General features: G+C 40.1%; 6 protein-coding genes and 1 long non-coding RNA gene across 12 annotated transcripts; 2 read left to right on the forward strand and 5 right to left on the reverse strand.

Annotated features, from left to right (window-relative positions):
* Positions 1–12,072: 12,072 nt before the first annotated feature.
* Positions 12,073–24,053, reverse strand: LOC103518477 (protein yippee-like 5). Of its 3 annotated transcripts, none has more exons than XM_026830261.1 (4): positions 23,841–24,053; positions 22,471–22,631; positions 12,718–12,949; positions 12,073–12,297 (listed from the first exon to the last, which is right to left on the reverse strand). In XM_026830261.1, exons 2-3 carry the CDS (start codon positions 22,629–22,631, stop codon positions 12,751–12,753), a joined length of 360 nt encoding a protein of 119 aa, XP_026686062.1. In that variant the 5' UTR covers positions 23,841–24,053; the 3' UTR covers positions 12,073–12,297; positions 12,718–12,750. The 3 variants fall into 3 exon arrangements, with proteins under 3 accessions (XP_026686062.1, XP_026686063.1, XP_008481765.1); XM_026830262.1 differs by having other exon boundaries at positions 12,073–12,292; positions 12,713–12,949; XM_008483543.3 differs by lacking the exons at positions 12,073–12,297; positions 12,718–12,949 and adding an exon at positions 21,647–22,124 and having other exon boundaries at positions 23,841–24,045.
* On the reverse strand, positions 12,208–12,532 carry LOC103518481 (protein yippee-like 5). The gene has a single exon (XM_026830263.1). The coding sequence runs from the start codon at positions 12,508–12,510 to the stop codon at positions 12,331–12,333; it is 180 nt and encodes a 59-aa protein (XP_026686064.1). The 5' UTR covers positions 12,511–12,532; the 3' UTR covers positions 12,208–12,330.
* LOC103518482 (vacuolar protein sorting-associated protein 62) lies at positions 12,577–37,042 on the forward strand. Its single transcript, XM_008483549.3, has 7 exons — positions 12,577–12,674; positions 31,811–32,031; positions 33,726–33,908; positions 34,620–34,802; positions 35,382–35,659; positions 36,000–36,219; positions 36,675–37,042. The coding sequence occupies exons 1-7, from the start codon at positions 12,664–12,666 to the stop codon at positions 36,926–36,928; spliced, it is 1,350 nt and encodes a 449-aa protein (XP_008481771.1). The 5' UTR covers positions 12,577–12,663; the 3' UTR covers positions 36,929–37,042.
* LOC103518476 (beta-sarcoglycan) lies at positions 16,175–42,012 on the reverse strand. Of its 4 annotated transcripts, XR_003394024.1 has the most exons (6): positions 41,458–41,960; positions 40,073–40,324; positions 39,389–39,582; positions 38,568–39,032; positions 38,103–38,478; positions 16,175–16,392 (listed from the first exon to the last, which is right to left on the reverse strand). XR_003394024.1 is itself a non-coding variant. In XM_026830260.1 (5 exons), exons 1-5 carry the CDS (start codon positions 41,571–41,573, stop codon positions 38,507–38,509), a joined length of 999 nt encoding a protein of 332 aa, XP_026686061.1. In that variant the 5' UTR covers positions 41,574–42,012; the 3' UTR covers positions 37,998–38,506. The 4 variants fall into 4 exon arrangements, 2 of the variants coding, with proteins under 2 accessions (XP_026686061.1, XP_026686060.1); XR_003394022.1 differs by lacking the exons at positions 16,175–16,392; positions 38,103–38,478 and adding an exon at positions 16,898–17,072 and having other exon boundaries at positions 38,521–39,032; positions 41,458–41,956; XM_026830260.1 differs by lacking the exon at positions 16,175–16,392 and having other exon boundaries at positions 37,998–38,510; positions 38,600–39,032; positions 41,458–42,012.
* A 7,399-nt stretch (positions 42,013–49,411) lies between these two features.
* Positions 49,412–49,809, forward strand: LOC113471258. Its single transcript, XR_003394025.1, has 2 exons — positions 49,412–49,639; positions 49,763–49,809. It is a non-coding gene; the product is annotated as an uncharacterized LOC113471258 (long non-coding RNA).
* Positions 49,810–50,200: 391 nt separating this feature from the next.
* On the reverse strand, positions 50,201–57,430 carry LOC113471257 (prion-like-(Q/N-rich) domain-bearing protein 25). The gene is made up of 4 exons (XM_026830264.1): positions 57,322–57,430; positions 56,468–56,629; positions 55,274–55,399; positions 50,201–50,346 (listed from the first exon to the last, which is right to left on the reverse strand). The coding sequence occupies exons 1-4, from the start codon at positions 57,356–57,358 to the stop codon at positions 50,216–50,218; spliced, it is 456 nt and encodes a 151-aa protein (XP_026686065.1). The 5' UTR covers positions 57,359–57,430; the 3' UTR covers positions 50,201–50,215.
* A 1,531-nt stretch (positions 57,431–58,961) lies between these two features.
* LOC113471259 lies at positions 58,962–60,271 on the reverse strand. The gene is made up of 3 exons (XM_026830265.1): positions 60,081–60,271; positions 59,256–59,449; positions 58,962–59,095 (listed from the first exon to the last, which is right to left on the reverse strand). The coding sequence occupies exons 1-3, from the start codon at positions 60,269–60,271 to the stop codon at positions 58,962–58,964; spliced, it is 519 nt and encodes a 172-aa protein (XP_026686066.1).
* Positions 60,272–62,538: the final 2,267 nt, after the last annotated feature.

Below are 62,538 nucleotides of genomic sequence, written 5' to 3' on the forward strand. Positions count from 1 at the left end.
TCTGATGCATTTAGGTATGTCCTAAATCCTGAGTTTACAGAGTTTAGTAATATTTCTTCCCCTATATCTTTGCAAAGATCCCGAATGTAACCAACCAAAACATAATATCTAAACGAGCTGATTGACTTCTATGCTATTTGCACAATTCTTGCAATACGCAATGTACCTACTTACAGTACTTACCAAAAGTAATAACAGTAGGTATAATAATTGCATTATCCCTATTAATTAAACATTAAATACCTACGAAATATTGAAGGTATATACCTAATTAGTTAGGAAACGTCGAAATCACAAATTATTATACTTATTCAAGTAAGAAATCACACATTGAGTGAGCATGTCGCAATTAAGCAAAACTGATTGGCTGAAACTTAAGTTTACATTAAATATATCTACGAAATATGGAAGGTATACCTAATTAGTTAGGAAACGTCGAAAACACAATTATTACTCATTTAAGTAAGAAATCACACATTGACTGAGCATGTCGCAATGAAGCAAAACTGATTGGCTGAAACTTTAGTTTTTTTTATTATTATTATTATTTTTTTTTTTTTTTATCAACCAATCCGTATAAGTTTTGCTTAATACAAAAGTTAAACGGAGTTTTAAACTCACTTTGTGGACCAGGCCATAAAGCGATCACACCAAAAGCTCAGTCTGACTGATGGACCTAAAACAGGGAGCAGACCAGTGTCTTGCTGTCGGACTATATAGCTACCTAAATAGGGATCAGCAACAAAACCCTAACCAGCCTGGCTAGCTGGAGGTTAGAAAGGGTTTATCATGCTTCAAAGGAAAAGCGCAGGTTCGCATGATGGTTGACCGCTCTTCGGGACGGACCAAATAATCTTGGATAGAGACCATCAATCCCCCTCGGTGCAGCTACACCGCTACAACAACAACAACAACAACAACAACAACAAAGCGCAGTCTGATGGAAATTCGCTCCAAAATCGGAAACCGCGACCCAGAGATTTTTCCTCTGATTTTATTTTGATTGTCAAATCAGAGGGTGATGTTTCAACATCTCGCCAAGACAGGTGTCAAATCGAGTGTGACAAATGTTAAATTCAACACAATACAATCAGTCAATCAGTAAAAAATTAGTATGCACCAGGTTCACGCTGTTTCCTCAGGACTGACAGTGGGGAGGTCGATGGTTCGAAGGAGAGAAACAATTGAACATTTGATTCAAGAATATAAGTACAACGTATGACCGGTACATATTTCTAGACATGGTCTTCACTTGACTGGAGTGGTTTCCACTTCACTTGACTGGAGTGGTTTCCACTCCAGTCAAGTGAAGACCATGTCTAGAAATATGTATGATATTGTACTTGACCATTATCTCAAACTAAACAATTGTATGACCGGTAGATAAACACAGCATATCAATCCAAAGGAAATCTTCATTCTCATGATGGTTCATCTTGACAGAGAGTTGCAATTTTCCAGATTTGAAAAGTGGAAATTTTTTAGCCTACATTTAACATGACTGCATTTAGAGGGCCTGAAAATGTGCCTATGGGAGTCATGTATGAAGTTAAAGACTTCTTCCTTTTTGGTTTGGAAAATGAGGAAATAAGTTGGTACCTACATTCAGCGGAGTCTCGAGTGAACAATGTGCAATGCCTGGGAGTCATATATGAAGTGAAAGACTTCTTCCTTTTTTTGTTTGGAAAAAAAGGAAGAAGTCTACATTCAGCGGAGTCTCGAGTGAACAATGTGCAATGCCTATCCCCAATCTGATGAACACCTCAACAATCAAAACGATAATAATCTAATATTCCACCAGAGTTGACAAGTTGGTACTTTCAGTTTCGAAGACCAAATTACATTGTTATACGCAAGTATACCACGATTCCTCAATCACATGAAGAATCGGTTATCGGTTGTCAAATCACGTGTTCAATTGGAATCCTGGCTAAGGAAAGACCAAAAAGTCCTTAAACCCTACCCAAAACAGACGTAATAAAACGATTACAAAATGAAAAGTTGTGAAGCCAGCCTAGTTAGCTTGGTTGGTAGCGGGTCTACCTAGTAAGCGCCAGGCCGCGGGTCCGACTCGCGCCCGGGGCGTATTTTATCCTAAGATAAGGTTCCTTCTCGGAACGACTGGCGTTCTCTTATCCTGTCTTCCTCTTCTTCTCGTTTTCGGGACGATAAGACCTCAGCATCAGTTGCAGTTCCCTCTATCAAACCTCTTCATGAAGAAAGCTCATGATTTGACATATTCAGATTTTTTATCTTGACGAATTGGCTCTTCACTCTTAATTGAGAATCTTGAACGGTCCCAAATTTGGTGACTGTCTGAGAACCGCTGTCACTGCGTGTCTACTTTGTAAGCGCCAGGTCGCGGGTTCCGATTTCCGCGTGGGCCGTATTTTATCCTAAGATAAGGATCGTTCTCGGAACGACTGGCATTCTCCTATCCTGTCTTCCTCTTCTTCTCGTTTTCGGGACGATAAGACCTCAGCAGTTGCAGTTCCCTCTATCAAACCTCTTCATGAAGAAAGCTCATGATTTGACAGATTCAGATTTTTTATCTTGACGAATTGGCTCTTCACTCTTAATTGAGAATCTTGAACGGTCCCGAATTTCGTGACTGTCTGAGAACCGCTGTCACATAGGTATTACCATTATGTGTAATGGGTCCTACCTATCAAATCAGCATGGCTATGTTTACCTTACCTATATTTCTGTCGGTCATTTCATGATGTCCACATACTGTCCATGTACTTACTTACTTACTTACTATTATCTGAGTATCTGACCCTAAAATTTGATTACCCGTGTACCATATAGGTGAATTGGTTGTTGGTTGAAGAGTTTGATAGGTTCTGTAAATCTGTATCTACCAGATACTAAAACAAAAGATGGGAAGTTTTTAGCTGACAGTACTGTATTTTTTTTCAATCCCTGAAATTAGGCGTTCGCTTCGCACGTATATTAGAGGTAAAACTTCGCGGACCGCGACTAATACGTAAACCTCTCTAGATCTTGTGCTAAGTCTTAACTTGGACTAGCATACTAGCTTGTGTCTGGGATCTGACTTGAGTCTTGTGGCGAACGCTACACCACCCTCTCCCTGATATTAGGATCTGGGTCACCAGAAGTGTTCAACATTGGACTGGACGTTGATAACTCTACTTTTTCCAACAAGTGTACTCGAGTTTCTAGTGGAGTAAAGTTTGCATTCTATCATGGGTTCTATAAAGTTTGTTTAGGATTTTTTTTTTCTTTGAGGTTTTCCTCCCGAAAGAGAAGAGAGAAGGAACACAGGATAGGAGAAAGCCAGTCGTTCCGAGAACGAACCTTAGTCCTGGGAGTCATGGGACAATGTTTACAAGAGGACAAGTTCTACCTACATCCATCGAGCTCATAAACCTACTAAACCGGAGTGGTATTAATGTTAATAAATGCAAGTAGTTGATAGGATCCCAAACTCATCGACCTATGACATAACGATGAAGCCACGATGTAAACTCATCCGTTATTGTTTGAGTATTTCTTGCCTATTAAATTGAATGCACCAAACGTTGTGTTGTAGCTGTTAACAATTTTGTCAAAATGACGTTCTGCAAAAAATATTTCGACCTATAAGGATATTCACCTACTAGTACACCAGTAAAATTATTGGTGGACTATAAGTAGATTACCTACTGATCCACACTGGAAATCTGTGCCACCAGACAGGGTGTTGAAGAAGTTTCTCTCCCTCGCTGTAGGTATTGGGAAAATTAGGTTGGGACTTTTGACACGTCCAGTGAAATTTGTGATTTGGACCGAGTCCAGCTACAGCTGCTAAAGTCTTATCGTCCCGAAAGCGAAGAGAGAAGGAAGACAAGGAGAAGGCCAGCCGAGAATGAATCTTATCTGTTTCCAGTGAAATTTGTGATTCGGACCGAGTCTATCTACAGCTGCTAAAGTCTTATCGTCCCGAAAGCGAAGAGAGAAGGAAGACAAGGAGAAGGCCAGCCGAGAATGAATCCTATCTGTTTAGGATAAAATCTGCCCCTGGCGGGAATTGAACCCGCGACCGAGCGTTTACAAGGTAGACCGCGCTACTACTGAGGTTTGATCAATAAATTGATAAGTCAACCACATCCACATTGGTGAGTTGTGGTCAACCTCACAGCTTAGATCCAATTTACATCAGATCCGGAGCTAATTGGTGGTAACCTTTGAGATTGGTAGCTGGTTGCGTCAGAAGTAATGCGGTTACTACATTCGATTTTCATGCAGAAGGCCGCGGGTTTGATTTCCACACAAGACGAAATGTCGACCTTTTTCACAATCATTTAAGGTAGCCACTCAGGCTGAGACAGTTTGACAGACCGCGATCTCAAAGGCCTAGGACTGTCAGACGATCTTAACGTGTCTGTCAGACGATCTTAACGTGTCTGTCAGACGATCTTAACGTGTCTGTCAGACGATCTTAACGTATCTGTCAGACGATCTTAACGTGTCTGTCAGACGATCTTAACGTATCTGTCAGACGATCTTAACGTGTCTGTCAGACTTAGGTCTCTCAGACCGTGGACTGTCAGACGGTCTGAACGTGAATGGCGAGCATTTACGTAATTAAATGATAAGACCCCAAAAAAAGTTCTTAAGTATACAAGTATGTAGGTAGTTTACTCACAGTGATTCTGTAGATTGGCTGCATAGGTATCCGTTACAATCAACACCAGGATGAACACAAAATATCGTAAGCACAGAAAGCACTCCATTCCGCCCGGTACGATTCCTGAGGCACAATAATCCCTAGGATACGGTAATTTTCGGGAGAAAAATCCCTAGGATACAGGAATTTTCGGAACAAAAATCCCTAGGATACGGTAATTTTCGGAACAAAAATCCCTAGGATATGGTAATTTAAAAATCCCTGATGCACGATAAATTTATTTCGGGACAAAAACCCCTGAGGTACCTACAATAATTTTTCGATACAATAATGCCCGAAATTTTTTCGCTATATCTCTGAAAGCACGGCAGGTATTTTTTTTTTCTTTTTACTAGAACGATAATTTTTGATCTCCTGTCGGACAAATTTTCGCGATAAATTTTCAAGATCAATTTCCAATAACACGATAAATTTTCGCCGGACAATCCCTGAAATTAGGCGTTCACTTCGCACGTATATTAGAGGTAAAACTTCGCGGACTGCGACTAATACGTAAACCTCTCTAGATCTTGTGCTAAGTCTTAACTTGGACTAGTATACTAGCTTGTGTCTGGGATCTGACTTGAGTCTTGTGGCGAACGCTACACCACCCTCTCCCTGATATTAGGATCTGGGTCACCAGAAAACTGGGGAGGTCAAGGACGAACCAAGTCAGGGTGTGAAATCCTCGAGAAAATTTAAGGTTTTTTTCTGGTAAGTAGGTAGTTTTTTTTTTTTTTTCTTCTTTTTTTTTACTTGGGCAAATGAGTAGGTAAAAATCGTTCCAATCCGTCAATCTACGAGAATTTTGTAGTAAATGAATATTTGTCCAAAAGATTTTTTCCTATTATTTCCTGTCGATTTCTCCAGGGTCGGATTTTATCCTAAAAGGATAAGGTTCGTTCTCGGAACGGTTTGCTTTCTTCTATCCCATTTTCCTTCTCTCTTCGCTTTCGGGACGATAAGACCTTAGCAGTAACAGTTCCCTCTATCAAATCTCTTGAAGGAAAAATAAAATGAAATAATTATAATAATAATAATAATAATAATAATAATAATAATAATAATAAATAAATAAATAAATAGAAGGAAATTTAAGAAGGTACAAAGGAAAAGGAACAAAATTATATTGCATGGAGATAAAAGAAAAAAAAATATTTATTTATGAATCCAACACCCAATAATGTATAATGAATAAAATAGGAAAGGACACTATATGAGAACAAAGCTAAATGGAAAGACCTTAAAAACTTGAAATCCGATTCCACACTCCACAGTCACTTCTTGATGATTTCAAAGGGGTTACCTAAATGAACTTTCGTTAAAAAAAAAAAAAAAAAAACTAAGCAACTTTAAATCACAACCAAAAATATTGTCGGTTGAAAGTAGACATGGCCAAAAAGTGAGTGAGTGAGTTATTTTTTTAAAAAAAGTAAGATCCTAAAGCCTATAGGGAGTTGAAGAGTGAGTTACTTGTTTTAGAATCTGACTCATTGACTGAGCCGTCCACTGAAAGGAGTAGATCTCTTATAACTTGCTCACCCTTTACAAACATACTTCTGGTTAAAAGTCATTAGACATGTCATGAAATTTCCGCTTTTATCTTCAGAGGTAAACGCTTTTATCTTCAGAGTTAGAATCTCAAGTTTAAAATGTACCTACATTGTGTTTCTGGGTAAAAGCAGATACACGAAAAAAGGTGAAAAATGAAATCATATGTCAGTGTGAAAAAGTAAAACCAGGGCCCTATTCTACGAAAAAATCTGCAAAACAAACTCGTCATTTTCCACTTCACACACGGAAAAATACAAAGTTTGTAAATAACTTCCCCCTGTGGAGTAAAAAAAAAAAAAAAAAAAAAAAAAAAAAAAAAAAAAAAACTAACAGAAAGCAACTTTAAATCACGACCAAAAATATTGTCGGTTGAAAGTAGACATGGCCAAAAAGTGAGTGAGTGAGTTATTAAAAAAAAGTAAGATCCTATAGCCTATAGGGAGTTGAAGAGTGAGTTACTTGTTTTAGAATCCGACTCATTGACTGAGCCGTCCACTGAAAGGATAACTTGCTCACCCTTTACAAACATACTTCTGGTTGAAAGTCATTAGACATGTCATGAAATTTCCGCTTTTATCTTCAGAGGTAAACGCTTTTATCTTCAGAATTAGAATCTCAAGTTTAAAATGTACCTACATTGTGTTTCTGGGTAAAAGCAGATGCACGAAAAAAGGTGAAAAATGAAATAATGTGTCAGTGTGAAAAAGTAAAACCAGGGCCCTATTCTACGAAAAATTCTGCAAACCAAACTCGTCATTTTCCACTTCACACAAGGGAAAATACAAAGTTTGTAAATAAATTTATTGACTGCCCAAACCTAGAATTTTGACTGAAAAGTGAAATAGGTATGGTGAGTTCTAAAAATAATTTCTAAATAAAATTATTCTAAATAAAAATATAAATCTATCTCTATGCTTAATTATCTATCTTAAAAGTAAACTTACAAACTAATGAAAGAAAATTGAGGTTTTGGTGTACAATATAATGAACAAAATATTCAAATCAGCAAAGGAACCACCATCTTTTTCCTGGATAAAACTTTTATTTAAATACCTACTTCACCTTTTTTAAATTTTATTACAACAGACTGATTGATGGGTTTCTAATATTCGGATTCTCAAGCTCTTTTTTTTTCTTACAACCCCAATATTTTTTTTAAAAAAGTTTTTGGAACTGATCTAGATTTTTAATCCAGCAAAAAATCGACAGTGGTCCCAAGCCAAGATTAAAAAAAAAAAAAAAAAAAAAAAAAAAAAAAAAAAAAACCCAACAAATACCAAAAAAAGAATACCAATCAGGAAACCTAAAACCTTGCAGCTTATTTTCAAGGGTAATCGAGGATTGTTCCTGGATGTTGGAACAAGGGAAATGCCACGGAAGTATTGGAAATTTCTACAAGAAAAATGATAAAAATATAAAATTAAAGATGTAGAAGAAAAGTATGGAAGAAAATTTTAAACTTTTTGTGATTAGAACTTTTTTGTTTACAAAATGAGAATGACGTCATAGAACAGCTGATATAACAGCTGATTGGGAACAGCTGACTTCACAGATGTTACAAAGAGTGGATTTTAAACATTTTCTGATAAAATGAAGTGAAGCAACTTTAGAACGAACTCTTTTGGTAATCCGAAAATCCGCCATTATTGGTACCTAATGGCAAGTTGAATTTCCCCTCTTCTCAACCTAGATCCTAAATTGGCCAGCTCTTGATGTCCCATAAAGTCACCTATCCAGATGCCAACCACGCTCGACGTTACTTATTTTCATACGTTGAGAACGTGCTTTTAACGTCATAGTCGTTATAATTATTATTATTAGCCTGTAAGTAGTACCTATTTATTTATGGGGTATCCATTTGGTATTTAAACACCTTATCTTTTTACAACTTTACATCTACAAACATTGGCACTCGACAGACCCGATGGAGCAACGAAACTAAGCAACATCGTGTGTCGTGTGTGGTTAGACTTAGATAGGTTAGTATCGAAAACGCGCATGCCCGTCTTCCTGTCACACCTGAATGTCAGAAAGGAATTTTAATTGTTTTAAGATGAATGCTTGTCACAAAATGTAGTTCCTCGGCTTCCACTTGAACCTCCAACCTCCAGAATACTCACTCGACAGAGCTTTCAAACTGTCGCTCTTAATTTGTGATAAAGCACAAAGTATCACCTCTTGTACCTTTGGTTATATATACAGTGTGTCCCATCAAACTGTCGCTCTTAATTTGTGATAAAGCGCAAAGTATCACCTCTTGTACCTTTGGTTATATATACAGTGTGTCCCAAAAGCCCTTGTGCAACCCTCTCATGGCGGGGTTCACAAAGTGAGTTTAAACTCCGTTTAAGTTAAACTCTTGGATTAAGCGAGATTATCTGTTAGTTAAGGCCCGTTGGGAACGTGTCGTGAGTTTCAACCGATTTTTTTTTTTTTTTTTTTTCCCTCTTAATTGAAAATCTTGAACGGTCCCAAATTTGGTGACTGTCTGAGAAGCGCTGTCACATAGTATTACCATTATGTGTAATGGGTCCTACCTATCAAATCAGCATGGTTATGTTTACCTTACCTATATTTCCGTCGGTCATTTCATGATGTCCACATACTGTCCAAGTACCTACCTACTTACTTACTATTATCTGAGTATCTGACCCTAAAATTTGATTACCCGTGTACCATATAGGTGAATGGGTTGTTGGTTGAAGAGTCTGATAGGTTCTGTAAATCTGTATCTACCTAGGTTCCAAAATAAACATCCCAGATACTAAAACAAAAGATGGGAAGTTTTTAGCTGAATCCCCTTTATTTTTTCATTTTTTTTATTTTAGACGATCTTTTAACGTGTCTGTCAGACGATCTTTTAACGTGTCTGTCAGACGATCTTAACGTGTCTGTTAGACGATCATAACGTGTCTGTCAGACTTAGGTCTCTGAGACCGTGGACTGTCAGACGATCTTAACGTGTCTGTCAGACTTAGGTCTCTGAGACCATGGACTGTCAGACGATCTTAACGTGTCTGTCAGACGATCTTTTAACGTGTCTGTCAGACGATCTTAACGTATCTGTCAGACTTAGGTCTCTGAGACCGTGGACTGTCAGACGGTCTGAACGTGAGTGGCGGGCATTTACACAATTAAATGATAAGACCCCAAAAAAGTACTTAAATTAACAAGTATCAAGGTAGTTTACTCACAGTTATTCTGTACATTGGCTGCATAGGTATCCGTTACAATCAACACCAGGATGGACACAAAATATCGTAAGCACAGAAAGCACTCCATTCCGCCCGGTACGATAATTCCTGAGGCACAATAATCCTTAGGATGCGGTAATTTTCGGGAGAAAAATCCCTAGTATACAGTAATTTTCGGGACAAAAATCCCTGCTGCACAGTAAATTTCGGGACAAAAACCCCCGATGCAATAATCCTCGAAAATTTTTCGCTGCAATAATCCCCGAAAAATTTTCGCTATAATATCCCTAATAGCACGGCAGGTAATTTTTTAGTAGCGCGATAATTTTTTGATCTCCTATCTGACAATTTTCACGATAAATTTTCAAGATCAATTTCCGCTAAAACGATAAATTTTCGCCGGACAATCCCTGAAATTAGGCGTTCGCTTCGCACGTATATTAGAGGTAAAACTTCGCGGCCCGCGACTAATACGTAAACCTCTCTAGATCTTGTGCTAAGTCTTCACTTGGACTAGTATAATACTAGCTTGTGTCTGGGATCTGACTTGAGTCTTGCGGAGAACGATACACCACCCTCTCCCTGATATTAGGATCTGGGTCACCAGAAAACTGGGGAGGTCAAGGACGAACCAAGTCAGGGTGTGAAATCCTCGAGAAAATTTAAGGTTTTTTTCTGGTAAGTAGGTAGTTTTTTTTTTTTTTTCTTCTTTTTTTTTACTTGGGCAAATGAGTAGGTAAAAATCGTTCCAATCCGTCAATCTACGAGAATTTTGTAGTAAATGAATATTTGTCCAAAAGATTTTTTCCTATTATTTCCTGTCGATTTCTCCAGGGTCGGATTTTATCCTAAAAGGATAAGGTTCGTTCTCGGAACGGTTTGCTTTCTTCTATCCCATTTTCCTTCTCTCTTCGCTTTCGGGACGATAAGACCTTAGCAGTAACAGTTCCCTCTATCAAATCTCTTGAAGGAAAAATAAAATGAAATAATTATAATAATAATAATAATAATAATAATAATAATAATAATAATAAATAAATAAATAAATAGAAGGAAATTTAAGAAGGTACAAAGGAAAAGGAACAAAATTATATTGCATGGAGATAAAAGAAAAAAAAATATTTATTTATGAATCCAACACCCAATAATGTATAATGAATAAAATAGGAAAGGACACTATATGAGAACAAAGCTAAATGGAAAGACCTTAAAAACTTGAAATCCGATTCCACACTCCACAGTCACTTCTTGATGATTTCAAAGGGGTTACCTAAATGAACTTTCGTTAAAAAAAAAAAAAAAAAAACTAAGCAACTTTAAATCACAACCAAAAATATTGTCGGTTGAAAGTAGACATGGCCAAAAAGTGAGTGAGTGAGTTATTTTTTTAAAAAAAGTAAGATCCTAAAGCCTATAGGGAGTTGAAGAGTGAGTTACTTGTTTTAGAATCTGACTCATTGACTGAGCCGTCCACTGAAAGGAGTAGATCTCTTATAACTTGCTCACCCTTTACAAACATACTTCTGGTTAAAAGTCATTAGACATGTCATGAAATTTCCGCTTTTATCTTCAGAGGTAAACGCTTTTATCTTCAGAGTTAGAATCTCAAGTTTAAAATGTACCTACATTGTGTTTCTGGGTAAAAGCAGATACACGAAAAAAGGTGAAAAATGAAATCATATGTCAGTGTGAAAAAGTAAAACCAGGGCCCTATTCTACGAAAAAATCTGCAAAACAAACTCGTCATTTTCCACTTCACACACGGAAAAATACAAAGTTTGTAAATAACTTCCCCCTGTGGAGTAAAAATTGGGGAGTGTACAAGAAAAATGTGAACAGTGCTTGGTAAAGGAGGCACTTCCTTGAAAAATCGTAAGTATTTATGGAACCATAAAACCAAATACCTTTTTACCCAGTATGTGGGAACGATTGTTGGTAATAAATACTTACTGGATCTTTTCTTTCCATATCTAGATCACCGGGATATAACATTGAAAATAATAGTCTGACAACAATAGACCAAGTAAGTGTGACATCATTTTCAACACAAATATTGGCTTATAATTCTATGAAACTCTTAGATAAAAGGTATCAAATAAAAGGTACCTATCTTCTATCTAAGTATGTGCCGTAATATGTGCCATTTTCACCGGGGTTCTACAGGTTCATGTTTGTTTAATCTTATCTACACGTTTTATGAAACGCGTTTCACCAGTGTGCACAGAGGTAGGTAAAAGATACCTTTTATACGGCACATACTCAGACAAAAGGTATTTTTAATCTTAGATAAAAGGTATCTTCTATCTAAGTATTTGCCGTATGTGCCATTTTCACCGGGGTTCTACAGGTTCATGTTTGTTTAATCTTATCTACACGTTTTATGAAACGCGTTTCACCAGTGTGCACCGCGCCTTAGGATACGTCCACATTGGCAGATCAAGCCTCGTACTTCGCTTTGCCTCGACCATGGTCCCTTGTACCCAATTGGTCCACTTACCAATTCCGTTACATCTACCTAGACCTAATATTAAGGTAAACCTATCATAAAGAAGAAAACAAATTACATATGACAGAGGTCTAGGCTGATTGTTTCCAACTCAGTAATAATTAGCCAATCACACAATATTTATGTGTTGTCACATGTGTCACCATTGAAGCAGTCAGCACAGTGGTATGCAAAACAATGGTTAGGTTGAAACTGTGACAATGGATGACCAGGCAATCCAGCCATAGGTACTCTGAAGAAAACACTACCTACCCAAGTTGGTTGTGAAATCCAACATAACACTCCCAGGAGGGTGTGCAACCACTACACAGGCAAAACAAAGAGGAGCAGAACAAATGTTTCACACGTAAAGTAAAATCAATTAATCTCTGGTGTGTTTACATTTCCGCAAACAAGTGCTGCACTCAATCGTCACCCATGTGCTCATCAATACCGTCACTCTCTGTCACCAGAGCACGCTCTAGGATAACCCGACCTTCCTTGTACCGCTGGGTTTCTTCTAGAGCAAACTCATACACCCAGCCCAGCTTGGTGTTGCAATTCTTGCAGGAGACATCACGTACCATGTGTCGTCCTGTGAGCATCACACGGTCCTGAACATCACTGGAAGAGAATAAAAAAGGGCGAACGGTATACTCTCCCAATTGACCATGGAATTTGGCGGGACATGTTCCTGAGTTTCGCCCCACTGAAAAGTCCCCCCGAGTTGGCTCTGAGAAAAATGTGCCTCCAACGCCATGGTGTTGCATTACGTGTGTCTTCACACGTAAAGTAAAATCAATTAATCTCTGGTGTGTTTACATTTCCGCAAACAAGTGCTGCACTCAATCGTCACCCATATGCTCATCAATACCGTCACTCTCTGTCACCAGAGCACGCTCTAGGATAACCCGACCTTCCTTGTACCGCTGGGTTTCTTCTAGGGCAAACTCATACACCCAGCCCAGCTTGGTGTCGCAATTCTTGCAGGAGACATCACGTACCATGTGTCGTCCTGTGAGCATCACACGGTCCTGAACATCACTGGAAGAGAATAAAAAAGGGTTGGCTTAGAATACTGTGTGCAAAACTAGAGTATGTGTGACAACAACCTTTCCCTTGGGCTGGCCTCTGACATGCAACAAATGTGTGCAACCCATTTTTAAAATAAAATAAAAGGAAAAAATGTGTTGCACACTGTCTTGAAACAAATGTGAGGAAAATAAGTAGGTAATACAAATATTTTTTCTCTCCTGAAAATTTCAGTATTTACCTCATTGAACACACAAAGTGAGGTTAAATTTTTCACTCTGAACACATTGAATACTGTGTGCAAAACTAGAGTGTGTGTGACAACAACCTTCCCTTGGGCTGGCCTCTGACATGCAACAAATGTGTGCAACCCATTTTTAAAATAAAATAAAAGGAAAAAATGTGTTGCGACTGTCTTGCGGGAAACTAATACACTCTGTCTTTAGAATATTTTTATTTTAACCTACTGTATGTTTGAGACTTGACCATTATTACAAGTCCTATAGTTCACCTGTAATTAAGGTTGACCACTCTATCCTCCAGAGTCCAGATCCGAAGTCCACCGCGCCAACCATTACACCACTGAGGTTGGTCCCTGATGCAAATTATCACTCAAGCTATAAGAATTAAGAACTGACTATGGTGTGAGCCGTAACTGGTGATCTGCTGACCGTGTTCTGAGATTTTCAGAAGGTTAAAGGTAGCTTGTCACCTAACCTCTGTAAATAACTACCTATCAATCAAAAGGAATCTTAGCAGTTTTGTACGATGATATTAAACCCCTTTTAACCTATGTAGCTGATATTATATTCGAGACAACCTAGATAGCAGCTTGAATCATATTGTCCAGTCATTTTGTGCATCGTCTATTCTCTATACAAAATGTTCACGTAATACATCACCAGAGAGAAGGTCTGTTAGCCAGAACTTCCGATGGAGCAACGAAACTAAGCAACATCGTGTGTGGTTAGACTTAGACAGGTTAGTATCGAAAACGCGCATGCCCGTCTTCCTGTCACACCTGAATGTCAGAAAGCATATACAAAATGTTCACGTAATACATCACCAACATGAGATTACTAGCAGGCCGTAATTAAGAGAGAAGGTCTGTTAGCCAGAACTTCCGATGGAGCAACGAAACTATAAGCAACATCGTGTGTGGTTAGACTTAGACAGGTTAGTATCGAAAACGCGCATGCCCGTCTTCCTGTCACACCTGAATGTCAGAAAGGAATTTTAATTGTTTTAGATGAATGCTTGTCACAAAATGTAGTTCCTTGGCTTCCACTTGAACCTCCAACCTCCAGAATACTCCAGATGCAAAGTCCACCCTGCTAACAACTGGGGTTGGATATCAAAAGGAACGAGGTACAACGGAGTATGAATATTCGAAGATTAGACACAAGGTACAAACTGCCCATTCCCCAATGTCATGTTGAAATGCACTATGGAAGTCTGGATTTGTTTGTGAGTGCTGAGTGAAGATGAATGAAAAAACGCCCAAAAATGTACCATTTAGGTTGGAACGCTTGGGCACTCTAGTGTCCCACAGAACTCCAACATCAGGACAAATTAATGGAAAAGTTCAAAAATGTACCATTTAGGCTGGCCCACGCGGGCGCGGACCCTCAAAAGTGTCCCACAAAACCCCAACATCAGGACCTGAATCTTCATATGAGCAGGTTCCAGGATCACATAACACCGACCGTACTGAGACACCACAATACCTATATCTTCCTATAACAAACCATAATACCTATAGGACATAGAACAGTCTAAACTTTGTTTACTTCCTGCTTAAATAGGGTCGCATGTCTGTATCGCGTATATAGAGACCTACTTAATCCTCACGCGTACCAGAGTAACTTTATGACCAACCAACCCAAACACCGATCAATATTGTGTTTATGTCCGTTACACGAGCGGAGTAAACGTTTAATTAGGTGGACAAGGAACTAGCTTGATCTCGATCTGGCCAGCGGCTTGACACCTTGACAGCGTTGGATAAGTTCTCGATGGTGCATTGAAGTTGAGCGTGGTCACTCACTAACGTTGGTGGCTAGATAGGTACATAACAGAGGTAGTTATAAGATATCTACAAATAACACAACTAAGGATCCGGTTTACCGGCTCAGTCTTCACAGAGCAGTGCACACTGATGAAACGCGTTACATAAAACGCGAGGAACTTTTCGTCCTATTCGGGCAGGGTAATACCTTCTCCTATCATGTTAATGGCCCTTTTTAAGCCGTAAATTGTAAAAATAAAGAAATATCAAATTATTTGTGGTAAAGCAGAGATTTTTCACAATTTTATCACAGCATTACTAAATGCCCCCTTTGCAATCAATTTCCGTAGTTCAATAATCTTTTACACTGGTAATGCCGCCAATGGTAGCTACTCAATTGTCCTCACGAGGCTGAGTGCACCCCGAACTCCAAGTACAGAGCCGAAAAAACTTCGACCCTGCCGGATATCGAACCCGGGACCTCCGACGTGCAAACCTAGGGTGATAACCACTCGGACACGGAGGTTGCCTAAAAATAAATAGATAAACAAGATCTATTCTATTCCTTCTACTTGCAGTGGAGGAGTTGACCAGGCAATGGGCGCCCCTGGTCTGGCTAGCGGTACCTATCAATCAAAAGGAATCTTAGCAGTTTTGTACGATGATATTAAACCCCTTATAACCTATGTAGCTGAAAGTACCTATGTAGCTGATATTATATTCGAGACAACCTAGATAGGAGCTTGAATCATATTGTCCAGTCATTTTGTGCATCGTCTATTCTCTATACAAAATGTTCACGTAATACATCACCAACATGAGATTACATCTACAATCTAAGAACATCTCTTCCTATCCTTGTGAAACTACCAAAGTATCATCTCAGTAGCGTTGAAATCATAGAAACTATAGAAAGTACCAACGTATGAGTGGGTACCTTGATGTATCTTATACTTAGATGCGTGTAGGAGATGTCTCAACAATAAATTAATAACTATATGCACTTAGTACCTACCTATTTAGAAAGTCTCAATCTCATTGGCTGAAATGGTAATATCTTTTTTATTATTATTTTTATTTATTAGAGTGTGGTACTATCTTAATTCTTAAGCAAAACATGATAGAAACTAAAGTGCCTACCTTAGCTTCGTAACGAAGACTGGTTTACTTAATTATTACGTTGTAGGTTTGAGGTACATGTTGTCTACATGTCATGTACCAACGTATGAGTGGGTATCTTGATGTATCTTATACTTAGATGCGTGGAGGTAGGAGATGTCTCAACAATTAATAACTATGTATATGCACTTAGTACCTACCTATTTAGAAAGTTTCAATCTCATTGGCTGAAATGGTAATATCTTTTTTATTATTATTATTTTTATTTATTAGAGTGTGGTACTATCTTAATTCTTAAGCAAAACATGATAGAAACTAAAGTGCCTACCTTAGCTTCGTGTGGACTAAGAGCCTCCTTTGTTAATTTGTCTCAACTCCATGAATTTTTTCAGTATAGTACCTAATGTCGCCACTGGTCGCTACTCGGGTAAAATAGCTACTCAGTTGTCCTTCGACTCTGGCGGGAATCGAATCAGAAACCTCAGGAATCAGAGGCATCCCAGACAGGTGGTGTTGTCGCCACCGTCAGTCGTGAGAGATTTGAGAGACAGCCATTAAAAAATTGCACATTAAAATTGGCACTCTTCTTGCGCCTGTATTACGACATCAAACAAATTTTCGAAGCAAAACAAGAAAAAAAAAAAAAAAAAAAAAAAAAAAAAAAAAACACATGTTGTGCTTGTAACAATACACGTTACACGCATACACAGATCAGGAATCTTGGGCGTCTCCGTTGGGCGGTCCAGGAACTTGGCCACCTGGTCTGGTCTGTCTCACAGGTCCATGTGTGGTGCGGTTTATTGGACAGTTGAAACAGTTTAAGGTACATAATTTGTCTCAATGAAAAGATTAAGGATCCAGCAAGAAATTTAGACCTTTAGAACGTAATTTACCTACTATGAATCATCGCCAGTTCTGGATTGACCCGCTTGTAAAGGGAAGTTATTGATGAATCTCAATCCTGATATAATTCCGGTAAAAGAGTTTATAGTTTTATGAATCAAGGACCACGCACACCCCAACATCAGGACCTGAATCTTCATATGAGCAGGTTCCAGGATCACATAACACCGACCGTACTGAAAAGGAATTTTAATTGTTTTAAGATGAATGCTTGTCACAAAATGTAGTTCCTCGGCTTCCACTTGAACCTCCAACCTCCAGAATACTCCAGATGCAAAGTCCACCCTGCTAACCACTGGGGTTGGATATCAAAAGGAACGAGGTACAACGGAGTATGAATATTCGAAGATTAGACACAAGGTACAAACTGCCCATTCCCCAAGACCACGCACTTATGGAAACGGCTGGACAGTTTTCATAATTTTTAGCTACCTACGCGAGGATCCTGAGGACTCGCGGACTATCTGCAAGGATGATGTTCAGGGGATGTGTTGATGTTATGGCACGCATTGTGGCTCATGATATCGTCTGCCTTCACAAACGCTTGGGCACTCTAGTGTCCCACAGAACTCCAACATCAGGACAAATTAATGAAAAAGTTCAAAAATGTACCATTTAGGCTGGCCCGCGCGGGCGCGGGCCCTCAAAAGTGTCCCACAAACCCACAAAACCCCAACATCAGGACCTGAATCTTCATATGAGCAGGTTCCAGGATCACATAACACCGACCGTACTGAGACACCATAATACCTATATCTTCCTATAACAAACCATAACACCTATAGGACATAGAACAGATTGTCTAAACTTTGTTTACTTCCTGCTTAAATAGGGTCGCATGTCTGTCTCGCGTATATAGAGAGACCTACTTAATCCTCACGCGTACCAGAGTAACTTTATGACCAACCAACCCAAACACCGATCAATATTGTGTTTATGTCCGTTACACGAGCGGAGTAAACGTTTAATTAGGTGTACAAGGAACTAGCTTGATCTCAATCTGGCCAGCGGCTTGACACCTTGACAGCGTTGGATAAGTTCTCGATGGTGCATTGAAGTTGAGCGTGGTCACTCACTAACGTTGGTGGTGGGTTAAGCTTCTACCAATCTACGAACGGTACTCTCCCAGTTGACCATGGATTTTGGCGGGACATCTTCCTGAGTTTCGCCCCACTGAAAAGTCCCCCCGAGTTGGCTCTGAGAAAAATGTGCCTCCACCAGTCACTCACTATCAGGTAGACCTGACACCTGATGAGCACACAAACTATCAGGTAGACCTGACACCTGATGAGCACAGAAACTATCAGGTAGACCTGACACCTGATGAGCACAGAAACTATTAAAGGCCCTTTTTTTAAGCCGTAAATTGTAAAAAAAAATAAGAAATATCAAATTATTTGTGGTAAAGCAGAGATTTTTCACAATTTTATCACAGCATTACTAAATGCCCCCAGCCTCCTTTCAAACTATCAGGCAGACCTAACACGTACGGCTAAAAAGGTCCGTCTGTCAGGTCTACCTGATACTTTATGAGCACCCACACTATCAGGTAGACCTGACGACAGATACATCTGATGAGCGGCTGGCCCAAAATTGGACAGAATTAAACGTTCGAACCGCGACCTTCTGCCTGACAAAAGCTCTTCTTCCTTTTCCAGATGGATTGCTCAACAACTCCTCATCAATCCTGTATGGACAGAACCCCACCCGGGCCCCTGTGCCCATCTAGCAAGTTCGGGGGGACATTTTCAAACAGTGTACGGTAAAACACGCGGAAGTGCGCGAAATTTTGTTTAGGTAGGTACTTACCTATTTTTTTACTTGACAAGTTTTATGGTGGTTTATAGAAAATACGTGAGTTTATAACTAGAAGATTTTTTTTCCTTTTTTTACGTGTTTTTTGTCACAACACTTTTAGGTAGGTGGATAGAGAGGTAACTAATTTTACCAAAATATTACAGGTACCTACTATATATTATGGTATAGATTCCCTAATCAAATAAAATTACCAAAATATTTGGTCGATTTCTGCTCACATTTAGTTAACATTATTCGAAAGTGCCTACCTACCTACTTGAAAAAAAAAAAACTAAAGAGATCTGTTTCGTATTTAACTTTTTTGTGAAAGTTTTATAGGTGAATTTCTAATACGTATTCCGCACTGCAACGCGTGTTAGAGTGTTGGTTAACAAGGTAACCACTTTGAATTTTATTCTACAATATTCACGAGATCAGAACCCAGTACCTCTTAGAGGGGACGTCAACAAGTGAACCGCCAAGCAGTTATCTTCACGTAACTATTTGCCCTGACCACGCTCCCGTATACAAAAAGCTACTATAGGTTCACCGTACTGATCATTACCGATGGATGTTTTTGACTTTTGACCCCCCCTCGACGATGAATTCGTACAAAATTTTATTGCATAATAAAAGTAGGTAGGTACAGTTATTTATGTGTTTGTGACTTGTAAAAAAAAGCTTGCCTATTGTACCTATCTAAACCAGGAATCATAGATACAATTCGTAGTTATCTATGTATGTAGGTATATTGATACTTATTACACATTGGTATAAAATATCTTACAGGACTTTATGTTAACGCATAGCATACATTGTGTGACTGTCCAAATGAAGAAAGTGTTACCTATTGCCAAGCAGTGATGTGGTCTACAGTCTACATTTCTACAGTTAGTAGGTATGGGTCTACACTACAGTATGAACTTTATAATTCTTTTTTGATTTGTCTACCTAGATAAGCGCTAAGTCGCGTTAGTAACGTAAAATTCCAAAAGAAACTTTACAACACCCAATGGGTATTACCCATGTAAGAATACGAACTAGCTTGGAGGGTAGCGCGTCTACCTTGTAAGCTTTAGGTCGCGGGTTCGATTCGCGCCCGGACCAGATCCTAAACAGATGAGGTTCGGTCTCGGAACGGCTGGCTTTCTCCTATCCCGTCTTCCCTCTTCGCTTTGGGATGATAGGGCCTTAGCAGTTACAATTCCCTTTATCAAACCTCTTACACAAAAAGTCCATTTTCAAGTCCCATATTGGTTTTAATTGCATTAGGAGGCTCTTTTCTTCTGGTTTAACGTTCTTGTTCAGCTAATTTAACATACTAATTTAACATATGTACATAGGTGTCAAATTTTTCAAGTCCCGATTTTGAAAATTTGGACCGATTGCAATACTTTCCGAATAGTACTTACCTGTAGGTTTTTTTTTTAGTTTGACAGAGGGAACTGTATGAGTGAGTGAGTTATTTTTTTAAAAAAAGTAAGATCCTAAAGCCTATAGGGAGTTGAAGAGTGAGTTACTTGTTTTAGAATCTGACTCATTGACTGAGCCGTCCACTGAAAGGAGTAGATCTCTTATAACTTGCTCACCCTTTACAAACATACTTCTGGTTAAAAGTCATTAGACATGTCATGAAATTTCCGCTTTTATCTTCAGAGGTAAACGCTTTTATCTTCAGAGTTAGAATCTCAAGTTTAAAATGTACCTACATTGTGTTTCTGGGTAAAAGCAGATACACGAAAAAAGGTGAAAAATGAAATCATATGTCAGTGTGAAAAAGTAAAACCAGGGCCCTATTCTACGAAAAAATCTGCAAAACAAACTCGTCATTTTCCACTTCACACACGGAAAAATACAAAGTTTGTAAATAACTTCCCCCTGTGGAGTAAAAATTGGGGAGTGTAGAGTAATTCGTTGAACAGGTCACTAGGAGAGAGACAATCAATAAAATTTATTGACTGCCCAAATCTAGAATTTTGACTGAAAAGTGAAATAGGTATGGTATGAGTTCTAAAAATAAATTCTAAATAAAATTATTCTAAGTAAAAATAAAAATATAAATCTATCTCTATACCTAATTATCTATCTTAAAACTAAACTTACAAACTAATGAAAGAAAATTGAGGTTTTGGTGTACAATATAATGAACAAAATATTCAAATCAGCAAAGGAACCACCATCTTTGCATGGAGATAAAAAAAAAAATATTTATTTATGAATCCAACACCCAATAATGTATAATGAATAAAATAGGAAAGGACACTATATGAGAACAAAGCTAAATGGAAAGACCTTAAAAACTTGAAATCTGATTCCACAGTCACTTCTTGATGATTTCAAAAGGGTTACCTAAATGAAATTTTTAGGCTCTCTTAAAATAAAAAAAAAAACTAACAGAAAGCAACTTTAAATCACGACCAAAATATTGTCGGTTGAAAGTAGACATGGTCAAAAAGTGAGTGAGTGAGTTATTTAAAAAAAAGTAAGATCCTAAAGCCTAGAGAAAAATGTGAACAGTGCTTGGTAAAGGAGGCACTTCCTTGAAAAATCTGAAGTATTTATGGAACCATAAAACCAAAAACCTTTTTACCCAGTATGTGGGAACGATTGTTGGTAATAAATACTTACTGGATCTTTTCTTTTCATATCTAGATCACCGGGATATACATAACATTGAAAATAATAGTCTGACAAAAATAGACCAAGTAAGTGTGACATCATTTTCAACACAAATATTGGCTTATAATTCTATGAATGATTAACTCAGTAATAATTAGCCAATCACACAATATTTATGTGTTGTCACACGTGTCACCATTGAAGCAGTCAGCACAGTGGTATGCATAACTCAGTAATAATTAGCCAATCACACAATATTTATGTGTTGTCACACGTGTCACCATTGAAGCAGTCAGCACAGTGGTATGCAAAACAATGGTTAGGTTGAAACTGTGACAATGGATGACCAGGCAATCCAGCCATAGGTACTCTGAAGAAAACACTACCTACCCAAGTTGGTTGTGAAATCCAACATAACAGACCCAGGAGGGTGTGCAACCACTACACAGGCAAAACAAAGAGGAGCAGAACAAATGTTTCACACGTAAAGTAAAATCAATTAATCTCTGGTGTGTTTACATTTCCGCAAACAAGTGCTGCACTCAATCGTCACCCATATGCTCATCAATACCGTCACTCTCTGTCACCAGAGCACGCTCTAGGATAACCCGACCTTCCTTGTACCGCTGGGTTTCTTCTAGAGCAAACTCATACACCCAGCCCAGCTTGGTGTTGCAATTCTTGCAGGAGACATCACGTACCATGTGTCGTCCTGTGAGCATCACACGGTCCTGAACATCACTGGAAGAGAATAAAAAAGGGTTGGCTTAGAATACTGTGTGCAAAACTAGAGTATGTGTGACAACAACCTTTCCCTTGGGCTGGCCTCTGACATGCAACAAATGTGTGCAACCCATTTTTAAAATAAAATAAAAGGAAAAAATGTGTTGCACACTGTCTTGCGGGAAACTAATACACTCTGACTGTCTTTAGACTATTTTTATTTTAACCTACTGTATGTTTGAGACTTGACCATTATTACAAGTCCTATAGTTCACCTGTAATTAAGGTTGACCACTCTATATATTTTTATTTTAACCTACTGTATGTTTGAGACTTGACCATTATTCCAAGTCCTATAGTTCACCTGTAATTAAGGTTGACCACTCTATGGAACAGGAATGCCCTTCCTGTTGCTCCCGTAAATCTTGTGCTAATCAGTTCTCTTCTATTGGTCAGGATAGTGTCACACGCAGCACAGGAAAACAATCGGGAGCCTCCAATATGGTCCAGAAAGATGCGTCCCATCTGAAAACAAAGTAGAGGAATAAGTATGTAGGTATGGCACAGGAAAACAATCGGGAGCCTCCAATATGGTCCAGAAAGATGCGTCCCATCTGAAAACAAAGTAGAGGAATAAGTATGTAGGTATTTTTTCTTTTCTTTTAGGAAATTTGACTGATTTTTCATTTAGTGGGTAGTTGGTCTGTTTGTAAGTTTATTTTAATTTTGAGAAATTTCATAGATTTTTCCTTTAAAATCATTTGTCTAAAAGTTTAGGTAAGTAGGTACTTGGTTTACAAATGGGTTGTCAAATATAACACTTGAGAAATTTCATAGATTTTTCCTTTAAAATCATTTGTCTAAAAGTTTAGGTAAGTAGGTACTTGGTTTACAAATGGGTTGTCAAATTTTGACAAGGGCAAAAATGTTTGCATAAAAATAAAATTGACTTTTAGGCCTGATTTGGACTTTGGGGCCCTCTGGGTAGGTTTAGATATATCTGATGATATGATACCTATACTATGAATAAACCTGATATGATACCACTAGGCAGATAACAAGTCACCTTGGTCTTTGGTTTTCTCCATTGATAAAATCAATAAATCAGTGAACAATAGTCCGTCCCTTGCATAAAAATAAAATTGACTTTTAGGCCTGATTTGGACTTTGGGGCCCTCTGGGTAGGTTTAGATATATCTGATATGATACCTATACTATGAATAAACCTGATACGATACCACTAGGCAGATAACAAGTCACCTTGGTCTTTGGTTTTCTCCATTGATAAAATCAATAAATCAGTGAACAATAGTCCGTCCCTTATACCTTTTTATTACTATTGTAATAATAAAGGAAGGACGGACTAAAAAGTAGTAACTCCAGTGAATTGAAGCAGCTATTTTTTGAAGCAGCTATTTTTTGAAGCCAAGATAAGACATCATAGATTGATCATTCGATGAAGTAAAAATATAGCAGGGCAAATCCTAGATTTATCTACCTGAATAAAAATAATTTACAAACTTGAGAGATAGGTACCTACCTGGTTAAACCAAGAAATGAGGACAAAGCAGTAACAAGATAAGACATCATAGGTTGATCATTCGATGAAGTAAAAATATAGCAGGGCAAATCCCAGATTTATCTACCTGAATAAAAATAATTTACAAACTTGAGAGATAGGTACCTACCTGGTTAAACCAAGAAATGAGGACAAAGCAGTAATGAAGAACTTACCTTAGTAAATTGTTACTTGATTGCTTACAGTAAGGACGGGAAACCTAGAATCTTCGAGCTTATTTTCAAGGGTAATCAAGGATTATTCCTGGATATTGGAACAAGGGAAATCTCACGGAAGTATTGGATTGGAAATTTCTACAAGAAAAATGATAAAATTAAAGATGTAGAAGAAAAGTAGGTACCTATGGAATATGGAAGAAATAAAACTTTTTTGTGATTAGAACTTTTTTTGTTTACAAAATGAGAATGACGTCATAGGACAGCTGATATAACAGCTGATTTAGAACAGCTGACTTCACAGATGTTGTGAAGAGTGGATTTCAAACATTTTCTGATAAAATGAAGTGAAGCAAGTTTAGAACGAACTCTTTTGGTAATCCATAAATCCGCCATTATTGGTAGGTACCTAATGGTAAGTTGAATTTCCCCTCTTCTCAACCTAGATCCTAAATTGGCCAGCTCTTGATGTCCCATAAAGTCACCTGTCCAGATGCCAACCACGCTCGACGTTACTTATTTTCATACGTCGAGAACGTGCTTTTAACGTCATATAACGACTATAGTCGTTATAATTATTATTAATAGCCTGTAGCCGTTTTCTATTTTTACTCTCTATTTACCTATAGGTACCTATTTATTTATGGGGTATTATCCATTTGGTATTTAAACACCTTAGGTATCTCTTTACAACTTACATCTACAAACATTGGCACTCGACAGAGCTTTCAAACTGTCGCTCTTAATGTGTGATAAAGCGCAAAGTATCACGTCTTGTACCTTTGGTTATACAGTGTGTCCCAGAAGCCCTTGTGCAACCCTCTCATGGCGAGGTTCACAAAGTGAGTTTAAACTCCGTTTAAGTTAAACTCTTGGATTAGGCGAGATTATCTGTTAGTTAAGCCGTGTTAAGGCCCGTTAATTCCCACGTGTCGTGAGTTTCAACCGATTTTTTTTTCCCCCTCCGAAAGACAAAATTTGTCGTTCGGAAATATTAAATGGGAACGTGCCTTTAAGCACAAAGATTTTTTTTTTTTTTTTTACAAGCAACTCTTATTATGAGCTAAAATTATGCTTAGGTATGAGCTAAAAGAAAAAAAAAAAAAGATACATTAGGTATAAGCTAAAAATAAATATTAAAAAAAGCGAGGGTTCCACTCGCTAGATCTCGCTAGAGGCTAAGTAGTAAATACATGTATGACCCATATGATTGTAGCGTGGTTATCGCACGCTCACGGTGAAAGTGATATGATCAGACCACTTCCAAATTAACCCGCCATGGCCCGCGCTGAAAAAAATAATAGTGAAGACTTTTTACTAAGTTATACTGTGCTCTCTGTTATACTCGTACGTATAATTAGGTACATTTCAAACGTTTTTTTTTTTTTTTTTTTCAAGAGGTTTCAGAGGGAACTGTAACTGCTAGGGTCTTATCGTCCCGAAATCGAAGAAGGAAGACAGGATAGGAGAAAGCCAGCCGTTCCGAGAACGATTATCCCATCAGTATAATCTCTCTCTCTCTCTCTCTCTCTCTCTTATGCGCTAGACTGCGGATTCGATCCCCGCTCGCGGCGGATTTTATCCTGAAATGATCAGATTCTTTCTCGGAACGGTTGGCTTTTTCTCCTATCCTGTCTTCCTTCTTTCAAAAAAAAGGTAATGTTTTTACATCGAATCGCTACATTAGTACCTATCTACCTATGACATATTCAGAGGCCTGAGACCGTTTTCTGAAGGGTTATGCTATTGTACTCCCTGTCTGTACGTCCAAGAGAGTTTGAACCTCTGTCAATCCTTCATTCCTTCCTCTTTGGCCACCGCACCGGCACGTAAAGTGCACCAAAGGATTACTGAAGTTGACCAACCTTGCGTGTGGTTGGTATCCGGACTCCAGATGCAGGAAACCATCTAGGTAATCGCATACTGTTGGCTTTTCCCGACCCCACTCAGGTTGGGTGAGGTTAATGTGAGGGGGCGGGTGGACATGTACGTTCTTTTACATCCAAGCCTGTATCTGGGATCCGAAAGACAGCCTAGTTCGCTTGGAGGGTAGCGCGTCTGCCCTGGAAGCGCTATTAGGGTTCGATTTTATCCTAAACAGATAAAGTTCTTTCTCGGAGCGACTGGCTTTCTCCTATCCTGGCTTTGTTCTCTCTTCGCTTTCGGGACGATAAGACGTTAGTATAGTTACAGCTCCCTCTATCAAACCTCTTGGGGATGGGGGGGGGGGATCCGAAAACCTACCTGGGTTTTGGCCAGAACAAGTTGGTATGAAGGTAGGTAAAAGATACCTTTTATACGGCACATACTCAGATAAAAGGTATTTTTTTAATCTTAGATAAAAGGTATCTTCTATCTAAGTATTTGCCGTATGTGCCATTTTCACCGGGGTTCTACAGGTTCATGTTTGTTTAATCTTATCTACACGTTTTATGAAACGCGTTTCACCAGTGTGCACCGCGCCTTAGGATACGTCCACATTGGCAGATCAAACCTCATACTTCGCTTTGCCTCGACCATGGTCCACTTACCAATTCCATTACATCTACCTAGACCTAATATTAAGGTAAACCTATCATAAAGAAGAAAACAAATTACATATGACAGAGGTCTAGGCTGATTGTTTCGGTCTGTTTATCTACCTAGAATCAAGAATGGGAATCCACACTTAGATGCAACTGTGGATTCTTCATGGAAGATCAACAGTGCAGGGTAAATATTAGGTTAGGTACGTGCTATGATTAAATGGTACTAATGGTTGTGCAGAAGAAGCGTGTCACAAGATATTATTCTATTTAGCCCGTGACAAGTCAAGGAATCCACACTTAGATGCAACCGTGGATTCTTCATGGAAGATCAACAGTGCAGGGTAAATATTAGGTTAGGTAGGTACGTGCTATGATTAAATGGTACTAATGGTTGTGCAGAAGAAGCGTGTCACAAGATATTATTCTATTTAGCCCGTGACAAGTCATAATGGTTTGCATGAGGTCAGTGGGTAGTCACCTGTCAGGGGCTGATTGGCGAGTAGGTTTCAAACCTATGAGTGGCTAAACAGAACAATGAAATTGAAAGCACGTGTCCCTCATGCAAAATGGGAATTTTTTAATTGTGTTAGGCATAATTGCTTGTCACAAAAATAATGTCGTTACCGGCTAAATACACTACGCTAAATTTCATGACATGACTTGGACTTGAACCACCAACCTCCAGAGTACATGAGGTCAGTAGGTAGTCACCTCTGTCAGGGGCTGATTGGCGAGTAGGTTTCAAACCTATGAGTGGCTATGGCTAAACAGAACAATACGTATAAAATTGAAAGCACGTGTCCCTCATGCAAAATGGGAATTTTTTAATTGTGTTAGGCATAAATGCTTGTCACAAATGTCGTTACCGGCTAAATACACTACGCTAAATTTCATGACTTGACTTGGACTTGAACCACCAAACCCCAGATTCGAAGTCCACCGCGCCAACCATTACACCACTGAGGTTGGTCCCTGATGCAAATTATCACTCAAGCTATAAGAATTAAGAACTGACTATTGAACGAAGTTGTCTGGCTAGGGGACGTTAAACAGAGAGTAGACTAGCATCTGGCTGTGGGACTACAAACAGGGAGGAGAACAGCCAACCAGCCTAGCTAGCTGGCAGTTCTGCAAAGGGCTCTCTTTGCTTTTAAAGAATAAGCACAAGTACTCACGATGGTTGACTGCGGCTCAGGACGAGCCTATTAAACATTGCTAGAGACCATCTCCCCGGTGTCTGGCAAATACAAAAAGATATCTTCTCTTTAATCTGCCATCACCATTCGGCGAAAGCTAAAGCCGCTACAACAACAACAACAACAACAACAACAACAACAACAACAACAACAAATTACCTACAATATTATGGGAAAACTTTGAACTACACCTTTCTGACTCCCCATCATGAGCTCACGTGAAGGCTCATGGGGAATCAGAAAGATCAAAGTTTTCCCATAATATTGTAGGTAATTTCGTTCAGGACAGCTACACTATCACGTCACATGGGCTCACGTGAAGTAAGATATTACCTACAGTATTATGGGAAAACTTTGAACTACATCTTTCTGACTCCCCATCATGAGCTCACGTGAAGGCTCATGGGGAATCAGAAAGATCAACGTTTTTCCATAATATTGTAGGTAATTTCGTTCAGGACAGCTACACTATCACGTCACATGGGCTCACGTGAAGTAAGATCTGTTTGTGTAATTGTATAACAATATTAGTTCAACCAGAAGCTCGTTAAGGTTGTCCTTGTAATCTGAAGGACAATGGGTTCGAGCCCGAGAAAGTGAGAGGGGATTTCCAAAGAATAGCACCCTGCTGCTAACCACTGGGGTTGGATATCAAAAGGGACGAGGTACAACGGAGTATGAATATTCGAAGATTAGACACAAGGTACAAACTGCCCATTCCCCAATGTCATGTTGAAATGCACTATGGAAGTCTGGATTTGTTTGTGAGTGCTGAGTGAAGATGAATGAAAAAACGCCCAAAAATGTACCATTTAGGTTGGAACGCTTGGATACCCATACCCACATACCTAGGTAATAATTTATATTTTGTGATATAAGCAGGCAATTAACTTGAATTTCTAATTTTCTGATTACTTGTATTAGTATATTAGTCATAATAAGTAAAAGTTCGAACTATTCCTCGCTGTATAAAAATGTATTATTAAAGTTGTTGTAGTTTATACCCATACCCACATACCTAGGTAATAATTTAGATTTTGTGATATAAGCAGGCAATCAACTTGAATAAAGATATCAACTTGAATTTCTAATTTTCTTATTACTTGTATTAGTATATTAGTCATAATAAGTAAAAGTTCGAACTATTCCTCGCTGTATAAAAATGTATTATTAAAGTTGTTGTAGTTTTGTATTTTTTGAAAAGTTCAAAAATGTACCATTTAGGCTGGCCCACGCGGGCGCGGACCCTCAAAAGTGTCCCACAAAACCCCAACATCAGGACCTGAATCTTCATATGAGCAGGTTCCAGGATCACATAACACCGACCGTACTGCTCTACAATCTACGAATATCTCTTCCTAACTTCCTATCCTTGTGGAACTACCAAAGTAGGTATCTCAGTAGCGTTGAAATCATAGAAAGTACATGTCATGTACCAACGTATGAGTGGGTATCTTGATGTATCTTATACTTAGATGCGTGTAGGTAGGAGATGTCTCAACAATTAATAACTATGTATATGCACTTAGTACCTACCTATTTAGAAAGTTTCAATCTCATTGGCTGAAATGAATACCTATATCTTCCTATAACAAACCATAATACCTATAGGACATAGAACAGTCTAAACTTTGTTTACTTCCTGCTTAAATAGGGTCGCATGTCTGTATCGCGTATATAGAGACCTACTTAATCCTCACGCGTACCAGAGTAACTTTATGACCAACCAATCCAAACACCGATCAATATTGTGTTTATGTCCCGAGGTAGTTTTAAGATATCTACAAATAACACAACTAAGGATCCGGTTTACCGGGTCATTCTTCACGGGCAATCGCATGCTGCTGGCTGTTCCCGACCCCACTCAGGTTGGGTGAGGTTAATGTGAGGGGGCGGGTGGACATGTACGTCCTTTTACACCCAAGCCTGTATCTGGGATCCGAAAGACAGCCTAGTTCGCTTGGAGGGTAGCGCGTCTGCCTTGGAAGCGCTATTAGGGTTCGATTTTATCCTAAACAGATAAAGTTCGTTCTCGGAACCACTGGCTTTCTCCTATCCTGGCTTTGTTCTCTCTTCGCTTTCGGGACAATAAGACGTTAGTATAGTTACAGCTCCCTCTATCAAACCTCTTGGGGGGGGGGAAGGATCCGAAAACCTACCTGTGTTTTGGCCAGAACCACTATCGGTTGGGTGGAAGAGCTTTGGTTGGGTGGAAGAGCTCACTGTGTGAGAATCCTGCCATAAAGCATTAAAAAAAAAGAAAAAAACTATCGGGGGGCCCAGATTCGAATTTATCACCTCCTCCTCCTCCTCGAAAGTCAGATTTGACCACTCGACCATCGAGGCAATCCTGGCCAGAAGAACGGGTTAAGCCTCGGACTTGGCTTAACTTCTCTAGTCACTCTAGTAACATTCAAATCATCGAGCTTAGTGGCTTAGTCAGACATTGATCGTTGTGCGAGCGGGATCAAATGCAATTTGTATATGCAAGTTCGGGGGGGAATTTTCAAACAGTGTACGGTAAAACACGCGGAGGTGCGCGAAATTTCGTTTATTTACCTATTTTTTTACTTGACAAGTTTTATGGTGGTTTATAGAAAATACGTGAGTTTATAACTAGAAGATTTTTTTTTTTTTTAACGTGTTTTTTGTCACAACTTTTTTAGGTAGGTGGGTGGATAGAGAGGTAACTGATTTTACCAAAATATTATAGGTACCTACTACCTATATGGTATAGATTCCCTAATCAAATAAAATTGCCAAAGATTTGTACCCAAGCCATGATATTTGGCCGATTTCTGTTCACATTTAGTTAACATTATTCGAAAGTGCCTACCTACCTACTTGAAAAAAAAACTAAAGAGATCTGTTTCGTATTTAACTTTTTTTGTGAAAGTTTTACAGGTGAATTTCTAATATTCCGCACTGCAACGCGTGTTAGAGTGTTGGTTAACAAGGTAACCACTTTGAATTTTATTCTACAATATTTACGAGATCAGAACCCAGTACCTCTTGGAGGGGACGTCAACAAGTGAACCGCCAAGCAGTTATCTTCACGTAACTATTTGCCCTGACCACGCTCCCGTATACAAAAAGCCTACTCCAAGGCTTAGGTGCAGGAGCAAACAGCCCTAAAGGTCGGGGTAAGCTTCTATGAATCTACGAGAGACCACGCTTTACCTAGGCAGTCTGTAATATCCCAAAAAAAGATACCTATATTTACCTACTCTTGGTATAAATAAGGCCATCGGCTACCAAAGCCTTAAGTCACTGCGACCTGATTCCCTGGATCTTTCGTGACTAAGGATACTCTCCGTACACAAAAAGCCCACTCTAAGGCTAAGGTATAGGGACAAACAGCCCTAAAAGCTTCTACGAACTTGGGTTAAGCTTCTAAGAATCTACGAAGTTGAGTTAAGCTTCTACGAACCTACGAAGTTGGGTTAAGCTTCTAAGAATCTACGAAGTTGGGTTAAGCTTCTACGAACCTACGAAGTTGGGTTAAGCTTCTAAGAATCTACGAAGGGTTCCCTGGATCTTTCGTGACTAAGGATAATCTCTGTACACAAAAAGCCCACTCTGAGGCTAAGGTATAGGGGCAAACAGCCCTAAAAGCTTCTACGAAGTTGGGTTAAGCTTATAAGAATCTACGAAGTTGGGTTAAGCTTCTACGGACCTACGAAGTTGGGTTAAGCTTCTAAAAATCTACGAAATTGGGTTAAGCTTCTACCAATCTACGAACGGTACTCTCCCAATTGACCATGGATTTTGGCGGGACATCTTCCTGAGTTTCGCCCCACTGAAAAGTCCCCCCGAGTTGGCTCTGAGAAAGACACTACATTTTTAGCCTTAGCAGTCTTCATAGTTTAAGCTCCTTAATCCCTTTAATTTCAGGGTGGAGACACCCCCTCATCTATGTACGTTTCTGCGCACGACGCTGGCGCATTCTACAAGTTCAACAAACTCGCCAATCAGTTTGTGTACGAGCGCATGGAAATCCGGAAGGGGATCATGCAAAGGCCGACGTTCCCCGATATCGTGGAGTTGACGCCGACCGCCTCCCACCCTGTGCTGTTCGCCGCCAAAGGCTCGCATGGCCTGTGGACCGCTCCGGGTAAATAGGATAGACTAGGATTGTACATTGTCTGGCTGAAGGGGGTTAAACAGGGAGTATACCAGCCTGAATTTCCCTTGCTAAATAAATAGCAAAGGTTGAGTGCGAAGGGCATCCACTCGTAAAATATGTTTACGTGTGTAAAATACTCCTCACGCTTCACGTCATTCAGTGCAACTCCTGTTTCATTTTGAACCTCGATCGAAACAGCAGTGCAACCTACTACAACGACCGGGACAATGAGTTGAGTAGCGACGATGTTTCTATCCCGTTGCAGTACCTCACGGAAACATCCAACTTGCTGTCGCCCCTGGGACATGGGACCAGCTTTCAGTCGTACAACTTACAACGAGGTAAGTTGGTATAGAGGTAGGTTTAGTGCTGATTGAGAGACTGACGAAAAACGCCGACCCCGTGTGTAGAAGAAAAAGAAGGAGGGGTGTACCTACATTGTTATCTGAAAGAGGGCCTCTGAGTGAAAATTTACTATTTTTTTATGAAAAAATTCCAAAACAGAGTCTGTCTTTCATGTTAGGGGGATTTTATACAGCCCAAAGTTAGGGCTGATTGAGAGACTGACGAAAAACGCCGACCCCGTCTGTAGAAGAAAAAGAAGAAGGGGTGTACCTACAATACCTACATTGTTATTTGAAAGAGGGCCTCTGAGTGAAAATTTACTATTTTTTTATGAAAAAATTCCAAAACAGAGTCTGTCTTTCATGTTAGGGGGATTTTATATCAGCCCAAAGTTAGGGCTGATTGAGAGACTGACGAAAAACGCCGACCCCGTCTGTAGAAGAAAAAAAGAAGGGGTGTACCTACATTACCTATTTTGTACCTATTTTTTTTATGAAAAAAAAAAAATCCAAAACAGAGTCTGTCTTTCATGTTAGAGGGATTTTATAATACATGGCTTTCTGAGGGTAATCACAACGGAATATGCTTTGGCAGTCGTATGAATGTCGTCTTAGAGTGTTCAAGTTGGAAAGTTGTATCTCACATCATCGAATACGACTAAAGTCACGTTCGATCTGGTTTCAGGCAAACACAAGTACGTGAGGTTGCCACGTCTGTACGACGTGAGTGGCTACGGGATTCCCTGGTACACTTGGCAACGTGTGGAAATCATCAACACGGCCCTCGGTGCATTTCCCGCCTGGCTTCTGTCACCTATATCTTCCTATAACAAACCATAACACCTATAGGACATAGAACAGATTGTCTAAACTTTGTTTACTTCCTGCTTAAATAGGGTCGCATGTCTGTATCGCGTATATATAGAGACCTACTTAATCCTCACGCGTACCAGAGTAACTTTATGACCAACCAATCCAAACACCGATCAATATTGTGTTTATGTCCGTTACACGAGCGGAGTAAACGTTTAATTAGGTGGACAAGGAACTAGCTTGATCTCGATCTGGCCAGCGGCTTGACACCTTGACAGCGTTGGATAAGTTCTCGATGGTGCATTGAAGTTGAGCGTGGTCACTCACTAACGTTGGTGGCTAGATAGGTACATAACAGAGGTAGTTATAAGATATCTACAAATAACACAACTAAGGATCCGGTTTACCGGCTCAGTCTTCACAGAGCAGTGCACACTGATGAAACGCGTTACATAAAACGCGAGGAACTTTTCGTCCTATTCGGGCAGGGTAATACCTTCTACCTTCCCCTATCATGTTAAAGGCCCTTTTTTTAAGCCGTAAATTGTAAAAAAAAATAAGAAATATCAAATTATTTGTGGTAAAGCAGAGATTTTTCACAATTTTATCACAGCATTACTAAATGCCCCCTTTGCAATCAATTTCCGTAGTTCAATAATCTTTTACACTGGTAATGCCGCCAATGGTAGCTACTCAATTGTCCTCACGAGGCTGAGTGCACCCCGAACTCCAAGTACAGAGCCGAAAAAACTTCGACCCTGCCGGATATCGAACCCGGGACCTCCGACGTGCAAACCTAGGGTGATAACCACTCGGACACGGAGGTTGCCTAAAAATAAATAGATAAACAAGATCTATTCTATTCCTTCTACTTGCAGTGGAGGAGTTGACCAGGCAATGGGCGCCCCTGGTCTGGCTAGCCCCTGGAGAGCAGTTCTTCCCCAGCGGTGTTCCAGAATTCCTCGAGCACGTTTTACCCTGGTCAGGCAAGTCTCCGTTCGGGTCCCTACCCGGTGGTCCTTCCTCGGAGTCCTGGTTTCTAGTCACGAAGACTGCCATTGGTAAGACTTTCTAAATAGATAGCAGTACTTGTAATAAATAGTTCCAATAACGATTACATAGCAGTAGTACCTAAAGGTAGCAGTAGTAAACTACTGATGAAGAATCTGTCACAAAAGATCTAACCAGGTCGCAGTGACAAAGATCATTTAGCGATTTAGCCGATGGCCCTACTTATACCAAACTTATTGACCGAGTGAGTATGACACAGATGTCCTGATTCCTTATTCAGCCCAGTCACTCCATTCTTCACAGAGCAGTGCACACTGATGAAACGCGTTACATAAAACGCGAGGAACTTTTCGTCCTATTCGGGCAGGATAATACCTTCTACCTTCCCCTATCATGTTAAAGGCCCTTTTTTTAAGCCGTAAATTGTAAAAAAAAATAAGAAATATCAAATTATTTGTGGTAAAGCAGAGATTTTTCACAATTTTATCACAGCATTACTAAATGCCCCCTTTGCAATCAATTTCCGTAGTTCAATAATCTTTTACACTGGTAATGCCGCCAATGGTAGCTACTCAATTGTCCTCACGAGGCTGAGTGCACCCCGAACTCCAACTACAGAGCCGAAAAAACTTGGACCCCGCCGGGTATCGAACCCGGGACCTCCGACGTGCAAACCTTGGGTGATAACCACTCGGCCACGGAGGTTGCCTAAAAATAAATAAATAGATAAACAAGATCTATTCTATTCCTTCTACTTGCAGTGGAGGAGTTGACCAGGCAATGGGCGCCCCTGGTCTGGCTAGCCCCTGGAGAGCAGTTCTTCCCCAGCGGTGTTCCAGAATTCCTCGAGCACGTTTTACCCTGGTCAGGCAAGTCTCCGTTCGGGTCCCTACCCGGTGGTCCTTCCTCGGAGTCCTGGTTTCTAGTCACGAAGACTGCCATTGGTAAGACTTTCTAAATAGATAGCAGTACTTGTAATAAATAGTTCGAATAACGATTACATAGCAGTAGTAAAGGTAGCAGTAGTAAACTACTGATGAAGAATCTGTCACAAAAGATCTAACCAGGTCGCAGTGACAAAGACCATTTAGCCGATGGCCCTACTTATACCAAACTTATTGACCGAGTGAGTATGACACAGATGTCCTGATTCCTTATTCAGCCCAGTCACTCCAACCAGGTCGCAGTGACAAAGACCATTTAGCCGATGGCCCCAAACTTATTGACCGAGTGAGTATGACACAGATATACTGATTCCTTATTCAGCCCAGTCACTCACTATCAGGTAGACCTGACACCTGATGAGCACACAAACTATCAGGCAGACCTAACACGTACGGCTGAAAAGGTCCGTCTGTCAGGTCTACCTGATACTTTATGAGCACACACACTATCAGGTAGACCTGATCAGGTGTATCTGTCGTCAGGTCTACCTGATAATGAGCGGCTGGCCCAAAATTGGACAGAATTAAACGTTCGAACCGCGACCTTCTGCCTGACAAGACCTCTTCTTCCTTTTCCAGATGGATTGCTCAACAACTCCTCATCAATCCTGTATGGACAGAACCCCACCCGGGCCCCTGTGCCCATCTACGCCAATGTGGTCACCTGTAGCCCATCCTCTTTCCATGTCACCTATTGGTTTTTCTTCCCCTTCAGCCAGGGTAAAGACCTGTGTACCCTGGACATGGGGTTGCTGGGACCTTGGCCATTGCCGCTAGTTAACAATCATTGCTATGGGACCTACAAGGATTTTGGTAGTCATGTCGGTGATTGGGAGCACATGAGCTTGCTGTTTCAGGTAGTTACATTTAAGTTCGGGACTATTAGGTCCATGGGGATAATCGAGAAATGATTGTTGACCTCCTGGAGCCTTTTTTTTTTAATGAGGTTTTACAGAGGGAACTATAACTACTAAGGTCTTATCGTCCCGAAATCAAAGAGAGAAGGAAGGCAGAATAGGAAAAAGCCAGCCGTTCCCAGAATGAACATTATCCCATCAGGATAAAATCCGCCCCGGGGTGGAATCGAACCCAGGGCCTAGCGCTCACAAGGCAGACGCGCTACTAACCAAGGCTAACACTACGTTTTTAGCCTTAGCAGTCTTCATAGTTTAAGCTCCATTTTCCCTTTAATTTCAGGGTGGAGACAACCCCTCATCTATGTACGTTTCTGCGCACGACGCTGGCGCATTCTACAAGTTCAACAAACTCGCCAATCAGTTTGTGTACGAGCGCATGGAAATCCGGAAGGGGATCATGCAAAGGCCGACGTTCCCCGATATCGTGGAGTTGACGCCGACCGCCTCCCACCCTGTGCTGTTCGCCGCCAAAGGCTCGCATGGCCTGTGGACCGCTCCGGGTAAATAGGATAGACTAGGATTGTACATTGTCTGGCTGAAGGGGGTTAAACAGGGAGTATACCAGCCTGAATTTCCCTTGCTAAATAAATAGCAAAGGTTGAGTGCGAAGGGCATCCACTCGTAAAATATGTAGCCAAAACCAAATGTCAGCCCAAAGTTAGGGCTGATTGAGAGACTGACGAAAAACGCCGACCCCGTCTGTAGAAGAAAAAAAGAAGGGGTGTACCTACATTACCTATTTTGTACCTATTTTTTTTATGAAAAAAAAAAAATCCAAAACAGAGTCTGTCTTTCATGTTAGAGGGATTTTATAATACATGGCTTTCTGAGGGTAATCACAACGGAATATGCTTTGGCAGTCGTATGAATGTCGTCCTAGAGTGTTGAAGTTGGAAATTCGTATCTAAAGTAACATCATCGAATACGACTAATGTCACGTTCGATCTGGTTTCAGGCAAACACAAGTACGTGAGGTTGCCACGTCTGTACGATGTGAGTGGCTACGGGATTCCCTGGTACACTTGGCAACGTGTGGAAATCATCAACACGGCCCTCGGTGCATTTCCCGCCTGGCTTCTGTTCTATGGGAAGTGGGGTAACCCGCGGAGTAAGTGCCATCCGTTGTCACGTGTCGGGTTACATATCTGCCAGCTTGCGGATGGACCTACGGGGATCCCGATGAAGAAGCAGAACTTCAACTGTTCGTAAAGATAGAAACGTCACGTCACTGATAGTAGTGTAGCTGTCCCGAAATTGTCTGGCTAGGGGACGTTAAACAGAGAGTAGACTAGCATCTGGCTTTGGGACTATAAACAGGGAGGAGAACAGCCAACCAGCCTAGCTATGTAGCTGGCAGTTCTGCAAAGGGCTCTCTTTGCTTTTAAAGAATAAGCACAAGTCCTCACGATGGTTGACTGCGGCTCAGGACGAGCCTATTAAACATGGCTAGAGACCATCACCCCGGTGTCTGGCAAATACAAAAAGATATCTTCTCTTTAATCTTCCATCACCGTTCGGCGAAAGCTAAAGCCGCTACAACAACAACAAATTACCTACAATATTATGGGAAAACTTTGAACTACATCTTTCTGACTCCCCATCATGAGCTCACGTGAAGGCTGATGGGGAATCAAAAAGATCAAAGTTTTCCCATAATATTGTAGGTAATTTCGTTCAGGACAGCTACACTATCACGTCACATGGGCTCACGTGAAGTAAGATCTGTTTGTGTAATTGTATAACAATATTAGTTCAACCAGAAGCTCGTTAAGGTCGTCCTTGTAATCTGAAGGACAATGGGTTCGAGCCCGAGAAAGTGAGAGGGGATTTATACCCATACCCACATACCTAGGTAATAATTTAGATTTTGTGACATAAGCAGGCAATTAACTTGAATTTCTAATTTTATTATTACTTGTATTAGTATATTAGTCATAATAACTAAAAGTTCGAACTATTCCTCGCTGTATAAAAATGTATTATTAAAGTTGTTGTAGTTTTGTATTTTTTGTACCGACTATCTTGTGATTTCAAACATGGTTAACAAATTCAGATACTCATCTTGGGTACATCTACAATCTAAGAACATCTCTTCCTATCCTTGTGAAACTACCAAAGTATCATCTCAGTAGCGTTGAAATCATAGAAACTATAGAAAGTACCAACGTATGAGTGGGTACCTTGATGTATCTTATACTTAGATGCGTGTAGGAGATGTCTCAACAATAAATTAATAACTATATGCACTTAGTACCTACCTATTTAGAAAGTCTCAATCTCATTGGCTGAAATGGTAATATCTTTTTTATTATTATTTTTATTTATTAGAGTGTGGTACTATCTTAATTCTTAAGCAAAACATGATAGAAACTAAAGTGCCTACCTTAGCTTCGTAACGAAGACTGGTTTACTTAATTATTACGTTGTAGGTTTGAGGTACATGTTGTGCTTGTAACAATACACGGATCAGGAATCTTTCCCATGTACCATCTCCGTTGGGCGGTCCAGGAACTTGGCCACTTGGACTAGTCTGTCTCACAGGTCCACGGGTCCATGTGTGCTGCGGTTTATTGGACAGTTGAAACAGTTTAAGGTACATAATTTGTCTCAATGGAAAGATTAAGGATCCAGCAAGAAATTTAGACCTTTGAATCTCAATCCTGATATATTATAATCCCGGTAAGAGAGTTTATAGTTTTATGAATCAAGGACCACGCACTTATGGAAACGGCTGGACAATTTTCATTATATTTAGCTACCTACACGAGGATCTTGAAGACTCGCGGACTATCTGCAAGAACCACGCACTTATGGAAACGGCTGGACAATTTTCATTATATTTAGCTACCTACACGAGGATCTTGAAGACTCGCGGACTATCTGCAAGGATGATGTTCAGGGGATGTGTTGATGTTATGGCACGCATTGTGGCTCATGATATCGTCTGCCTTCACTCGGAATATCCTGCCTCCAGGCATGCACACACACAGCTTGAACGCGGCGTTATGCAAGTTGCTATCCAGAAACAGATTCTTCTTGACGAACGGCAACTTCTTCACTTCCAGAAAGATGCCGTTCTCCGCTGCTAAAGTGAGCGATCCGTTGACACTTTTGAGGAAGATGTCCTTGTCTGCCGTCCAAGTAATGGTGCGACCTTCCATGGAGATGCCCTCGTTGCCTTTGAGACGGGTGTAGGTTTCGGACCGTAGGGTGAGATCGTCCTCTATCGGACTGATTATGCGGCTGGTGCGGACTTGCTGGACGTCCAACTTTTTGACCCCGCGCGGCAGACCGAAGTCGGCAGAACGAAACCCTGGAAAGAAAATTGGGGATATGTATTATTGGCGACAGCTATGAAAACAGTTCTGGTATGAAAGAATTTAATTCTGTTTCGTGCTGTAGAGGTGTGTCCAAACATAGTCGACCGGCCGTCGACATCAATCGATGATCGATCAACGGCCCTCGACACACCGCAATGCTGTTACATTATTGTGTCCGATGTGTACAGTGTCCGATTTTGGAAGTAAGCAATGACTTCAGAATATTCAAAATTATTCTTTTTGGTATCGACTTCCTAACTCTTCTACATCTTTGTTTAGTGTATTTATTTTTGGGCTTTTCGTGCACGCCACGCTACGCCAGATAACGGTCCAGTAGGTAAATACTTACCCGTAGAGAAGATAGGTAGATGGTCGGTAGGGTCGTACACATTAAACTCCTTCACGTTGGTCACTCGTACCCCCTCCGGTTCTATGGAGAGCATTCGTCGCGTGCGATTGACGCCAAAGTTGACGTCGATGTGAACGGAGCCTCCCTGTCGGCCGGTGATCCGGAGTCCGGAGTCTTTAAAGCTGGAGAAATACCTGGCCGGATAGAGGGCAAGTATGTATGATATATTAGATTATTATCAGGATTAAAAAGAAGAAGAAGAAATGAGTGTTTATATTTCGTAGCAATGAAACAACTGCTACATTAGACGCATGTGGTCTATGTCGTAGCATGCCTATTCCGTACCCGTACGTAGTATGCCTCTCATCAGATGGGTGAAAAAAGACACACTACTTCCCATTTAGGTGTTGGGTCAACACGAGAACACCAGAAAGTAACCCGTTAATTTATTTGCAATCGAAAAATGAGTGTAAATTTTTGTCGATGGTGGGATTCGAACCCGGGACCTTCTGCAAACAAGAGCGTTACTCATTCTCGGAACAGCTGGCTTTTTCCTATCCTGTCCTCCTTCTCTTTTCGATTTCAGGACAATAAAATCTTTTTCCTACCCTGTCTTCTTTGATTTCGGGACGACAAGACCTTCGTTGTTCTGGCCCACTATCAAAGTATCAAAAAACATCTTACCCATCGTCTTTGTACAGTTTCCCCAGGTCGATGTCCCCGTATAGTTTGACCATGTTAAGAAGAGGCAGCATCTCTATAGTCTCCATACCCCATCCTATACGTAGCATTGTCATCAGGGTCAGAGTCAGCACTAGGTTAATCAGGGCAAACAGGTACAGGAGCCCAATCAGGGCCCAGAACGTGAAGGATTTGCCGTCGTGCAGTCCGGTGTGAGAGGGGCTGCCCCCGGGATCCTCAATGACACGGCCAGCCCTGAGGGGGGGGAATAAATAATAATATACTCTTGAGTGGAAGGTTACCACTAGACGAGGTAAACGCCAGAGGTGTTCTCTACCACCTAACCCTTAGAGCTCTATTGTGGTCAAATTATCATATAAATCAGGATAAAATTCCATGCCTCGGCTGAGATCGAACCCAAGCCCTCCTGTTTACCAGGCGAGCGTCTTGACCACTACGCCACCGAGGCAGGTATTATTATTATTATAGGGAATAATAATAGACTCTTGAGTGAAAGATTACCACTAGACGAGCTAAACGCCAGAGGTGTTCTCTACCACTTGACCCTTGGAGCTCTATTATTGTGGTCAAATTATCATATAAATCAGGATAAAATTCCATGCCTCGGCTGAGATCGAACCCAAGCCCTCCTGTTTACCAGGCGAGCGTCTTGACCACAAGGCCACCGAGGCAGGTATTATTATTGTAGGATAGAATGAATCGCTTTATTTGTAGTTATACCCTGACGTGATGGGTGTTTACAATCACGCATAAAGTTTTAGAATGAGGATTCAGCTCCAACTAAGTACATTGTGCTTGTAATGGGTTGAATAGAGGAATACAATTACCTAGTTACGTAAATCTCAGAAATTTACAGATGAAGTATGAACAACTGGACTTACTGAAAGTTCTCACTGTGTCGCAGTCGGTTGAAGTTCCTCTTCAGTAGCATTTTGTCTCGGATGGTACGCCACCGAGGCAGGTATTATTATTATTATAGGATAGAATGAATCGCTTTATTTGTAGTTATATGTTATACCCTGACGTGACGCGTGACGGGTGTTTACAATCACGCATAAAGTTTTAGACGAGGAGGATTCAGCTCTAACTAAGTACATTGTGCTTGTAATGGCTTGAAGAGAGGAATACAAATACCTACTTACGTAAATCTCAGAAATTTATAGGTGAAGTATGAACAACTGGACTTACTGAAAGTTCTCACTGTGTCGCAGTCGACGTGACGGGTGTTTACAATCACGCATAAAGACGAGGAGGATTCAGCTCTAACTAAGTACATTGTGCTTGTAATGGGTTGAATAGAGGAAAACAAATACCTACTTACGTAAATCTCAGAAATTTATAGGTGAAGTATGAACAACTGGACTTACTGAAAGTTCTCACTGTGTCGCAGTCGGTTGAAGTTCCTCTTCAGTAGCATTTTGTCTCGGATGGACAGCTTGTTGATTTTCACCTCATCCCCCACCACATCAATGTCGCTTTCCATATTTGAAATTGGACTTAATTCAAATTCAACTTCAAAAGAAAAAGACTTGAAAAGAACAAAATGGAAGTCTTCTTTTCACTTGACTTTTTAACCAACGGGGGCTAAGCCATGTTTACGCCCATTACAGATGCAGTAAGTTTCCCCATAATGAAAAAGTACAAATTAATTAAAAAATCGAGACGATGTTTTTGCCAACTTCTTCAATAACTTGGAAAAATAAAAATAGGTATCTAATTAATAAAAGCGCACTTTTTAATTTTTCTGACTAACTACGTAGGTGACTATTGTTTAATTTATTTTTTGGGTTTTATAGGTAGAGAGAAAAAAAAACTTTTTGTGTAAACGCACTCTCACGGGGCACCAATTTTTCAAATTATGGAATAAGAAGCTAGAGGTAAAACAAGGCCTCACATGTGCTGGGATAATGATTCATCAGAGCAATCTATATTTAGAAATGTCTGGAGTAGCGCGAACCATGTGGAGGAAGAAGAAAATGAGAAGAACAAAATTTTTCACAAACAAAGAGGTACCTACCTAATCATGAAAAAAAAAAAAAAAAAACAATAATCTGTCTCTCTTGTCAACACACATATATTTCGTCTTCTCTTCACTTATGATTAGACCTACTTTCTTGGCTATATTGTAATAGTTCCAGACCATTTCTGCCACTTCTGCTTTAGATCCTGCCATCAAAATCACATCATCTGCATATGCCATTCGGGTTATCGATTTTTCCCCCATTTTCAGGCCTCTATGGTTATGTTTGAGGAATTCTCGGTCGACTCGTTCTAACATGAGATTGAATAGTATAGGAGAGATGGGGTCTCCTTGTCGAAGGCCGGATGTAACTTCAAACTCATCTGAATTGGTATTTGGCATCTTGATTTTGCATAGCGTCTTGTCCAGGCAGTCCGATATTAACGATATTAGTTTGGTAGGGATCTGGAATTCCTTTAAGATTTTAAGGAGACATGGTCTATTCGCACTGTCGTACGCCTTCTTGAAGTCGATAAAAACAAAATGGCCGCCGTTGTTGTATTCCCACACTTTTTCAAAGACTTGTCGTAAGGTGAAGATATGGTCTAGTGTCGATCTTCCCTTCCGAAAACCGGTCTGGTATTCTCCTATTAGATCTTCAGAATATGGTAGCAAGCGTCTCAACAATAGTAGTGACATGATTTTGTATGTTACGTTCAGTAATGAGATGCCCCTATAATTGTCACATAGGAGAGGATCATTTTTCTTAAGTATTGGGGTTATAAGTGCTACCCTCCATTCATCAGGTATTGTCTCCTTCTCCCAAATTTGTTGGATCAGGTGGGTCGTTCTGTAAACCAGCTCTTGGCCTCCATTTTTAAATAGCTCAGCATAGATTTCATCTTCTCCGCTAGCTTTGTTATTTTTCAGCTTGGCTATTATTTCTTGTATTTCTTCAGCTGTCGGTATAGGTTGTTCATTCTCCACTGTATCCGGAAAGTTGTATTCCAATTCCCCCTCTGGTTCGTTTGCTTTCAAGAGTTCCGCAAAATACTCCATCCATCTCTTGCTGATATCGTTTTCATTAGTCAAGATATTTCCTTGCTTGTCCTTCACGAAAAGCTCTCTCTTCTTGTAGTTGTTTGTGGCCTTTTTTACCTTCTGGTGTAGTTGTCTCGATCTGTGGTTTTGAAAATCATCTTGGGCTTCAGTTAAGATATTGTTAAAGTGTTCTCTTTTCTTTTGTTTCAGCAAAACTGAATGTGGAAACTTTGAAAATTTTGTTTCTCTGACCAAGTTATGTGACCTTTTGTGGCCACATGTTCCCTTTTCAATCGAGATATGGACGTTTTTTTTTTTAATTCCATAAATCGAGTCTCTGTCTCGAAATAGAAATATTTTTGACGAGGATATTTTCAACTTTGATAATTTTAGGTTGCTTATGAGTATTTTTGGAACTTTGACGTAACTTTTGTGTCTCTTTCCTAGTTCTGTAGTAGTTTTCTTTGAGTTCATTGTTTTCCCTGTTGTTCAGCCATGCAAGTCTTGCCTGTGCTCGTTCTTCTACCTTTCTGCTGCACTCTTCGTTAAACCAGATCTTGTTCTTTCTCTTCCGTTTCTTAAGGGTTTTATTTGCCACATTCCTAATACTTTCCTTCAAGAGATTCCAGTTTTGATTTACATCTGTTTGTACTTCATCTTGCACTGGTTGCATTATTTCTCTTTCCATCTCCTCGATATAGGTGGAGAGTATTCTAGGGGATTTCAAGTCTTCCAAGTGAAGTTGAATTCTTCTTATGGCTGTACTCGTTATTTTCTTCATTTTCAAGTTCATCTTGGCCACGACAAGGAAATGGTCTGTGTCACAATCCGCTCCTCGATAAGATCTAACATCTTGTATACTATTGGAGAATCGTTTCTGGATTGCAATGTGGTCTATTTGATTAACCGTTCTACCATCGGGTGAGATCCAGGTACCCTTATGGATGTCCCTGTGTGGGAATTTGGTGCTTGATATGATCAGGTTGTTTGCCATTGCAAATTCGACAAATTTGGTTCCATTGTTGTTACTATTTTCATGTAGACTTTCTTTGCCGATAGTAGGTCTATACAGTTGTTCTCTGCCTACTTTTGCGTTGTAGTCACCAAGAAGTATTTTGATATTGTTTGCGGAGATCATATTGTAAGTCATTTCCAGCTGACTATAAAACTCATCTTTTGTATTATCATCCGCATCTTCACATGGTGCATGTCCACACACTAAGGTCACATCAAACCACTGTCCTGAAATGGTCAGGTATGATATTCTGTTGTTGATGGATTTGAAATCTTTGACCGCTTCTATCATTGACCCATGTACATAGAATCCTGTACCGAATTCATGAGTATCACCACAATCACCATGCAGAATATAGTCATTGTTAACTTTCACTGAGCCAACTCCTTTCCATCGAATCTCTTGTAGAGCAGCTACTTTTATCTTGTATTTCTTCAATTCCTGCACTAGAATACTGCTACTTCCAGGTCGGTGCAAACTTTTAATATTCCATGTTCCAAAAAGAAAATCCGTGTTACGTTTCCAGGGCGTCCAGTATAATCCAATCCGGTTCCGAGGCTGCTGTTGGCAATCCAGAACTAATTAGCCTCCGAAGATGGCGTTTTACGTGATTGGGAAGTCACCCCTACGCACAACCTTCCTCCTTTTTCATACGGGCTTAGGATAATAGCTTCAATAACTTGGAAAAATAAAAATAGATATCTAATTAATATTTAATAAAAGCGCACTTTTTAATTTTTCTGACTAAGTACGTAGGTGACTATTGTTTCATTTATTTTTTGGGTTTTATAGGTAGAGAGAAAAAAAAAAACTTTTTGTGTAAACGCACTCTCACGGGGCACTAATTTTTCAAATATTATGGAATAAGAAGCTAGAGGTAAATCAAGGCCTCACATGTGCTGGGATAATGATTCATCAGAGTAATCTATATTTAGAAATGTCTGGAGTAGCGCGAACTATGTGGAGGAAGAAAATGAGAAGAACAAAATTTTTCATAAACAAAGAGGTACCTAATCATGAAAAAAAAAAAAAAAAATACAATATGTATTGATGTAAACATAAATGTTTCGAAAAATGAAAAAAAAAAAGAGGTAATCATGAAAAATACACGGTAGGTAAATATACTGATGTAAACATAATTATGTTTCAAAAAATTAAAAATCAATAAACAATAAAATAAAAGAACGGACGGTTTTTTGTAAAATCAAACAATCAAGACCTTTTACTGTAGACCTAAGAGTAATAATACTAGGTGACAACTACAAAAAAAATCTTCCTATCACAGAATATTGATACATCAGAACATCGGTAACTAATATACTGGCAGCACTACTATACTACAATAAAAAGAAAATTTATACATAGAATTCATAAGATGTGTATTAGTCCCCCCCCATTACATCAAGATTCAAGGCACATTCTTTTACATGCATGCCAAATTGCCTATCTAAGAATGGAAAAGTTTGGTTGAAAAATTTCCGCCCTGGTGGGAATTCGAACCCAGCCCTTCCAGGTTGAGAGCCAGGGCTCTTGACCACTCGGCCACTCTACGAAAATCGGCTCTCAGCTTCATCACAAATATCCATGACTTCGATTAGACTGTTATACAGAGTTCTCACAAATGGCTCTACCATGATAGAGTGCCCACGATGTAACTAATGGCAAGTATAACACCGTACACTGCTCTTAGCTGAGGTGATAGGACGGAAGATGACGCTGAAACAAATCAAAATACAAATTAAATTCATCAAAATGTCCATTGGACAACACATAAGACCGTAAACCTGGCCTTGAGACTGGGTGCCTATAAAATCTACCAACTTCATCCCAATACTTACTTACTTTATCCCAATTATTATCCTCTTAGCTGCCCAATCTATCAACGCTCCTGCCCCTGTCTGGCTGGGGGAACGTAAACAGGGAGTATACCAGCCTGAATTTCCCTTACTAAAGAAATAGCAAAGGTTGAGTGCAAAGGGCATCCACTCATAAAATTTGTAGCCAAAACCAAATGTCAGCCCAAAACTATCACCCTAGTTAGGGCTGATTGAGAGGCTGATGAAAAACGCCGACCCCGTCTGTACACTATCACCCTAGTTAGGGCTGATTGAGAGGCTGATGAAAAACGCCGACCCCGTCTGTACACGGGAAGAGGTAAAGAAAAAGACTGTAGGGTGGACTACAAAAATTTGGAGCATCCACACACCCCCAGTACATCACTGTTTGCACTCTGGACCTGGACAAAATCCTGGATACGGCCCTCTCCTACCGACAGATTCCCAGTATTTCTACCTTCCACTGACACCTTGTTTAGACTGCTGGGGTAAAAGGACTTTTTAGTCTCATTCGAGCAGGATAAACAAGGTATATTCTATTCTATTCCACTCATACTGATAGATTCTGACGTGACTTTGTGAAGATTTATCTTGAAAAGACGAACACCAGTAACTTATACTCTTCCCAACTGTGTATAAAGTTACTGTTGTTCTTCTATTCCACCCAACATCAAACTTACACTGCAGACATTCATTGTCCTTCTTATCTCCCACACTGCCGGGTATGCATGCACATCTGGATTCATGACAATGCATGAGGGCCGTGATGTTAGAGTTGGAAATGCACTGCCGAGAGTCACCAGAGTAAAAAGAAAAATTATGTGATATGTCATAAATGGTAAAGGAGGCTCTTAGTAATGCTGTGATATCCACAAAAATTGTGAAGAAGCTCTCAGCTTCACCACAAAGAAATCATGATTTAGAAGTTTAAGCAGATATTATTATCCAAGCATAAATGCTTGTCGCCAATGTCGTTCCCTGCTTACTACACTACGCTAAATTCTATGACTTTTGACTTGGACTCGAACCACCAACCTCCAGATCCGAAGTCCACCGCGCTTACCACTACACGACTGAGGTTGGTGACGACTTCAAACCGTTTAGAACTGAGAGCAATAAGCTCTCCGCTCTTCTCTGCTTTTAGTCTAAAAGTAGATAACAATTTGTCTACCTGACTATCTTTTGGTCTATCAAAGAGGAAGCACATGGCTCATTAGTCATATCGGAATTATTCGTCACCAGGCAGGTGTAGGTATCGATAGAATTGCCTGGGCCCTTACCCGCTGATAGACCTAAGGTACTATATTAAAAAGTGTAGGTATGCGTATCACCTATCGATAGAATGACCTAGACCCTTAACTGCTGATAGACCTAAGGTACTATATTAAAAAGTGTTGGTATGCGTATCACCTATCAATAGAGCCTTACCTCCTGAATAACGACGCGCTACCAACCAAGCTAACTAGGCTGGCATAAGGGAAGATAATCGATAACTAGGCAGTGCGCCAGGCCAGGTTCCGCCCTCAGCAATTAAGGCCAAAATTTCTTCCCTTCTAGTTAGCTTGGTTGGTAGCGTGTCTGCCTTGTAAGCGCTAGGCCGCGGGTTCGATTCGCGCCTGGGGCGGATTTTATCCTTTTGTGTCTTTAATCGAAGGATATTTGTGAAGAAAAGTTCATGGTGTGGTCGTGTTCCAGGCAATGTCTATCGACAGTATCGACCATAGAGTAGACGTTGGGTCGTTGGGTTGGTTTCGAGGTGCCCTAAATATCTAAACTAGAGATAAGGGAATTGTAGATTAGGCGAGGCGATTATTGTTTGGATTGAGATATGAGAATGGGATCATTGTTTGGATAGAGATTTGAGATCCATAGACTAATTAGTCTCAATGGTCAAGGTCTGAAATTCCTAATCCATATCCAATCATTGTGGATTTTGAATATCATCAGCCCGTAATCCTTAAATATTTAAACTAGAGATAAGGGAATTGTAGATTAGGCGAGGCGATTATTGTTTGGATTGAGATAAGAGAATGGGATCATTGTTTGGATAGAGATTTGAGATCCGTAGACTAATTAGTCTCAATGGTCAAGGTCTGAAATTCCTAATCCATATCCAATCATTGTGGATTTTGAATATCATCAGCCCGTAATCCATGGATTTTTCCGACAATATTATAATCCACATTTTTAATTTGTTCTCTCACTTATTTTCAAAAAACTAGATACCTATTGATTTTTAGGACACCATTATTTCCTCTACATCAGGTCAAATGCGAAGTGGAAATTGACATTATGAAATTATGAGCACAAAACAAAAATGAAAAGACAAAGAATATTACAACATAAATCGTCACTAATGTATATAAAAAAATATGGCACTGTTGCGAGTTTCCATGGCAACTGGATGTTTTTCGACCAAACAGAACCTTAGGGGGAAAATACACCGTTGCCAAATGTATTTGCCCTCTAATGTGAGTTTTCAAACATGTTTTTGATCGGTTTTGACTATCATTATTTATTTTTTACTGTATTAAACCTCTTAGATTACTATTTACTTATTTTAAAAAGAGTCTCTATCATCATCATCAGTCGGTCGATTGTCAATTGCATTTAGGGCAGAATTTGTTTGTATTAGAAAAAAAAAGAGTAAATAACTAGATGACCTAAATTTCATTTTTAAAAAAATGTTCATTGGTTAATACGTTAATAGTGATGGAATGGAAAATAGTCTGGTTTTTGCAACTTCAACTTCTTTTTTTTTATTTGGATGGATTTTTTTGCAACTTAAATAACCCCTGTGCCAAATTTTCCAAAAGTAGGCATACTCGTAATTCTGAGGGGGAATATATTGCCAATTGTGCACACTTATCACCATGAAGAACATTACCTGTGTTAAATTTTTGGCAACGTTTCGTTTCAAGTTACGAAAAAAGGATTATAAATGTCAATATTTTCATGATATATCAGATAACACTGTATTGGGTATGGCGTGTGTTGATCGTGGCCGAGTATTACACTAGGCTTGCACGCAGGAGATCTGGGTTCGATTCCTGGCGGAGCCGAGGTTTTTTCGGCTCTGTGCTTGAAGTTCGGGGTGCACTCAGCCTCGTGAGGACAACTGAGTACCTACTTTAATCGAGTAGCAACCGGTGGCGGCATTACCAGAGAGAAAAAAAAAAGAAAAATTATATGATATGTCATAAATGGTAAAGGAGGCTCTTAGTAATGCTGTGATATCCACAAAAATTGTAGAGAAGCTCTCAGCTTCACCACAAAGAAATCATAATTTAGAAGCTTAAGCAGATATTATTATCCAAGCATACTTAAATGCTTGTCGCCAATGTCGTTCCCTGCTTACTACACTACGCTAAATTTCATGACTTTTGACTTGGACTCGAACCACCAACCTCCAGATCCGAAGTCCACCGCGCTTACCACTACACGACTGAGGTTGGTGACGACTTTTCTCTTACTTGTAACTGTAACAGTTGTCTGTAACTTCTAACTGCAACAGTAATTGTGTTTATAACTGAAAAAATTGTGTCTTTAACTTGTAACAGATTTGTAACCGAAATGCGTCGCACAGAGAAATGATTGAATCAGAAGAAAGATTTTCAAGATTGTAAGAATACGCAAACCGAAAGAAATCGTCTTTAACTAGAGCGAAAAGATTTGTTTAAATCGATTTTTCTTGGTAGGTCTTTATGATTTTAATGATTGAATCAAAAGAAAGATTTTCAAGATTGTCAGAATACGCAAACCGAAAGAAATCGTCTTTAACTAGAGCGAAAAGATTTGTTTAAATCGATTTTTCTTGGTAGGTCTTTATGATTTTAGATTTTCATCTACGAAATCCGAAAAAAGTGGGGGAAAAATCGATTACAATTTTACACAAGCTCCTCTCAAATACTCTCCCTCTACACTGAATCATAGGATTTTGAATCGGAGCATAGCACTCGATACTGAATACCCTGATAACGCGAGATTGAATCGGAAAAAAGTGGAAAAAAAAACCGATTGCAATTTTACACAAGCTTCTCTCAAATACTCTCCCTCTACACTGAATCATAGGATTTTGAATCGGGCATAGCACTCGATACTGAATACCCTGATAACGCGAGATTTCAATATCCGTCCTGTGGGGCGATGAATTGCTGCACAACGCTTAGTAGGCCTGGAGTCCCTCTTCTCAGGCACAATTTACTTACGTCTCAGGCACAATATACTTACCTACGTCTCAGGCACAATATAGTTACGTCTCAGGCACATACTGCCTACTTACTTCTAAGGCACATACTGCCAGAGGTGCTATCCACATGATTTCTATCGCAGCGACATCTACCCTCGTAACATCTGGAGTTGGTGTTGAGGCAATTCCTATCCTCATTACACGGCTCTCCTAGGTCTGGAAATACGAAAAGAAAATTCGGTTAGCCCAATGGTAATGCGGTGTAGCTCATCATGCTCTTCTCTGTTTTTAGTCTAAAAGTAGATACCAATTTGTCTACCTGACTATCTTTTGGTCTATCAAAGAGGAAGCACATGGCTCATTAGTCATATCGGAATTATTCGTCACCAGGCAGGTGTAGGTATCGACAGAATTGCCTGGACCCTTACCTGCTGATAGAACTAAGGTACTATATTAAAAAGTGTAGGTATGCGTATCACCTATCGATAGAATTGCCTAGACCCTTACCTGCTGATAGACCTAAGGTACTATATTAAAAAGTGTACTAGTGTAGGATTGTTTTCATTTTTCGCAGATTCTTCTTTTTCTTCTCCTTTTCCCATGTACCTACAGAGGGAGTCGGCGTTTTTCGTCAGCCTCTCAATCAGCCCTATCTAAGGTGATTGCTTTGGGCTGAAATTTGGTTTTGGTTACTAATTTTACGAGTGGATGCCTTTCGCACCCAATCTCGTTTTCATTTTTCGCAGATTCTTCTTCTTTTTCTTCGCCTTTTCCCATGTACAGATGGGGTCAGTGTTTTTCATCAGCCTCTCAATCAGCCCTATCTAAGGTGATTGCTTTGGGCTGAAATTTAGTTTTGGTTACTAATTTTACGAGTGGATGCCTTTCGCACCCAATCTTTGCTATTTCTTTGGCAAGGGAAATTCAGGCTATTATACTCCCTGTTTAAAGTCCCCCAGCCAGACTAAGCTGGTCTATTCCATGTTTAACGTCCCCCAGCCAGACATTTTCCACCATTACCGCCTGAAAATTGTGAAAGGAAAATAAGACGCCTATCACATATTCGTACATTTAAGCACCTGAAGGCTACTCACTGGAATTCTTGATGCATTTGGTGCGGTCTGTGTTAGCCACATGATTATGCGTATCACCTATCGATAGAATTGCCTAGACCCTTACCTGCTGATAGACCTAAGGTACTATATTAAAAAGTGTACTAGTGTAGGGTAGCTCATCATGCAGAAGGTCCCGGGTTCGAATCCCACCATCGACAAAAATTTGTATTCACTTTTCGCAGATTCTTCTTCTTTTTCTTCGCCTTTTCCCATGTACAGATGGGGTCAGTGTTTTTCGTCAGCCTCTCAATCAGCCCTATCTAAGGTGATTGCTTTGGGCTGAAATTTGGTTTTGGTCACTAATTTTACGAGTGGATGCCTTTCGCACCCAATCTTTGCTATTTCTTTGGCAAGGGAAATTCAGGCTGTTATACTCCCTGTTTAAATTTTTCGCAGATTCTTCTTCTTTTTCTTTGCCTTTTCCCATGTATAGAGGGGGTCAGTGTTTTTCATCAGCCTCTCAATCAGCCCTATCTAAGGTGATTGCTTTGGGCTGAAATTTGGTTACTAATTTTACGAGTGGATGCCTTTCGCACCCAATCTTTGCTATTTCTTTGGCAAGGGAAATTCAGGCTATTATACTCCCTGTTTAAAGTCCCTCAGCCAGACTAAGCGGTCTATTCCATGTTTAACGTCCCCCAGCCAGACATTTTCCACCATTACCGCCTGAAAATCGTGAAAGGAAAATAAGACGCCTATCACTATTCCATGTTTAACGTCCCCCAGCCAGACATTTTCCACCATTACCGCCTGAAAATCGTGAAAGGAAAATAAGACTCCTATCACATATTCGTACATTCAAGCACCTGAAGGCTACTCACTGGAATTCTTGATGCATTTGGTGCGGTCTGTGTTAGCCACATGATTGTAAGGACATACACAGACACTTTTATCACAGTAGACGTACGGAGGACAGTTATCCGATACCTGACACTTGTCACCAATCTCTGAAAACCAGAAACAAAACGAGAGTTTTATTGTTAATCTATCTTGTGTCTGGCCGGAGGACGTTAAACAGGGAGTAGACCAACCAGTGTAGCTTCTATTACCATTGGGCTAACCGAATTTTCTTTTCGTATTGGTTGTGTCTGGCCGGGGGACGTTAAACAGGGAGTAGACCAACTTGGTCTGACAAGGGGAGTTTGGTATAAGTAGGGCCATCGGCTTTAATAAATGCCCTATGTCACTGCGACCTGGTTAGATCTATGACATACTAGAGTTTAAGTTTAAACAGGGAGTATACCAGCCTGAATTTCCCTTGCTAAAGCAAAGGTTGAGTGCGAAGGACATCCACTCGTAAAATTTGTAGCCAGGACCTGCAAATCCTGAGGCCTCATCGTCCCTAAAGCGAAGAGAAAAGAAAGACAGGATAGAAGAAAGCTAGCCGGAGCCGTTCCGAGAGCGAACCTTGCCTATTTAGGATAACATCCGCCGCGGACTGGAATCAAACCCAGCTCTTACAAGGCAGACGCGCTTCCCTCCAAACTAACCAGGCTGGCAAATGGCAATATTGAATAGCTAGGTAACATCCTCATTTAAGTAACATTGCCTACATTCGGAAAAACCTACACACAAGACATTCCTACACATACAGGACATTCTTAAGTAACATTGCCTACCGGACATTCGGAAAAACCTACACACAAGACATTCGGAAAAACCTACACACAAGTCCAAATGGACAGCGTTAGGCCAGCCACTCACTCAGGTAGACCTGACAGGTGCACCTTATCAGGTCTACCTGACACCTTGTGAGCGCATACACTATCAGGTACACCTGACAGACGGAGCTGATAAGGTGTACCTGTCAGGTCCACCTGATGGTGACCTTACCTTTCAAGCACACATCCTTGGATTTGTCTCGATACATAACATAGCCTTGATCACAAATACAGAACTGATGTTGTAACACCTTCGTACTCAAGTTGAGGTGACTACACACAGCGAATTCAGTGCAGTCGTCGTCTTTCGTGCAACCGAGGTTTTTGCCATCTGTGGAGAGAGAATATGATCATTATTATGAAAATTAAATATTAATTGTAAGCGCCCGCGGGTTCGATTCCCGCCCGGGGCGGATTTTATCCTGATGGGATAATATTCGTTCTCGGAACGGCTGGCTTTCTCCAGGTATCAATGGATTTTTCCGACAATATTATAATGCATATTTTTAATTTGTTCTCTCACTTATTTTCAAAAAACTAGATACCCATTGATTTTTAGGACACCATTATTTCCTCTACATCAGGTCAAATGCGAAGTGGAAATTGACATTATGAAATCATGAGCACAAAACAAAAATGAAGAGACAAAGAATATTACAACATAAATCGTCAGTCTAAATTATATATAAAAAATATGGCACTGTTGCGAGTTTCCATGGCAACCGGATGTTTTTCGACCAATCAGAACCTTAGGGGGGAGGGGGAATACACCGTTGCCAAATGTTTTTGTCCTCTAATTTGGTTTTTCAAACATGTTTTTGATCGGTTTTGACTATCATTATTTATTTTTCACTGTATTAAACCTTTTAGATTACTATTTACTTATTTTAAAAAGAGCCTCTACCATCATAGTCGGTCGGTCGATTGTCAATTGCATTTAGGGATTTTAGGGCAGCCTCGCTTAGTCTCGACCTAAGGGAAAATGAACAAACCATACTAATGAATAGAAGCGGCCTCAACGGAGCAAACGGATCATTATGGTCGATGTCGGTTCTCCGTTGTGGACGCCTTCTCAGAAATAAATAATTAATAATAGAAGAAAAAAGAAGAATAAAAAAAAAGAAGAAGTCAGTAACCAACCATATCTTATTGCTTCCTTTATAAGTTTAAGTAGATCGGTACCTCCGTGGCTGAGTATCACACTAGGCTTGCACGCAGGAGGTCCGGGTTCGATTCCTGGCGGAGCCGAGGTTTTTTTCGGCTCTGTGCTTGGAGTTCGGGGCGAGAGTCACTGCAATACTCCCCCAGTCCTGAAACCAAACAAAACATCATAGGCATAAGCCAAAATATCATAAGCATAAGCCAAAACATCATAAGCATAAGACAAAACATTATGAGCATAAGCCAAAACATCATAAACACTAGCCAAAACATCATAAGCATAAGACAAAACATTATGAGCATAAGCCAAAACATCATAAGCATAAGACAAAACACTATGAGCATAAGCCAAAACATCATAAGCGTGAGTCAAAATATCATAAGCATAAGCCAAAACATCATAAGTAAGGAGCGGATTATATGCATGAAACATAATGCCCCAAATATGTAAGCAATATGCACCAAAAAATGGCCAATATATGCACGAATATGCAAGAAACCTGCCAAAATATGCAAAAACAGGCATAAGCCAAAACATCATAAGCATAAGCCAAAACATCATAAGCATAAGACAAAACATTATGAGCATAAGCCAAAACATCATAAGCGTAAGTCAAAATATCATAAACATAAGCCAAAACATCATAAGCATAAGACAAAACATTATGAGCATAAGCCAAAACATCATAAGCATAAGTCAAAACACAATAAGCATAAGCCAAAACATCATAGGCATAAGCCAAAACATCATAAGTAAGGAGCGGATTATATGCATGAAAAATGCCCCAAATATGTAAGCAATATGCACCAAAAAATGGCCAATATATGCACTCATATGCAAGAAACCTGCCAAAATAGATTTTTCTTGTTTTTCTTCGCCTTTTCCCATGTACAGATGGGGTCAGCGTTTTTCGTCAGCCTCCCAATCAGCCCTATCTAAGGTGATTGCTTTGGGCTGAAATTTGGTTTTGGTTACTAATTTTACGAGTGGATGCCTTTCGCACCCAATCTTTGCTATTTCTTTGGCAAGGGAAATTCAGGCTGTTATACTCCCTGTTTAAAGTCCCTCAGCCAGACTAAGCTGGTCCATTCCATGTTTAACGTCCCCCAACCAGACATTTTCCACCATTACCGCCTGAAAATTGTGAAAGGAAAATAAGGCTCCTGTCACATATTCGTACATTTAAGCACCTGAAGGCTACTCACTGGAATTCTTGATGCATTTGGTGCGGTCTGTGTTAGCCACATGATTGTAAGGACATACACAGACACTTTTATCACAGTAGACGTTCGGAGGACAGTTATCCGATACCTGACACTTGTCACCAATCTCTGAAAACCAGAAACAAAACGAGAGTTTTATTGTTAATCTATCTTGGGTCATTAGTTGTGTCTGGCCGGGGGACGTTAAACAGGGAGTAGACCAACTTGGTCTGACAAGGGGAGTTTGGTATAAGTAGGGCCATCGGCTTTAATAAATGCCCTGTGTCACTGCGACCTGGTTAGATCTATGACATACTAGAGTTTAAACAGGGAGTATACCAGCCTGAATTTCCCTTGCTAAAGCAAAGGTTGAGTGCGAAGGACATCCACTCGTAAAATTTTATTTAATAAATGCCCTATGTCACGGCGACCTAGTTAGACCTATGACGTACTAGAGTTTAAACAGGGAGTATACCAGCCTGAATTTCCCTTGCTAAAGCAAAGGTTGAGTGCGAAGGACATCCACTCGTAAAATTTGTAGCCAAAACCAAATGTAAGCATTATCCTAGTTAAGGATGATTGAGAGGCTGACGAAAAACGCCGACCCCGTCTGTACACAGGAAAAGGCGAAGAAGAGGCCTTCTCTCATATATTATGTATACTCACTAGAAATCATTTCACACAGAGAGGTGACTAGAGTAGCGCCGGGTTTACACTGGCAGCTTCTATACTCACTAGAAATCATACAGGAAGTATACCAGCCTGAATTTCCCTTGCTAAAGCAAAGGTTGAGTGCAAAGGACATCCACTCGTAAAATTTGTAGCCAAAACCAAATGTAAGCATTACCCTAGTTAGGGATGATTGAGAGGCTGACGAAAAACGCCGACCCCGTCTGTACACAGAAAAAGGCGAAGAAGAGGACTTCTCTGATGTGTATACTCTATACTCACTAGAAATCATTTCACACAGAGAGGTGACTAGAGTAGCGCCGGGTTTACACTGGCAGCTCCCATGAGGGGCGGTCGGGTAGGGGCGCCTACATTCGGTATCTGATCCAAACTTGGCGGCACATTGAATGTCCTGGACGCAGGCCCTAGTTAAGGATGATTGAGAGGCTGACGAAAAACGCCGACCCCGTCTGTACACAGAAAAAGGCGAAGAAGAGGACTTCTCTGATATGTATACTCTATACTCACTAGAAATCATTTCACACAGAGAGGTGACTAGAGTAGCGCCGGGTTTACACTGACAGCTCCCATGAGGGGCGGTCGGGTAGGGGCGCCTACATTCGGTATCTGATCCAAACTTGGCGGCACATTGAATGTCCTGGACGCAGGCATCTCCTAGCCTGGACGCCTCTGAAATGTACATAGAAACCATAAAATATACAGATGGATATTTTTTTTTTTTTTAAGATGAGTGTGAGATTAAAATCAAAAGCAATTAAATGGCTCGTTAAAGCCTGACAAACAAACAAAAAGATGAGTGTTTCATCGCCGTTTTTATTTGGTTGCAACTAATACAAATAAATATAAGACTCGTGTGGTCTCTGAGATATTTTTTAGAGGTTTGATAGAAGGACCTGCAACTCCTGAGGCCTCATCGTCCCTAGAGAAAAGAAAGACAGGATAGAAGAAAGCTAGCCGGAGCCGTTCCGAGAGCGAACCTTACCTACATATTTAGATAACATCCGCCGCGGACTGGAATCAAACCCAGCTCTTACAAGGCAGACGCGCTTCCCTCCAAACTAACCAGGCTGGTAAATGGCAATATTGAATAGCTAGGTAACATCCTCATTTAAGTAACATTGCCTACATTCGGAAAAACCTACACACAAGACATTCCTACACATACAGGACATTCGGATAAACACAAGTCCAAATGGACAGCGTTAGGCCAGCCACTCACTCAGGTAGACCTGACAGGTGCACCTTATCAGGTCCGTCTGTCAGGTCTACCTGATACCTTGTGAGCGCATACACTATCAGGTACAGCTGACAGACGGAGCTGATAAGGTGTACCTGTCAGGTCTACCTGATAGTGACCTTACCTTTCAAGCAGACATCCTTGGAATTGTCTCGATACATAACATAGCCTTGATCACAAATACAGAACTGATGTTGTAACACCTTCGTACTCAAGTTGAGGTGACTACACACAGTGAAAAATACACGGTAGGTAAATATATTGATGTAAACATAATTATGTTTCAAAAAATTAAAAATCAATAAACAATAAAATAAAAGAACGGACGGTTTTTGTAAAATCAAACAATCAAGACCTTTTACTGTATCAGAACATCGGTAACTAATATACTAGCAGCACTACTATACTACAATAAAAAGAAAATTTATACATATCCATTTCAAAGGACCACAAAGGAACGTGGTTCAACTGACGCCATGGCTAAAAAATTAAAAGTACAAAACGCCTTGAAATGAAAATAACAACAAAACGATTACACATTCACATAAATTCAATACACTCTTGTTAAAAAAACAAATAGTTCAAAATATAATAAGTAAAAGATTTAATAGAAAATAGTAGAAAAATATGTATGTAAAACAGTTAGGTGAGTAAATATGAATCAAAATATTCAAAATGCATAGGTTGCTACCAGACATCTGTTGAGGTTCAGAATATTGAAGTACATAACAATAGTTAAATAAGAATAAGAATAAGAATAAGAATAAGAAATGTTTTTATTGCAATACAAGTTAGAAATGTAACAAATTACAAAGTCAGAGAAATACCTGGCCGGATAGAGGGCAAGTATGTATGATATATTAGATTATTATCAGGATTAAAAAGAAGAAGAAGAAATGAGTGTTTATATTTCGTAGCAATGAAACAACTGCTACATTAGACGCATGTGGTCTATGTCGTAGCATGCCTATTCCGTACGTAGTATGCCTCTCATCAGATGGGTGAGAAGAGACACAATACTTCCCATTTAGGTGCTGGGTCAACACGAGAACACCAGAAAGTAACCCGTACGTAGTATGCCTCTCATCAGATGGGTGAAAAAAGACACACTACTTCCCATTTAGGTGTTGGGTCAACACGAGAACACCAGAAAGTAACCCGTTAATTTATTTGCAATCGAAAAATGAGTGTAAATTTTTGTCGATGGTGGGATTCGAACCCGGGACCTTCTGCAAACAAGAGCGTTACTCATTCTCGGAACAGCTGGCTTTTTCCTATCCTGTCCTCCTTCTCTTTTCGATTTCAGGACAATAAAATCTAAAAAGAAGAAGAAAAAAAAATGAGTGTTTAATTTCGTAGCAATGAAACAACTGCTACATTAGACGCATGTGGTCTATGTCGTAGCATGCCGATTCCGTACGTAGTATGCCTCTCATCAGATGGGTGAGAAAAGACACACTACTTCCCATTTAGGTGTTGGGTCAACACGAGAACACCAGAAAGTAACCCGTTCTTTTCGTTGCAATCGAAAAATGAGTGTAAATTTTTGTCGATGGTGGGATTCGAACCCGGGACCTTCTGCATGGCAAACAAGAACTCATTCTCGGACGACTCATTCTCGGAACAGCTGGCTTTTTCCTATCCTGTCCTCCTTCTCTTTTCGATTTCAGGACAATAAAATCTTTTTCCTACCCTGTCTTCTTTGATTTCGGGACGACAAGACCTTCGTTGTTATGGCCCACTATCAAAGTATCAAAAAACATCTTACCCATCGTCTTTGTACAGTTTCCCCAGGTCGATGTCCCCGTATAGTTTGACCATGTTAAGAAGAGGCAGCATCTCTATAGTCTCCATACCCCATCCTATACGTAGCATTGTCATCAGGGTCAGAGTCAGCACTAGGTTAATCAGGGCAAACAGTGACTTCAGAATATTCAAAATTATTCTTTTTGTTATCGACTTCCTAACTCTTCTACATCTTTGTTTAGTGTATTTATTTTTGGGTTTTTCGTGCACGCCACGCTACGCCAGATAACGGTCCAGTAGGTAAATACTTACCCGTAGAGAAGATAGGTAGATGGTCGGTAGGGTCGTACACATTAAACTCCTTCACGTTGGTCACTCGTACCCCCTCCGGTTCTATGGAGAGCATTCGTCGCGTGCGATTGACGCCAAAGTTGACGTCGATGTGAACGGAGCCTCCCTGTCGGCCGGTGATCCGGAGTCCGGAGTCTTTAAAGCTGGAGAAATACCTGGCCGGATAGAGGGCAAGTATGTATGATATATTAGATTATTATCAGGATTAAAAAGAAGAAGAAGAAGAAATGAGTGTTTATATTTCGTAGCAATGAAACAACTGCTACATTAGACGCATGTGGTCTATGTCGTAGCATGCCTAAAATGAGTGTTTATATTTCGTAGCAATGAAACAACTGCTACATTAGACGCATGTGGTCTATGTCGTAGCATGCCTATTCCGTACCCGTACGTAGTATGCCTCTCATCAGATGGGTGAAAAAAGACACACTACTTCCCATTTAGGTGTTGGGTCAACACGAGAACACCAGAAAGTAACCCGTTAATTTATTTGCAATCGAAAAATGAGTGTAAATTTTTGTCGATGGTGGGATTCGAACCCGGGACCTTCTGCAAAAAAAATGAGTGCAATTTTTTGTCGATGGTGGGATTCGAACCCGGGACCTTCTGCATGGCAAACAAGAGCGTTACTCATTCTCGGAACAGCTGGCTTTTTCCTATCCTGTCCTCCTTCTCTTTTCGATTTCAGGACAATAAAATCTTTTTCCTACCCTGTCTTCTTTGATTTCGGGACGACAAGACCTTCGTTGTTGTGGCCCACTATCAAAGTATTAAAAAACATCTTACCCATCGTCTTTGTAAAGTTTCCCCAGGTCGATGTCCCCGTATAGTTTGACCATGTTGAGCAGGGGCAGCATCTCTATAGTCTCCATACCCCACCCTATACGTAGCATTGTCATCAGGGTCAGAGTCAGCACTAGGTTAATCAGGGCAAACAGGTACAGGAGCCCAATCAGGGCCCAGAACGACCAAAACATCATAAGCATAAGACAAAACATCATTAGCATAAGCCAAAACATCATAAGCATAAGCCAAAACATCATAAGCATAAGACAAAACATTATGAGCATAAGCCAAAACATCATAAGCATAAGTCAAAACACCATAAGCATAAGCCAAAACATCATAGGCATAAGCCAAAACATCATAAGTAAGGAGCGGATTATATGCATGAAAAATGCCCCAAATATGTAAGCAATATGCACCAAAAAATGGCCAATATATGCACTCATATGCAAGAAACCTGCCAAAATATGCAAAAACATACACAAACCTAGTTCTCATATCTCATAAATATATGTGTCACAGAGGGTCACACAGCATTTTCCAACCTCTAACTGATGTTCCCCAAGAAAAGACAGGGGAAGTGCGGACTTACGCAAAAACATGCACAAACCTAGTTCTCATATCTCGTAAATATATGTGTCACAGAGGGTCACACAGCATTTTCCAACCTCTAACTGATGTTCCCCAAGAAAAGACAGGGGAAGTGCGGACTTACACAAAAACATGCACTAGGTTCTCATATCTCATATATGTGTCACAGAGGGCCACACAGCATTTTCCAACCTCTAACTGATGTTCCCCAAGAAAAGACAGGGGAAGTGCGGACTTACCTATGGAGGTCCAGCAGATGTTGGTTACAGAGGGTCACACAGCATTTTCCAACCTCTAACTGATGTTCCCCAAGAAAAGACAGGGGAAGTGCGGACTTACCTATGGAGGTCCAGCAGATGTTGTTGTAGGCATGAAAGCCGGGTTTACACTCACACAGGCCGGATACACACGCTGCGTTGGGAGATACAGATGAAACACATTGCTGATCCTCCGTGCATTGATCTAGCAGAGAGTTAGCCCCTGTAAAGTTTAGCATGAATCATAATCGTAAGTGATAATCAATTAAACTTTTTTTTTAACTTGGTCTACTTAGTTGTAGAGGCAAAACTACAAATGATGGAAGAGGGGAAAATGGAAAAATCAAATATTGAAAAGGCCATAACTCCGACCCTGGTTGTCAGATTCAGCTCAAACTTCCACCAAAGTATTGCGTTTTTTAAGGCCTTTGATATGATATATTAAGTCAGAAGAATGGTGTTCTCAAAAATTTCAAGTTCGGCCAATACATAAACTTCTTGGGTCTCTTCTGGGGTCACTTACGTCTCAGGCACAATAGGCCCCTGTAAAGTTTAGTATGAATCATAATCGTAAGTGATAATTAATTAAACTTTTTTTTTAACTTGGTCTACTTAGTTGTAGAGGCAAAACTACAAATGATGGAAGAGGGGAAAATGGAAAAATCAAATATTGAAAAGGCCATAACTCCGACCCTGGTTGTCGGATTCAGCTCAAACTTCCACCAAAGTATTGCGTTTTTTAAGGCCTTTGATATGATATATTAAGTCAGAAGAATGGTGTTCTCAAAAATTTCAAGTTCGGCCAATACATAAACTTCTTGGGTCTCTTCTGGGGTCACTTACGTCTCAGGCACAATATACTTACGTCTCAAGCACAATATACTTACGTCTCACTTCTCAGGCACAATATAGTTACGTCTCAGGTACAATTTACTTATGTCGCAGGCACAATATACTTACGTCTCAGGCACATACTGCCTACTTACTTCTAAGGCACATACTGCCAGAGGTGCTATCCACATGATTTCTATCGCAGCGACATCTGGGCACAATATACTTACGTCTCAAGCACAATATACTTACGTCTCAGGCACAATATTCTTACGTCTCAGGCACAATATAGTTAGGTCTCAGGCACAATATAGTTAGGTCTCAGGCACATACTGCCTACTTACTTCTAAGGCACATACTGCCAGAGGTGCTATCCACATGATTTCTATCGCAGCGACATCTACCCCTAGTGTAGGTATGCGTATCACATATCAATAGAGCCTTACCTCCTGAATATCGACGCGCTACCAACCAAGCTAACTAGGCTGGCATAAGGGAAGATAATCGATAACTAGGCAGTGCGCCAGGCCAAGTTCCGCTCTCAGCAATTAAGGCCAAAATTTCTTCCCTTCTAGTTAGCTTGGTTAGTAGCGTGTCTGCCTTGTAAGCGCTAAGCCGCGGGTTCGATTCGCGCCTGGGGCGGATTTTATCCTTTTGTTTTTTTAATCGAAGGATATTTGTGAAGAAAAGTTCATGGTGTGGTCGTGTTCCAGGCAATGTCTATCGACAGTATCGACCATAGAGTAGACGTTGGGTCGTTGGGTTGGTTTCGAGGTGCC

This window comes from Diaphorina citri, unplaced genomic scaffold, assembly GCF_000475195.1.
Source record: "Diaphorina citri unplaced genomic scaffold, Diaci psyllid genome assembly version 1.1 scaffold2204, whole genome shotgun sequence".
In the NCBI taxonomy this organism is placed as follows: Eukaryota; Metazoa; Arthropoda; class Insecta; order Hemiptera; family Psyllidae; genus Diaphorina; species Diaphorina citri.

What these genes read in the sequence shown, in the direction of transcription:
- LOC103518481 (XM_026830263.1), bottom strand. Translation starts at nt 12,510, where the DNA reads ATGCTCACAGGACGACACATGGTACGTGATGTCTCCTGCAAGAATTGC.
- LOC103518482 (XM_008483549.3), top strand. An exon ending in GTCGTACAACTTACAACGAG is followed by an intron (nt 32,032 to 33,725) that starts GTAAGTTGGTAT and finishes TTCTACTTGCAG; the next exon opens with TGGAGGAGTTGACCAGGCAA. An exon ending in AGTCACGAAGACTGCCATTG is followed by an intron (nt 33,909 to 34,619) that starts GTAAGACTTTCT and finishes TTCTACTTGCAG; the next exon opens with TGGAGGAGTTGACCAGGCAA.
- LOC103518477 (XM_026830261.1), bottom strand. Translation starts at nt 22,631, where the DNA reads ATGGGACGCATCTTTCTGGACCATATTGGAGGCTCCCGATTGTTTTCC. An exon ending in GTGGTCAACCTTAATTACAG is followed by an intron (nt 12,950 to 22,470) that starts GTGAACTATAGG and finishes ATTCTCTTCCAG; the next exon opens with TGATGTTCAGGACCGTGTGA.
- LOC103518476 (XM_026830260.1), bottom strand. Translation starts at nt 41,573, where the DNA reads ATGGAAAGCGACATTGATGTGGTGGGGGATGAGGTGAAAATCAACAAG. An exon ending in CGACACAGTGAGAACTTTCA is followed by an intron (nt 40,325 to 41,457) that starts GTAAGTCCAGTT and finishes CCCCCCCCTCAG; the next exon opens with GGCTGGCCGTGTCATTGAGG. An exon ending in AAACTGTACAAAGACGATGG is followed by an intron (nt 39,583 to 40,072) that starts GTAAGATGTTTT and finishes CTATCCGGCCAG; the next exon opens with GTATTTCTCCAGCTTTAAAG.
- LOC113471257 (XM_026830264.1), bottom strand. Translation starts at nt 57,358, where the DNA reads ATGTATCGAGACAATTCCAAGGATGTCTGCTTGAAAG. An exon ending in TCTGTGTGAAATGATTTCTA is followed by an intron (nt 55,400 to 56,467) that starts GTGAGTATAGAG and finishes TCTGGTTTTCAG; the next exon opens with AGATTGGTGACAAGTGTCAG. An exon ending in CAAATGCATCAAGAATTCCA is followed by an intron (nt 50,347 to 55,273) that starts GTGAGTAGCCTT and finishes TCGTATTTCCAG; the next exon opens with ACCTAGGAGAGCCGTGTAAT.
- LOC113471259 (XM_026830265.1), bottom strand. Translation starts at nt 60,271, where the DNA reads ATGTTTTGGTCGTTCTGGGCCCTGATTGGGCTCCTGTACCTGTTTGCC. An exon ending in AAACTTTACAAAGACGATGG is followed by an intron (nt 59,450 to 60,080) that starts GTAAGATGTTTT and finishes CTATCCGGCCAG; the next exon opens with GTATTTCTCCAGCTTTAAAG. An exon ending in TCTACCTATCTTCTCTACGG is followed by an intron (nt 59,096 to 59,255) that starts GTAAGTATTTAC and finishes TGATTAACCTAG; the next exon opens with TGCTGACTCTGACCCTGATG.